Here is a 58991-nt window from a genome sequence, read left to right on the forward strand (position 1 = left end):
ATGATATCCTGGTTAAGACCACAAAGCACCTGTAACAGCCAATCATCAAAGTTCAATCCATCAACTTGTGGCACTGGTATTCCAGCTATTTGCCAAATATCACCTGCAAAGCAACAATCAACAAATAAATGGTTATCCGTTTCATCATGTTCAACACACACTGGACATTCAATAGTGATAGGGACTCTTCTATGGGCCAGTCGTGCTCGAGTTGGTAGGCATCTCGAACAGATACGCCATATAAAGTGTTTTAATTTTGGGGGAATCGCCAAATTCCATAGTCTTCTCCATCCTTCCTGCACCCTACTCCCCTCTTCAATCCCCATTCCCGCCAGATAGCCCGAACGGACATTATAAAACCCATTTTTTTTACCAGTGCCAGATTCTCATATCCTCTCGAACATTGAATGGTAAGATAATATCACTAATGGCACACACTTCAGCTTCACTAAAGCACCCATTAAGTCTATCCAAGTCCCATCCTCTACCATTCTCAAGCAACAAGTCAGCAACCTTCAAATCCTCCATCTCAGGGACCATAAATGAGTTTATACCAAAGTCAACCAGATTAGGTATGCATGCATCCTCCCAAACTCCAATAGATCTACCATTCCCCACCTTCCATCTGAGCCCTTTTCTAAGTATGCTAAGGCCTCCCCAGATACTTCTTCAAACCATACTAGGATTATTGCCTAATTTAGAGAAAAGTAAGTATTCCCTAGGAAAATATTTCGCTTTAAACATTCTACTTACTATAGTATTTGTGTATTTCACTAGCTTCCATCCCTACTTACCAAGCATTGCCAAATTAAACATGTGTAAGTCTTTAAACCCCATCCCACCTAGGTCCTTTGGCATGCATAATTTTCCCTAATCAAACCAATGGATATTTCTTTTTCCCCCAGGTTTCATACCCCACCAAAATGAATTCATTAATTTTTGAAGCTTATCACAAATAGATAAATGTAAGAGAAATGTACTCATACAAAATGTAGGCAAAGCCTGAGCCACTGACTTGAGCAACACCTCCTTCCCAGCCTGGGATAAGAACCTGAGACCCCACACATAAAATTTTTTCCGCAGTCTATCAACCAGGAAAGTGAAAATTCGACGTTTGGACCGACCAATTAGTGAAGGCAGTCCGAGATAGAGACCTGTGTCTAGAGGTATGCTAACCAATGTTATCAGAACCGGACCGGAGATCAAACCGGATTGGTGACTGGGTCACGGGTCACTTGGTCGGACCGGATGGTTCGGATTGGTCGAACCGGATGACGTAATAAATAAATAAATAATATTTTCTTAAATTTTATTTTTTTCCTTTTCTTAAATTATTTCCTTAAATTTTATTTTGTGTCCTTCCCTTAAATTATATCATCAGATTAAATTATTTCCTTAAATTTTAATTTTTTCCTTTCCTTAAATTATTTCATCACATTAAATTATTTCCTTAAATTTTATTTTTTTCCTTTCCTTAAATTATGTCATCAAAGATTAATTATTTCCTAAAATTTTATTTTTTTAGTCTAAACCGGTGTGAACCGGGTTGACCGATTCCCGGTTTAACCATCGGTCGAACCGGTCCACTACCGGTTCACTCCGGTTTTTTGAGAGTTAATAAACCCAGTCCAGCTCGGACCGGACTGCCTGGCGGTTCCCGGTCGAACCGGTCCGACCGGCTGGTCTGGTCCGGGCTGGATAACATTGATGCTAACCCCCAGTAACCCTTGAAGCTCAATTTTCACTTCATCTGTCACATTTGCACTAAAAAATATGCTGGATTTATTCAAATTCATAGCCTGTCCTGAAGCTACCTCATATTCGGCCAGAATACTCATCACCTTTCTAGCTTCATGTGATGTTGCTCCGAAGAACAAGAAGCTGTCATCAGCAAAGAAAAGGTGTGTAATAGCCGGTGCCCTGCGGCAAATTTGACAACCTGATATCAATCCATCTCCTTCGGCTTTTCTTATTAGCTTGGATAAAACTTCTGCACAAAGGATAAACAAGTATGGGGATTGTTAAGCCCAAAATATACCTAAAATATCATTAATATTTACATCATTTTTATTACAAATTTGTGTTATTTATATCTGTTTAGATTACTTTTACTCTCGAATATCCTTCTTTCTTGCAAGGTACCTAAATATTTGGTAAAATCCAAATAGGAACGAAAAAGGATCAAAAACAGAAGAAAAACCCTACAAAAGGAGTCAAAAGACGACGTAAATCAAAAGTGCCAAGTCAAGGACACGAACGAGAGCAAAGAAGTGAAAAAACGCACCGTGCCGCGACCGCGAATCCACCACCCACGGCCGCGACACGCGTCCTTCAGCTACTTCCTCCCTTCGTCCAAAGCTTAACTTGATGTTCCCCCATTCACGGTCGAGGATCCCCATTCTCGGTAAGTGCAGAATTCTGCCAAAAGTGCAATGAACACATGTTGAAAATCAAGAAACGCGTTCGTTCGGGTGGATAGAAACGACTCTTCACAAAGAACACAATTCTTAACAACAGACACGACTCTTTACCAACGAATACGTCTTTTCACAAAAGGAAATATCACTTCAATCACAACCCTTCAACATCTATAAATAAAGAGTTGATGTTGAGAAAAAAGGTAATGTAATGTTATATAATATAGATATAAAATCAGAGCGTAGAACTAATGTATAAGTTCTAAGTAAAAACAATTCGAGAGTTAGAAATTAGATTCTGTACAAAACAAGATGAGGTACACATATTGTTTATAGTTTAATTACAAACACAGTAGCGTTTAGACATTATTCCAGTTTTAGTTTGCATTTTGGTAGAGGCCGACCGAATCCCTATTACGAAGTTACAGCGAGAAGATTGAGTAGAGTGTTCGCCCCTGAGCCTGACAACCTCTAAGGAAACCCAAGGAAAGGACTGATCAGCCGTTCACTTGCACGCCCTCGAAGAACTCGATGCTCCATGTTCTCTGTAAACTTGTATCAATTTATATTTCATCTAATAAAGTCCGTTCTATTCGATAAATCGTTATGCAGCACTTATGGTAACCAACCCACTAAAGTGATTGCTGGTGTTTTCATTAAAACGTAGTTAATTCAAAATCATTACAAGGAAACTTTGTTGAACACTTAGGCAAATTATTATCTCGGTAGAGTTTTAATTTGGTTAAGGGCATTATGCTGGCTAAAGGGTTTTGCCACGTTCAAAGCCAATTAATTAGAGGTTCCGTCATTTATTTCATCATCATAATTAATACAAAGTTTAAAGTTGTTTTCTTTGCTCAATGCAAACGAATACATTTATTTGTTTTTCTAAAAGTTCTAAATGTTCCTGTTTTGTAAAATTCATCCCTAAATCAGAAAACTTTTCTAACAATCGATATATTCTAATATAAAATCTTATTCTAGCATTTTCAAATACTCAAAGTCCACAAATTCAATTAAACAATTATTTTTCCTAAATTCAATTAGACAAATTTCACTTTTCATTAACATTCAATAGTAAATCTAACAAGTTCGAAATTAACAGATTCAAAAATAAGTTTTTCGTTAAAAAACGTATCCCCGTGGGATCGATATTTTTATTACAACAAGCGAAACCGTGCACTTGCGGAAATCGCTCAACAAGTTTTTGGCGCCGTTGCCGGGGATACGCCAAAATTTTTGACAAAATTTTTATTTTTCGTATTTTATTTTCGAATCTAGGTTTACACATTATTTTTATACAACTTTTACATTTTATTTATTTTCAGTTTATATATCATATTTGTTTTCAATTTTGTTTTGAAGGTAGTTTGGTTCGTGCAACAATTTCAAGTTCATGCGCAGTTCGCGAAGTTCGGGCACGCCACCAGACCCTCTTGATCCAAAAATTGAAAGAACACTTAAGAAAAACAAGAAAGACAACAAAAACAAAGACAAAACACCCTTAAAAACCAAAGTAGTCCAGCCAGAAAATATGGCCGATCCACCGACACTTATGGATTATGCTAGGCCAGGAATGGCCGGTGTAACTAATAGTGTAGTTAGACCCCGTATAAACGCAAATCAATTTGAAATTAAGCCTGCTTTGCTTAATATGTTGCAAAACAACGTAACGTTTTATGGACTACCTAACGAAAACCCTAATGCCCATTTGACAAATTTCTTAGAAATTTGTGATACTTTTAAAATTACTGATGTAACAGCCGAAGCAATCAAACTTCGCCTCTTTCCTTTCACTTTGAAGGATAAGGCAAAAATTTGGTTAACTTCTATGTCTGCTGCAACATTTGAAACTTGGGACCAATTAGCCCAAGCGTTTTTATCAAAATATTTTCCTTTAGCAAAAACCGCAAGAGTCATAAAAAATTGACATCTTTTACCCAAAATGATAATGAAACTCTTTATGAAGCTTGGGAACGTTTTAAAGAACTTCAACGTTTATGCCCACACCACCAATTGCCAGATGCACTTTTAATGCAGACATTCTATAATGGATTAAATCCTACGACTAGAGGTTCATTAGATGCTATGTCTGGAGGGTTATTTATGAAGAAGACGTCCGTCCAAGCAAGAGAACTTTTGGAGGAAATGGCAATCAACAGCAGTATGTGGCCCGCAGAGCGTGGACATATACCAATGGCGAAACCATCATCCTCAGGTACATCATCGGTTAAAGGTATAATGAATCTTGATCCAGTTACGATGTTACAAGCCCAATTTTCTGCCTTATCGCACAAAGTTGATAGGTTTATGGCACCGTGCGATCCTAATGGTAATCCGATCCAGACAAACATTGATTACGAAGGTATGAATAAGATAGAACAGGTAAATTTTGTCCAAGGACAAAACCAAACTACTAATCCTTATTCTAATACTTATAATCCTGAATGGAGAAATCATCCTAACTTTAACTGGAAAGATAGTAATAATAATAATAATGCAAATGCTAATCAATATCGTGTAAATAATTATCAAAATCAAACAAGAGATACGATTAGCACTTTATCTTCAAAAATCGACAAATTTATAGATGCTATGAATGGAAAGGTAAGTAATCAAGACGATGGTTTTAAACGGATCGAAAGTAAATTCGACCAGCTTATCAAAAACCAATCATCTAGCATCCATAATTTGGAGGTTCAAATTGGACAACTTGCTAAATCAATTCCATCCCGCAAAGAGGGAAGTCTTCCCAGCCAAACGGAAGAAAATCCGAAAGAGCATATTAAGGCTATCACTCTTCGCTCAGGGAAAAACTACTTAGGTCCGAAAATGCCCGGAAATTCAACTTTACCTGGAAATAATTTACTAAAATCCAAAGAAGATACATTAAAACAAAAAGATACACCAATTGACTCTAGTACGAAACCTTTTGTACCAAAGCCACCTTTTCCACATAAGGTCCGAAATAAGGACCATGATAAACAACTTTTATCATTTTTAGATAAACTTAAAAATTTGCATATAAATTTAACATTCATGGATGCAATTACGCAAATTCCTAACTATGGAAAATTCTTGAAAGATTTAATTTCAAAAAAGATTAGTTGGGAAGGAATTTCATCCATTTCACTTACTGAAGATTGTAGTTCGATAGTATCAAGCAAATTACCTACTAAACTCAAAGATCCCGGATGCTTTACCATTCCGTGTAAATTGGGAAATATGGAATTCCCAAGTTGTCTTTGTGATTTAGGAGCTAGTATAAACTTGATGCCATTGTCTATTTTTGAAAAATTAGGTTTAGAAGAAGACATCAAACGTACCAATATGGTTTTGCAATTAGCGGATCAATCCACTAAAAGACCATATGGTATAATTGAGGACGTTTTAGTAAAAGTTGACAAGTTTATTTTTCCTACTGATTTTGTTATCTTAGATTTTGCTTATGATGCTAATTGTCCGCTAATCTTTGGTAGACCGTTCATGAACACGGGACGTGCTCTAGTTGATGTGTCGGAAGGAAAAGTAGTTTTAAGAATAGGTGACGATAAGATCGAGTTCGATATGAATCAAGCAATGAAATATCCTATGGAGGATTTCGCCTGTATGAAACTTGATTTAGTTGAAGAATGTGTTAATGACATTGTTCAAAGAGAAGAAATAATAGAACCTATAATGGGTGAAGAATTAGAAGATAAGGACCCAGAGCCTTTGATTCGAGAAGATGGACCAATTCCACCTTCAGTAGTAGTTCCACCTAAATTAGAACTTAAAGAATTACCAAACCATCTGAGATACACTTTCCTAGGCGGAAGTGATACTCTACCTATAATCATCTCTAACAAATTAACAGAAAATCAAGAAGAAAAATTGAAAGAAGTTGTTAGAAATAGAATAGGAAGTATGGGATGGCAGATTTCAGATTTAAAAGGAATTAATCCTAGTATTGTAATGCATAGGATTCACTTAGAAGAAGATAAGCCACCTAAAGCGGATAGACAAAGACGTTTAAATCCGAATATGAAAGAAGTAGTCAAAAATGAGATTACTAAACTTTTAGACAATGGAATCATTTATCCTATTTCGGATAGTGAATGAGTTAGTCCAATCCATTGTGTACCCAAAAAGGGAGGCATAACTGTAGTAAGGAATGATGAAGGTGAATTAATACCTACGCGAACCACCACTGGTTGGAGGGTTTGTATAGATTATAGGAACCTAAATAAGGCAACTAGGAAAGATCATTTTCCTTTACCTTTCATTGATCAAATGATCGAAAGGATAGCCGGTCATGCATTTTATTGTTTTCTTGATGGCTATTCCGGATTCTTTCAAATATATATTTACCCGGATGACCAAGATAAAACAACCTTCACATGTCCTTATGGAACATTTGCATATATGAGAATGCCTTTTGGTCTATGTAATGCACCAGCAACTTTTCAACGTTGTATGACTGCAATTTTTAATGATTTCATTGAAGATATCATGGAAGTATTTATGGATGATTTTTCAGTTTATGGAGATTCTTTTGATGCATGTTTAAAAAACTTAGATAAAGTTCTTTCTAGATGCGAAGAAACGAATTTAGTATTAAATTGGGAAAAATGTCATTTCATGGTTGACGAAGGAATTGTTTTAGGTCATAAAATATCTGAAAAAAGATTAGAAGTGGATAGAGCAAAAACTTCAGTAATAGAAAAATTACCCCCACCAATAACTGTCAAGGGAGTAAGATCATTTCTAGGACATGCAGGTTTTTACAGACGATTTATAAAAAACTTTTCTGTGATTTCCAAACCACTTACTAATTTGCTTATGAAGGATTCAACCTTCGATTTTAATGAAGATTGCATTAAAGCTTTCGAAACATTGAAAACAGCCTTAGTCAGTGCACCCATAATTGCTAAACCCGGTTGGGATTTGCCTTTTGAAATCATGTGTGATGCAAGTGACCTAGCTGTAGGATGTGTTTTAGGTCAAAGAAAGGATAAAAGATTACATGTTATATATTATGCAAGTCACACATTGTCCGGTGCACAGTTAAATTACACAACAACAGAAAAAGAGATGTTAGCCGTAGTATTTGCATGTGATAAGTTTAGGTCATACTTGTTAGGATCTAAAGTTATTATTTATACAGATCACGCAGCTTTACGTTATCTATTTGCTAAGAAAGATGCAAAACCGCGTCTGATTAGATGGGTTTTGTTGTTACAAGAATTTGATATAGAAATTAAAGACAAAAAGGGAGTAGAAGACCTTGTCGCCGATCATCTATCAAGACTAGAAGATGAAAACGGTCCTATAGGTGAAACTATCGGTATACGAGATGATTTCCCCGATGAACATCTCTATCAAGTAGAAAGTGTCATGTCACCATGGTATGCAGATATTGCTAATTATCTTGCAACCGATATTGTTCCGGAAGGATTATCTTTCCAACAAAGGAGGAAATTTTTCTTCGACATTAAACAGTATTTTTGGGAAGATCCCTTTTTATTCAAATCATGTGGTGACGGGATAATTAGGAGATGCGTTGGAGAAAATGAATATGAATCTATAATATCGGAATGTCATTCCAGCTCATATGGAGGACATAATGGAGTTAATAAAACGATAGCTAGAATATTTGAATGTGGTTTCTTTTGGCCTACGATGTTTAAAAACGTTGGTTCATTTATTACTCGTTGTGATAAATGCCAAAGAATAGGAAATTTAGGAAGGAAAGATGAGATGCCCCTCACAAACATATTGGAAGTTGAAATCTTCGACATGTGGGGAATAGATTTCATGGGACCTTTTCCGCCTTCCAATGGTAAAACTTACATATTAGTAGCCGTTGATTATGTTTTGAAGTGGGTTGAAGCAATTGCAACCCCTACGAATGATTCTAAAGTAGTTGTTAATTTTCTTGACGATATATTTTGTAGATTTGGTTGTCCTAGAGTCGTTGTTAGTGATGGCGGTACCCATTTCATGAATCGAAATTTTGATATACTTATGAAAAGGTATGGAGTACGCCATCGCGTGTCAACGCCATACCATCCTCAGTCAAATGGTCAGGCGGAGATCTCAAATAGAGAACTCAAATGGATTCTAGAGAAAACTGTTTCATCATCAAGAAAAAATTGGTCACAAAAACTCAATAATGCGTTATGGGCATACCGTACTGCATTTAAATCACCAATAGGAATGACTCCATACCGTTTGGTGTATGGAAAGGCATGCCATTTGCCAGTAGAATTAGAACATAAAGCCTATTGGGCTATTAGAAAACTTAATTTTGATTTACAACAAGCAGGAAAGAAACGTTTGCTCAATTTAAATGAGTTAGATGAGTTACGTCATCTATCGTATGAAAATGCGAGGATTTATAAAGAAAGAGAGAAAAAATGGCACGATGCCAAGATCAAAGTCAAACACTTTAATGTTGGAGATAAGGTGTTGTTATTTAATTCACGGCTTCGTATATTTCCTGGAAAACTTAAGTCCAGATGGACAGGACCGTATTTAGTCGTCAAAACATTCGACTATGGTTCTTTAGAACTTGAGGAAACTAACGGCAATCGTTTCAAAGTTAATTGTAATCGATGTAAAATTTATTACGAAAATATTTCTGAAATAGGAACTGATTTCGTAACAAGATTACCTGACATATAAATCATTTCGTTTTTCTACACATAGTTTATTTTTTATTTTTTATTTTTAATTTTTATTTATTTTATTTTGTTTTAGATTATATCACTTTATATTAGAATTTTAGATACATAAAAAATATATTCAAGTCGTGATTTTAATTAAATTTTAGGGATTTAATGTGAGTTAGAAGAAATTTAGTGATTCTCAGTTGAGAATTTGGATTTCTCAGTTGAGAATTCACATATTTAGAATTCTTAAAAAGATAAGGAATTTTCTGAACTTATAGAGAATTTAAAATTCTCAGTTGAGAATTTGGGTATTTCTAGTTAGCTAGGGAAGTTCTGAACTTACAGAGGATTTGGGATTCTCAGTTGAGAATTATGACTTCAATTGATTTTCAAATAGACAGGAAATTTCTGAACTTACCGAGGATAGGGATTCTCGGTAGAGGATCAGAAAATAGAAGTTTTGACGCCTGATTTCCACAAGGAAATCAGCGTGTCGCGACCGCGGCTCAGAATCCTCGGTCGCGACACGGTAAATTTCTGCAGAAATCAGACCTGTGTTCTTCATCTTCCAGCAGACACAACTTTTCAGAAACAAAAAATTGAGTTTCTTCATTTTTAAGAAGTCTTATTTTATGCCTTTTCACTTCAAAACAACACCTCTTTTCATCCTAGGATTTTATAAATAGGTTCTAGAGGTTTAGTTTTCTGTTACATTCTTTTCATCTCTGTCAGAACAATTCTCTGATATTCTTACAATTCATCAAACCAGAAACTAAGTTCAGAACCTTTTGCTTCCTTACTCATTCCAAACACCATGACTTCTAAAAACACACCATCTAAGAAAGTTTTTGCTTCACGCAATAAACGTACTGACATATCAGAGCGCTATGGATGTAACTTTCCTATCTTCAATCATGATGAGGGAAGGCGCTTCTTGAGGCATCGATATACATTCTTTGTAGGAATGTTATACATGGATGACTTTCTTAACGATCAACTAGGAATTAGAGACGATATGAGTCGCTATATGGAACGTTTAGGATGGACCAAATTCGTTGATATGAAGTTTCCTATAATTGGAGACTGGATATTCGAATTCTTCTGTACGGTTCGTTTTGTTAACAAGCGTCGGGTGCGTCTTAGCTTTCGTCGGGATGGCAAAACCTTTACTTTTGGATATCCTGAATTGCATGCTTGGTTTGGTTTTCCCTTAAAAGATACTATCAAACGTCATCCTGGAAGAGATATGACATCCACTGATATTTGGAGAATGCTCACCGGATTCTGGTATTTCAATCCTAAACTTGCCTATAATCAGTCTTTTCACTCCAACTCTATGCTATATTTGCATAAATTTCTGAGTCACAGTCTGTTCGGTCGCACATTCAGTAGTGTGGTCAAAGACACTGATCTTTATGTTCTTGGAGATATATTTCAAGGCAACATGGTTGATTCTTCAAAGATTCTGATGGAGGGTCTTGTTGCCGCGTCTAGATCCAAGGCTAAGAAGGTTGGATTCGGGAATATCATATGTGGAATAATTCTAGGGACCAAGGGAAGTATTTCTGTTCCTTGGAGTGATGCTGAATCTTTTCCGACGCTAGACTATGAATTTTTAGAATATGAAGGTCTAGTGAAACAAGTATTTCGATCAGGCCCACATTTTCTTTCTGCACCAGAACGTCAAGCTTTCGTGCAGATGAAAATAGACCGCTATAGGGCTAAGGAAATCCCGATTGAAAGGGACGAATTTATAGCATAGCTTTGTTTGTTTTGTTTGTATATATGTTGTATATATTTCCAATAAATAAAAATTTCTCTTTTGCATTATATCCTGATTTTGATTATATGGTTAAACTATCATTATTTTCATTATTCTACACTAATGAATCTATTAAATGAAACTTTAGTAAATTCATGACTAGTTAAATGTTAATAACTAAGTTTTAATTCCTTAAATAAAGATTCATTTAACTTACATTATTAAACAAACATCAATGCTTCAATTAATTTTAGTTCAAAACCTTTAATATTCTTAACTTACATACATTAATTAAAGCATTTACATTTATTTTTCCATTAATAAGGATAAACCTTTAGTTTTCCTTATCATTTAATGTTTTACATTTATGTTTTTAAGTACAGATTACATTTTCAAGGAGTTCAGGATAAAATTTATCAAGGAAATACACAAAATGGAGTTAATATGCAGAATTTGGGTGACCAGGGGCTGATCGGCGGCCGAGAATGGCAGATTCTCGGTAACTTCAGCAAGCAGCACACAGAAATTCGGAGAAAAATTCTCTGAAAAACGCGTGCCGCGGCTGCGGATGTGCGTCCTCGGTCGCGACACGCGTGGTTAAGGCACTCATCAGTCCGGATTTTTGCCTATTTTCAGCCTATTCCTATTCCTAATCTAACTATTACTCTTCCTATTCAACCCTATATATCCCTATTACTTACACAAACCTCACATCACCTCCAATTTTAACCAATCCCTTACTCTAACCTCTTCCCAATACCTTACTTTTACTCTTCCCAATTTATTCATTACCCTTTTCAATCACCTACACCTTTCAAATTCAAGACTCACTACAACTTCTACTTCATCTTCAACCTCAAGCTTTTCTCTTTTCATCTTTTATTTTTCTAACCCTAACCACCATAACCATGCCTAGAGCAAAGCGTGTTGGACACAAGCCGGCTGTCACCGAGGCTAATCGCCTTCGTGTTAGTTGCGGGGCTTATTTCGATATTCATTCCGAGGAAGAAGTTGGACGTTTCAAGCATTTTTCAAACGCCACTCGTAAGTTCGTGGACATGCAGTTTCTTGACTTTGATTCGGTAAGGAAGTTGAACTTCACTACTCAAATTGATACTTTTATTGAGACTTTGGGGTGGGCAACTTTTGCTTCTATGCGTTTTCCCCAAATTCCAGATTATGTGGTTGAGTTTTTGGTTACTTTGAAGATGAACAAAAAGAAAACGGAAATTTCTTTTAGGAAGAATGGTACTACCTATACCATAGATTATGAGGGTATGGGAAATATGTTTGGTTTTCCTACTAGTGATTTTTATGATAAGCCTAAGGATTTTGACAATAACTCTTTTTGGCAAACTCTTTCGGATCAACCTTCTTTCGACTCTAAAAACACTTCAAGCAAATTGATTAAGGACAATTGTGTGTTCTTCTTTCACAAATATTTGAGTTTTTCACTATTTGGTCGTGTTGAGAGTTCGAAGATTCAAGTCCGGGATTTGTTTGTTTGGGATTGTTTATTCAAAGGTTTAAAGGTTGATAGCATTGGAATGATATTTGACAATTTGTATCGTGCTTCGAGGGCTCATACCAATCAAGTCCCTCTCGGTAATTTAATCACCGCTATTGTTTTGGGAGCACGGGATGAATTGGCAACTTATGACATGTCCACCTACCATGGGTGTGTTCCGGTTTTGGACATTGCGGCTCTTGAGCGGGCTCATTTATTGGTTTCTGCGGTTCCTCCCGTTTTTATTTCTTATGCTTCCCGTATTGCACATCTTCATGGCACTATGGGTGGAGGTACTTCTAGTTCCCAAAATGTAGGTACCGAAGAAGGAGGTGCGGAGGCAGGAGCGGACGATGCACCACAAGCCCAAGCAACTCGCGATGATGATCCGGTGGATTTAAGGAGTATTTTGAACCAAATCAATGCAAATAATAGACAAATGAATTTAATAATTGATGATTTGGTGGAGAACAACATGGTGATGAATGACCACCTCAATACTTTGAGGCGTGAGCATAGATCGACTCGGCATCGGATGCTTTCATTTTTCCGTCGCCGAAACGTGGAGACTTCACCAACACCTCCGGATTCCCCGCTGAATGTTTAGGTTTTATCTTTCATTTTCTTATTATATTGTTTTAATTTCAGTTTCGTCCATTTCTATTTATTATGTTTCGTACAATTTCAATTTAATTTTATGTTGAATGTTTTTCTTTGCTAATCTTTCTTTTATTTTCGTATGTTTTATCTTTAATGTTTTATCTCAATTTTACACCAATGAGGACATGGTCCAATTTCAGTGTGGGAGGAGATATATACATATATCATTTTATACAAACGAATGAATGAATGAATGCAACAAAACAAAATTTTTTTTTTTATGCAACACTTGTTTTCACAAATACAAATGCAACGTATATTGCAACACTTTTATAAACTTAACATTTTTATACATTTATAAATTAATCATAAGTTAAATTTTTTTTATGATTATTTTTAGGTTATCATTATCGATAGAAAGAATATATTTCTATACGGGTAATATTTTTCAAAAAAAAATTTCACAAATCTTCGACACGATTTTAAGTAAAAATTGTCTCGAGTGAATGTATTTAAGTAATAAATTCTTTAATTTTAATCTCTATTTTATATCATGAAATTCATGATACAATAGATCTTATTTTAAATTTTCAATTAGGTTTATAGGCATTAAATTGAACTAACAATTTTTTAGCTCGATTTTGATTTTGTCTTATATTAACACCAATTGAAGTTTTTAAGGAAACTATAGCCATAATACATGTTGAATTTTAAGTCAATATAGGAAGAATGTGCTAACTTTCTTTTTCCCAAGTTACAATTTATAATTCATAATCATATTCTTAACTTTTGGCCACGATTGAGACCAACCTTATCACAGTCGAGGTATGAAAGGGAAGAAATAAATAAGTAAAAGCGTACTTTTGGCCACGATTGCGACCACCCTTATCACAATCGAGGTATGGAAGGAACGTTTAAATAAGAAAAATTAAGCGTGTTTAAAGTTTAAAGTAACGATTGCGTCCACCCATGGCATGGTCGATACCTCTTAAGCGAACACAAATAAAATGCATATAAAGTTACGGTCGAGACCACCCTTATCACGGGCGTAACTAAGCAAATAAATTAAACTTAATAAATCATATATAATAATTCAAGTTTGGGAAAGGAAATTTGGTGCTTTGAAATGCCTTGAGATGAAAGACTCAATAACATGCGTGCTTACATCGTCCCGAATACTTCAATTTAAACATTGAAATACAAGACGAATGATATATCGTATTTATACTAAGTTAGTTTGATATTTTGCGTATAAATTTGCCATACGAAGTTAGTATTTTCGGCTTAACTAATTTAAAAGGTAAACACAAAGATATATGTTTTATTTTCATAAAGAGATTAGTTAAGGAATAAATTCAGTGAAATTTTGCTCGGGACTAGCAAAAGATTAAGTGTGGAGATTTGTTAAGCCCAAAATATACCTAAAATATCATTAATATTTACATCATTTTTATTACAAATTTGTGTTATTTATATCTGTTTAGATTACTTTTACTCTCGAATATCTTTCTTTCTTGCAAGGTACCTAAATATTTGGTAAAATCCAAATAGGAACGAAAAAGGATCAAAAACAGAAGAAAAACCCTACAAAAGGAGTCAAAAGACGACGTAAATCAAAAGCGCCAAGTCAAGGACACGAACGAGAGCAAAGAAGTGAAAAAACGCACCGTGCCGCGACCGCGAATCCACCACCCACGGTCGCGACACGCGTCCTTCAACTACTTCCTCCCTTCGTCCAAAGCTTAACTTGATGTTCCCCCATTCACGGCCGAGGATCCCCATTCTCGGTAAGTGCAGAATTCTGCCAAAGGTGCAATGAACACATGTTGAAAATCAAGAAACGCGTTCGTTCGGGTGGATAGAAACGACTCTTCACAAAGAACACAATTCTTAACAACGGACACGACTCTTTACCAACGAATACGTCTTTTCACAAAAGGACATATCACTTCAATCACAACCCTTCAACATCTATAAATAAAGAGTTGATGTTGAGAAAAAAGGTAATGTAATGTTATGTAATATAGATATAGAATCAGAGCGTAGAACTAATGTATAAGTTCTAAGTAAAAACAATTCGAGAGTTAGAAATTAGATTCTGTACAAAACAAGATGAGGTACACATATTGTTTATAGTTTAATTACAAACACAGTAGCGTTTAGACATTATTCCAGTTTTAGTTTGCATTTTGGTAGAGGCCGACCGAATCCCTATTACGAAGTTACAGCGAGAAGATTGAGTAGAGTGTTCGCCCCTGAGCCTGACAACCTCTAAGGAAACCCAAGGAAAGGACTGATCATCCGTTCACTTGCACGCCCTCGAAGAACTCGATGCTCCATGTTCTCTGTAAACTTGTATCAATTTATATTTCATCTAATAAAGTCCGTTCTATTCGATAAATCGTTATGCAGCACTTATGGTAACCAACCCACTAAAGTGATTGCTGGTGTTTTCATTAAAACGTAGTTAATTCAAAATCATTACAAGGAAACTTTGTTGAACACTTAGGCAAATTATTATCTCGGTAGAGTTTTAATTTGGTTAAGGGCATTATGCCGGCTAAAGGGTTTTGCCACGTTCAAAGCCAATTAGTTAGAGGTTCCGTCATTTATTTCATCATCATAATTAATACAAAGTTTAAAGTTGTTTTCTTTGCTCAATGCAAACGAATACATTTATTTGTTTTTCTAAAAGTTCTAAATGTTCCTGTTTTGTAAAATTCATCCCTAAATCAGAAAACTTTTCTAACAATCGATATATTCTAATATAAAATCTTATTCTAGCATTTTCAAATACTCAAAGTCCACAAATTCAATTAAACAATTATTTTTCCTAAATTCAATTAGATAAATTTCACTTTTCATTAACATTCAATAAATCTAACAAGTTCGAAATTAACAGATTCAAAAATAAGTTTTTCGTTAAAAAACGTATCCCTGTGGGATCGATATTTTTATTACTACAAGCGAAACCGTGCACTTGCGGAAATCGCTCAACAGGGATAACGGATCTCCCTGTCTAAGCCCCCTATCAGGAACAATTTGCTCGATGCATTCTCCATTCACTGCCACCCTATACTTCACTGTTGAAATACAAAACATCATCCAGCTAATCCAGGTCTCATGAAATCCCATGCGAATCATTACCTGTTTCAAAAAATCTCAATCCACCCTGTCATATGCCTTGCTAATGTCAATCTTGAGAGCCACCTATCCATCCTTTCCTCTGTTCAGCCTTTTCATAAAGTGTATACTTTCAAAGGCCACCTGAACACTGTCAATTATAGATCTTCCAGGGACAAATGCAGATTGTGTTTCGCCAATTATTTGTGGGAGAACTCCCTTCAGCCGATTGGCAAGGGCCTTGGCAATTATCTTGTAAAGCACATTGCACAGAGAAATTGGGCGAAAATCCTTCAACATTCTAGGATTGTCAATTTTAGGGATAAGAAAAATTGTAGTGTCATTGACCCCATTTGGAAATTCCCCATCTTTGAGCCATTTTGCACAAGCCGATCCCAATTCTGCGCCTATTGTATCCCAAAAGGCTTGAAAAATCCTGGATTTAGCCCATCAGGGCCAGGGGATTTGTTCGGGCTCATAGAAAACAGGGCTTGTTTAAACTCCTCCAACTCAAAAGGTGCCGTGAGAAGATCATTTTTTGCTGGATCGATCAGAGAGTCAATAACCTGAACTGTTTCAGTCCCAGTCGTGTCTGATGCAGAAAAAACAGACTAGAAATATTGCTGCGCTAATCCCAACATCTCATACTGATTATCAATCTCTCCCCCCTCTCATCGATAAGAGATACAATGGAATTCTGTTGTCTCCTTGCTTTAACACTAGCATGGAAGAACTGAGTATTTCTATCTCCCTTTGTCAACCAGAAGGCATTGGCCCTCTGCCTCCAATAAGTCTCTTCTGCCTCCAAGGTGTCATTAAGTTTTCTTTTGGCTAAGAAATAGTGCGCAATCGACTCCCTGTCTCTTTTACCATGCAATTTCTCCATTTGGTTTCTCCATCTTCTTATCTGGCTCTTGAAACGCACATTGAAACCCTTCCCTCACTCAGCCATCTTCTGCACACAATCCTTCAGCTTTTCAGGAACAGACTTGCACCCCCGCCCCTTCCAATTTCTGACCACAAGGCTCTTAAATTCCTGCTTCTTTTTGCTCTGCTTCTTACCTTCTCCTTCTCCAAACTAAGTGAAAAATATGTCATATTCTTAATCACCTAAAAAATGTTATATACATTATATATATATATATATATATATATTAGTTTAGGTCTTTATTAATAGATAAAATGATAAATTATATAAAAAAAATATAGTTACACATTTTCTGAAATTAGTCCTTACAATTTTCTTTATATTCGAGTTTTTTTTGTATACATGAAAAAAACCACAAGGATCGATTTCATAAAACGTGTAATCACAAAAAAAAAAAGTATACATAAAAATATATTTAAAATAATAAAATATATTCTCAAATCTTTATTAATATATAAATATTAAAATATAAAGGAGGGGCGTTTGGTTCAGGGTCTTTAGGAATGAGAATGAGTATGAGAGGGTTTTATTCCCTTTGTTCTTGTTTGTTAAAAAAAAACTCGTTCCCTATACCCATTTTAGATTATGGGTTTACCCCACTTTAGGTTAAGCCCATTACCCCACGCCTGTAGGGAATTGGATTCCCTTTACCCCATTCATTTTTCTAAACATATCCAAACATATAGGGGAATTAATGCTTATTCATTTCCTTTCCTTTAGTTTCCATTTCTTGATTCCTTTTCCCTTACCCCTTATGAACCAAACGCCCTAAATGTTTATTTGTTTATTAGGTAAACGTAATAATTAATTACATATAAAATAGTCTTTAAACATAAATGTTTTAGTTTTGGAAAATTTACACAGAAATTCACTTTTGAAAAACTATTTACAATTATGTCAAGTCATAATTTTGAAATATATCAAATTAATAAAATTATGATGTTTAAAGATTAAAGTTTATAAATTAGGGGTCAAGAATATATTGTCAAGAGTTTGAGATTTATGAATTGGGGTTTAAACTTTTGAAATTAGGTGTAAGAGCATATTTTATTTGGTATCTATAGAAAAAAATGACATATTAAAAATTAAAATTGATGATATGATTTAGTTGTAATTTTGTAGTCAATTATAATATTCATGTAAAAAGCCCTTTAGTTTTCCATTTGAAAAGGTACAAATTGTAAGGTTTTTGAGTTGAACCAATTTTACTTCTAATTATGATTCTACTCTAGAGAATTATAAATCCTAGCATTTTCATTTTACATGTGCGTATTGTTATCACTAATCAATAACACATCAAAAATATATATGTACGTATGTGAAAAACATAAAAAACGTTTAGAAAATAAGTTATATGTACGTGTATCTTTGATCTGATGCAGAACATAAAATAATTTTTTTTAAACTTAAAAATATCTACGTGTGTACACGTGTTATTGACTTGATATTGTTAAGTGATAACATGACACATATATAAAGTATGAATAATATGATTTATAAATGCGTAGAGTGATTTGTTAATAATGATTGAAAATTGACTCAACTTTCAGACGTTAAGGTAAGATTACTATTGACCATTAATATTAAGGTATTTTTGTATTCTATCCAAATTTGTTCTTTCAACCCATAGGTTTGAGTCTCACTAGAACCAATATTATTTTTTTTTATCTTTTGTTTGTTTTGAGATTTGTTAAAATAAATAAGATAAGTGTACAGAAATATAAATATTTTATGATTAAAAGAAGTTAGGGATAAGATGCAAAAATATCATGGGCAAATTACACTCATGGCCACTGAACTTTACCCATTTAATATTATGGCCATCGAATTTCAATTTTTAATAGTATGGTCATTGAACTTTACATTTTTTAACACCGGTGGCCACTCAACGCCTCAAAACAACCGTTGACGGCCTAACAATAAAAAATCCGAAGCGTTAATGATATTCTAAAAAACTTTAATTTTTGAAAATTTTCGCTTTGAGATCATTTAGGTGTTGTTTGGTTAGGAGAGAGAGACTGAATTTTTAGAGAGAGAAAGCTCTAAAAAATGTGATTTTGGAAAATAAAAAATGTAGTTTCATGGTAAATGTCGTTCTGAAAAACTTTAATTCTTGAATATTTTCATTTTAAGGTCGTTAGCAGTCGTTAACGGTCATTTTGAGGAGTTAGTTAAAATTGAGTGGTGACCAATGTTAAAAAGTGTAAAGTTCAGTAGCCATACCGTTAAGAATTGAAGTTCAGTGGTCACAATGCTAAAATAGGTAAAGTTCAGTGGTCATGAGTGTAATTTACCCAAAATATCATTCACGTTTAACGTCAGGAATAATTTTACCCCAATATTTAAAATGGTTCAATTTTCACTCTAACTTTGACCATCAAGAACAGTTTTATTCCTAATGTTAGAAAGTTTGGTCTTTTTTTTTAAAGAAGTTTAGTCAATTTCAGATATTATTATAAAATACAAATATTTTAATTTTTTTTTATTTTGTATCAATGTATATCAATGAAATCTTAAAAAAAGATTTAATAATTTTTATAATGGTTACTTTGTTTTTTACAAAGTACCGTTACTTGGTGTGTTTTCACCATTGGATGATGGAGCATAAAATTAATCCAATGGTGAATATGAGCATAAAAACAAAGTAACTATAGCGAACACCTGAAAATCAATATTTTTAAATCCGATATTTGAATTCTTTATATCCACCTTTCATATAAATATAGATAATAAGATTCAAATTACAATTTAATAAATTACTTTTCAAATTTAACCCAACTTATCAACATTCTTCACTGCTAAAATTAGGGCTAAAATTTTAAATGTTGAGAGTAAACATGGTTTTAATTATGGGAAAACAGAAAAGAGGATTAGATAAGAAGAGCAAAAATTAATAATTTCCATTTGGGCTTTCAGCTTCTGGTTTAGGTTTTGTCGCTACTTCAATTCCGAGATCAACACAGACAAGCACTTTCTCTCTCCCCATTATACCTAGACTCCATCCATCCATTTTCTTTCTTCTTCCTCCACCGATTCAATCTAAATCGCGCAATTAGGGTTTCCAATCTACTTGTCTCCATCCATTCATGATCTTTACCTTTGTAATTTATCCCCTTCTCTAACTTTATGATTTCCAATTGCGAATCCAAGGTAATGACGGGTCGTTCCTTGCTGCACGATCGAAATTCGATCCAATCCCATGCTTCCAGCGATCATCTTAGAAGGTTTGCTTTTTCATAGCTCTGTGAGTTGATTTTTTTCAATAGGACTTCCAGATTTTTGTAGGATTTTTCAGATTGTTGCATTGTGTTCATGCGTCCAATTCTACGATTATGGTTTGTTTAATCCGTGATCAATTGTCACTGGATTTTTAATTACAATGAGGTTTTGGGTGTTGAATTCAAGTATATGAATTAGTGTTTGCATGTTTTTTGTTGAGTTAATCTGCAATTCTGTTGTGGAGTTTAAGAGAAGGAAATTGTCACTTGATTTGAGACTCAAGTTTTAACTTTTGCTTGCTTGGAAATTCGATTTATTCTTATATCCTTTAATTTGTAGTGATTCTGTATTTTGGCGTTAATTTAATTTCCTTTCAATATCCTTCAGTGGTAGAAATGCATTGTGTTTGTTAGTGAGGAGAGAGATTTGTCCCAAGACAAAACATGTACCTAAAAGGCGTTGGGGAGAAGTTTCTCAATGGAATTCCAATTCGTCATCTGTGTCCAAAAGCGAACCAGCAAGAGATGCAAAACGTGGTCTTATTTCATGGTACCTGTCTTGCTTCACTTGTTGATTTTGCTTTTCTTCTGAATCTTCCCTTGTGTATTTATATTGGTTATGCTTCAGGGTCGAGGCAGAGTCATTGAAGCATTTAGCTGCAAAGTATTGTCCACTGGTTCCTCCTCCACGATCAACCATTGCAGCAGCATTTAGTCCTGATGGAAGAACACTTGCTTCTACTCAGTGGGTTTTCATACTTTCAATTTTGTTGTTGCTCACCCATAAATTTGAATTTTACTTAACTTGCTCTTGAATTCTTGTAGTGGTGATCACACTGTGAAGATAATTGATTGTCAAACGGGGAACTGCTTAAAGGTCTTGAGCGGTCATAGGAGGACTCCGTGGGTGGTGAGTTGGAAAGTGGATTCTACGAAAAATTGCTTTTTTAATATGCTCAAGGGAACTTATTGTTTGATGATTAGTTTGTCTTAGTGCTGTTATTGGATGTGGGCTTAATATAAGTTTTGAAGTTTGTTCCACTCAAGACAAATGTCTTGCCTTAAATCGCAGGGCATATCCTTTTTTGAGATTTTCTAGCATGTGGTGTCAGGCTTTTGCCTCGCGGTGCAAATTAGTTGCATTTCAAATATGCGCAGATCCCTACTGTTTTCACTTCAAAAAAAAAAAAAAAAACACTAATGGCCCTTGGTTCTGGTGGTGGTGACAATTCACTGTCATTTTGGGCAGAAGACCTTAGGATTGGTTTGATTGTGCTTTTCTTTTCATGTCACCTCTACATGCATGTTTATTCTAATGTTATGTACTGAATACACTGAGCTGGCATGGTAACTGAGCTCCATAGTTTTACAAGAATGCTTTCATCTTATGTTATTTAAGTATGCCTTATTTTCTCCAATTTTCTGTGGAGAACCTCTGGAAAAATATTTTAAAATAACATTCATTGTGGTGCTCTATAGAATTCCTCTGTTCTTGAAGTTGTCAAAATAAAAAGTGTATTTTCATATGCTATTGCTGTTTGCAATGAAATTTTATAACCAGTAATGTAGAACTGATTGGTTGCTACTTGCTAGACATTGTAATTGGCTACAAATCTTCTAACAAACAGCTTCTGTTGCAGAGACTATTGTGATTGTTTATGTGGATGGATTCTTAACATCTGATTTGCTGATTCTTGACTGACAGTATACCTCGTAGCTACATGCCTTGTGTGTAAAATAAAAATAAAAATTCAAAAGCTTTTTAAAACAATTTTTACATGTCATCATTTTCCTCATTTAGAGATTGTTACTCCACCTTTTTCATCTCAAATTCTATTGCTTTTCCTGTTGATAAATAACTTTGATGTAGTTCTCTTTTTATTAAGTTGCTCATCTTACAGGTTAGGTTTCATCCATTACATCCTGAAATTCTAGCTAGTGGGAGCTTGGATTACGAGGTTCGCTTATGGGATGCAAACACAGCAGAGTGTATAGGATCTCGTGACTTTTGTATGTCCACTAAATAATGTCTCGGTTACTGATATCATATTATCATATGTGCTTGTCCTCTCTCTATATTTATTCTTGAAGCATGTATAGTGTATTGAAACTGATCTTGCTGAATTTATTTCCCATATAGATCGTCCCATCGCCTCTATTGCTTTCCATGCTGAAGGGGAACTGCTCGCCGTTGCTTCAGGTCACAAGGTGTTGAATCTTACCTTCTATTACTGTTAGTCTTGCTTGAATCCTTTTGCTTCCTTCCTTTTCTATGAAGGATTGAGATACCATTTATAATGTAACTTAGGATTGGCATTTGATGTCATTTGTCAGTTGTACATATGGCATTACAATAAGAAAGGAGAGGCATCTTCACCAACCATTGTTTTGAAGACAAGGCGTTCTCTTCGGGCAGTGCACTTTCACCCCCATGCCGCCCCATTTCTTTTGACTGCTGAGGTGAATAGTTAAAACGACATTTAGTTTATTCTTCACTCACCTATTGTGTAGATTACATTATTGGACTGATATGCAGGTCAATGATCTTGACTCCTCAGATTCCTCAATGACACGGGCAACATCTCCGGGTTACCTAAAATATCCCCCTCCTGCTGTTTTTGTTGCAAATGTTAATTCCGGTGATCGTGTTAGTTTGGCAGCTGAATTGCCTCTCATGTCATTGCCTCTCTTGTATGTACCCTCATTCTCTATGGATGATACTAGAACAGGTGCAGAAAAACATACCAGTTCAAGCATAATGCAAGTGGAGTCTTCCAGTTTAAGGCAGTTGCAGGCAGATGCAAATACGGGACTTAAGTATGATACCTTAGTGTCTCCTATGGAAACATTTCCTGCAGTTCCTTCCATTTCATATCCTCATGCAGAAGGTACTACAGCTACTAATACAATCCCTAGTGGAAGGGAAAGTGGTGTTTCTGAAACCATAGCGGATGCCATGGAGACTGATGAAATGTCGTCTGTAGGGGGAAACTTACAAGGGAATTATAATGACCCAGAAACTTCTGGTGGTGGTAATACTGCAGCTGTTGGAGTTTCTGGAAATATTTCTGTTAGACAGCCGTCCATGGAGTTTGGGCAACTTCATCAGTATTTACCATCTAGAGATCCAACTTGGTGGGAGCTACGCTTTTTGCAAGGATGGTTATTGGGTCAAAGCCAAGCTGGTGTTCCATCAACACTTCCTCTTAATGGCAGTGGTCGTGAATATCCAGCCCATCATACAGGTTCCTCAACATCTTATCAATCTAGTCACACTATGGAGGCTGCAACAGCTACCTTACCAGTGCCTGCTGGCACTGGCATAGCTGGGGTTTCTGGTAGATCTGACTTACAAAATCAGATTCCACGCCCCCGCTTATCTGGGGAGAGTATAACCCCCAATGAAACACCACATGATGGAACTGATACTCAGCCTATATTTAACAGAATCCAGTCTGAAATTGCAACAACACTGGCTGCTGCTGCAGCTGAGTTACCTTGTACTGTAAAGCTCAGGGTGTGGTCACATGATATTGAACACCCTTGTGCCCCACTCAATGCAGAAAGATGCCGTTTGACTATTCCTCATGCTGTCCTATGTAGGTAAGTTGAAAGCTATTTTTTTTTCAATTTATTGTCTCTTATTCCTCAAAATATAAGTCCAATCTAGTGTCTGTGTTGATATGAAAAAGTAGATCACATGTCATGCTTTCATACTGTTTACTCTTGAGATGTCATCCAGGTTCTTTTGAGTAATGGCTTTTATTTGTTACTGCATCTCTTCATAATTTGAATACAATTTTATCAATCGCATCAAGGTTTTGTCCTTTCATAATGTTTACTTTGTCAGCTCTGGGATGCAATTGTTTTTGCAGTGAAATGGGTGCTCATTTTTCTCCTTGTGGAAGATATTTAGCTGCCTGTGTTGCTTGCATGCTTCCTAATATGGAAGCTGATCCTGGACTACAAACAGTAGTTCAACAGGATACTGGTGCAGCAACTTCACCTACTCGACATCCAATCTCGGCTCACCAAGTTATGTATGAGCTTCGCATATATTCCCTGGAGGAGGCAACGTAAATTCCTGGACAGCTCGTATAATATATTCATCGTGTTATTGTTTTTGACCTGGATGGTGGTTCAACTTTTAATAAATTAATTTTCCTAATTCAGGTTTGGTTCAGTGCTTGTATCGCGGGCAATTAGAGCTGCCCACTGCTTGACTTCAATCCAGGTCAGTGTCTTATTGGTAGATAAGAGTAATTTATATCGTATCCTTTTTTTTTATGTGTCATGACATGACACCTTTCTTTATAGTCATATAAACCAGTTGGCGTTTTCTGTTGTGTGTTCACCAGTATAGCTCATCTATTTACTGTATCATGCAATTTCTATTTCGCGCCTCTTTCTGCATTCTATTTCTGAATGTCTGCTAAAATTAGTCTCTCCTCCATTTCCCTTGGCAATTTCATTGGTCTATTTAATTTAGTGTGCGAGGAGAGATCCTGTTACTATATATTTGTAAGTGCTAATTCTAGTGCATTTTGCCAAATTGATGTGGGCTTTCACTGATTCTTCTTGTGAATGCCTGTTATTTTATTTGATTTGCTCTATGATTTCCCTGTAAATTTTGTTGTTATATTGTGGATTCTACTTTATTTATCAGACAAGGAATTTTACTTTTGCAGTTCTCACCGACTTCTGAACACATATTACTTGCTTACGGTCGACGCCATGGATCTCTCCTGAAAAGCATTGTTATTGATGGGGAAACAACATCTCCTATTTATACAGTTCTTGAGGTGTGGACTCTTTCTTGCCCTACAAATTTTGTTTTATAAAACTCAATTAGGACTTCATATTTCGTAAATGTGTCGCACAACACAAGAATCAAGAATACTTCTCAACATCTTATCCAGTTTGGCATTTTTCCATGATAGACCCTTTCCCTTCTCTAATCCTCCATTTCATTGCTCAGGTTTACAGAGTTTCTGATATGGAACTTGTCAGAGTTCTCCCTAGTGCAGAGGATGAGGTCAATGTTGCTTGCTTTCATCCTTTTGCTGGGGGTGGTCTTGTTTATGGAACCAAGGTGTGTGCATTCTCAGAATAATTTTATTTTTGCCGATCTTGATCCTTTAACTGCTAACCATGCATAGGTCCTTTTCTTTTGATTGCAGGAAGGGAAACTTAGGGTCCTCCAGTTTAATGGCTCACATGGTGTAAGTTGTACTGGATCAAATCATTCTCCGGATGATAATTTTGCTGAGGTATAATAGTGTAAAGGTTGCTTAACATTTATTAACAACACATTCACTATTCAAGAATGAAAATATTGCATGGGAAAGTAGTTATTATATCAAGCAAGAAGGAAAGAAGTTTTAATATCATGAGAAAACCTTTATATTGCATGTTTTCAGCAAGGAAACTATATACTGCAAGATTCATTATATAACAGAAAACACCTTAAAAAAAAAATCTTATCTTCGGTTGAATATTAGTTGAAACCGTTTGGCAAATGCTTGATGGGTGAAAGGTAGAATATTCCCATCCAAGCGAAGAGGGAGTTGCTTAAAAAGTACATCTTTAAGAAAGATTTTACTGGATAGGGAGGTGTACAAGGGTTTGAAAGCCTAATGTTTTTCTTGCTTCAATTACCGTCTAATTGGAAAGGCTGTCTGGTGTAAATTGTAATTAAGTTAATCGAAACGGAAACATGTCTGCTGTATTTGCTGAATTTTAGTTAATATTGGTTGCAGGTACAAACATATGCCCTAGAAGGTTGAGAAGAGACCCTGTACCACATTTGAATGTGTAAACCATGATAGATTTGGAAGGTAGATTTTATTATAGCATTGGATTCATTATATGTATAATGCAGAATCGGATGATCCGATCCAGGTATGAGAAATGGGATTGATTAGTTGATTGGTTTTTTTGTAGAGCAGATCTCATCAATGGAAGAAATAGAAATTAACAAATGGTGTGATAAATGTTCCTAACAATCAAAATCCCTCTGATATATAGAAGAAGAAGAAGACCACCACCAGAATACCTGTTCTGAGACTAACTTTTGGGCTCTTTCACCCATCCATCCGGTGGAAAATTTCTGTAATTGTATTCTAATATGTCGTGCTGAAATGTAAAAATATAATGTACTAATTCAAGTTTATTTTATTTTATTTTATACACGTTATGTATCTTGGTTTCTTTAAGTAATTCCTTTGCCTTTGAAGATTAAAAAATGCTACCAGAAGACGCTTTCTGATTTCAAAACCGTACAGGATATACTGAACCATTTGTATAAGATTTTAACATTTTTTTTCTTCTCAAATATTATGGTAAGAAATTATTAGCAATTTAACATTTTTAGGTTAGATAAGTTTAATTAATATTTTATTAGTAACATCTATTAAAAGTAATTTATAAACAAGATCAAGATATCCAACTTATTTCTTTTTTTAAGAAAACAAACTCATTAAAACATGTGCTTTGATATTATTGCAAGAATAGATATTATTAGCTTTATCTTAAATCCCACAGTTTTAGAAAAAGTATTTACATATATTGAATATACTATGTCTGATTAGTAATTGAGGAAGTGAATTTGATCGGTCACTATTAGATCTAGTTTTCTCAATTTGATCGGGTCACTGTTAGATCTAATTTGATGTAGTATCTTAAGGCGGAAGGTTTGAAGATAAATATCTCAAGTATTGGAGAATTGACATGGTATATTCCTATCCCCACTCCAGTTGCATTATTTATGGCTCTGCCTTACGATTTTGACATCTTTAGTTATTGTCTTTGATGCCCTTACCCTAAGGACAAGAATGTTCTTGGAACGACTGGTACTTTTTGAGGGCATTATTGTCTTTTACTACTGGTTTTGTCTCCATTCATTGATAAAACAAAGACAGGTATCAAGACCAAGTGCTTCTTTTCTAACTTTATTTTTTTTATCATATGAGATTATAACAAATTGATGAGTTTGACCAGTCAAAGGGAACATTAAAAGCTTAATTTAAGAAGCATCAAATAAAAAAAAATTAGCTTTGAATATGACATGCATTGACTGTCTGTTTTTCTTTGACTAGGAGATACCATTACTTTACTCCTACTATATTCCCAAATCAATACATTAATTAATTAAAGATAATTAATGAAAAAAAATTCATTTTTTATTAATTGTAATATTACTTCACTCCCAATAAATTCTACTAAATCAATAGATTAATTAATGAAAAAAATTCATTTTAATCGTACTATTTTATACTTAAATACTATATGATAAAAGAAATTGACAACAATAAATAAAAGAAAAATCTGAAATTAATTAAGAGATAATGTAATAAAATTTTAAACAATGAAATATATAGGTTTCACTGTGATAATAAAGAAGAAGGGGAAGGTTGAGAAGAAGTAGACTCAAATTTGTAGTATTTATCAACGGCAACAGAAACATCCCAAGTGCAACTAATTCCTTTAGGAATAGTAACAAGATCTCCAGCACCAAATTCAACAAATTCATCTGTTGATCCTTTTGGGTATGCTTTTACTTTCCCTTTCAACAAGTAGCATGTCTCTTCTGCATCAAATTTCAACTGGTATTTCCCCGGAGAACAACCCCACCTTCACCCAACAAATAAAAACCACAACTTTAGCATAAAAATCACAACTTTAGAATGAAAATCAAAACTTTATAGCATAAAAACCAAAACCCAGATGAAATTATAGAGAAAACTCACTTGGGCCAGCACTTGATGTTTAAATCATTGAGTCTAGATTCTGATGGGTTTTTTTCGACTGTGATTCTGAGGTTTCCATCCATATTTGTGAAGAAGAAGAAGAAATAATGTTATGAAAGTGAGGGAGGGAGGATAAGATGGTAGTAAAGTAATATATAGGGGGGAGGAAAAGGAAGAGTTTGGATTTAATATGAATATGTAATATTATTGCATATTTGACTCAATGCTATATAAGTTAAACCGACCACGCTTCTATTCATTTCATCATTAATGTTTTCTTTTTTAATTTAAAACATGATTTTTATGTTTTTGTGTGTTTTATTTAATTTATGTTAAAAAACCCATAAGTCAAGGACCGACTTATGTGAAATCCGGAAAATAACTTTTAGATGTTTTCATTTATTAATTGTTTTAGGTACAAGGTAATAAAATAATTCTATTTTTTTTTTTTTGAAATTATCAATTTGGGTTTTACGTACAAAATAGCAATAATATAAGTTTAACGTTTGGAAAATGGTACTACTAATTTAGGCCTTGATAACGGAACACCTCATTCATATTCTCCCATTAAGTTTTATCAATTGTATTTGGAGAGAGAAATTAGAACCCAAAAGAACAATATGAATGACATGTCACGTTCCATTATCGAGACCTAAATTGATATTCTTTTTTAAACGCTAAACTCATATTCGTACTATTTTGTACATGCGGTCTAAATTGATATTTCTCCAAAAACCATAGACTTATTTTGGTATCTTATCCTAATATTTTAAAGAAAAGCTAGACTAGAGTCTTGTATATTTTCTAACTTCTATGTTTACCAACATATAACAAAATGTTTAATTTGATATTTTGATAGAGTTAGAAAGACATGGACCGACATTCATCATTTGAGGATCGGCGATGGGGGTCCCACTTCTGACATGGTAAGATTATCTGATCATGTAATTGAGTATTTCTCTAATATCTACGAGAACATATTGATCTTTCTCCAATTAATGAGGTAATTCCCAACTTAGTAACTTCTTTGGAAAATGGGGAATTAATTTCTAAACCTTCTATTGAAGCTATTAAAGACACATTCTTTTCCATGGATCCTGACAGTGCCCCTGGCCCTGATGGTTTTGGGGGAACTTTCTATCATTTCTTTTGGGATATTGTAGGGAAGGATGTTTGCAATATGGTTCAGGCTTTCTTTGATCATGGTTGCATCCTGTCTGGTTTAAACTCTAGTATTATGGCTCTAATTCCTAAAGTTGCTGAAGCTGATAGAATTGAGAATTTTCGTCCAATTGTGATGAGTAACTTTAGTTTCAAAATCATCTCAAAAATTCTTGCAGATCGCCTTGCAGTTATTGCAGCAAGGGATTGTCTCTCCCAACCAGTATGGTTTCCTTAAAAGTAGAAGCATTCATCAGTGCACTGCCTTAGCTTCCGAGGGAGTTAATATGCTTGACAGAAAACGTTTTGGTGGACACATGGCCTAAAAAATTGATATTCGTAAGGCTTTTGATATTTTAGATTGGAACTTCCTCTTGGCTGTGTTGGATTCCTTTGGTTTTTCTCTCACTTTCAGGGATTAGATCTTAAATATTCTGACATCTGCTCGTATTTCTGTGATGATTAATGGTTCTCCAAAGGGTTACTTTTCTTGTTCTAGAGGGGTTAGAAAAGGGGACCCCCTCTCTCCTCTTCTGTTTGACATTGCTGAGGATTTTTTCTCTCGTTGGCTTGCTAAGATGCTAAGGGAGGGTACTTATTCTCCTATGTATTATTCTGGAGGAAATTCTTTTCCCTCTAATCTTTTTTTTTTTTTGCTGATGACATGCTTATTTTTGGAGTGGCATCCTTGAGCAAATTGAATGCACTCAAGGATTTCTTCCTGCTCTATGGACATATCTCCGGTCAACAGGTTAGTTGGGACAAATCTGCTATCTTTTTTGGTTCTCAGGTGAGTCCTCCGAGGAGGGTTCGTCTTGCTCACTGTCTTAGCATCCGTTTGGAGTCTCTCCCTTTCAGTTACTTAGGAGTCCCTCTATTTAAAGGAGCTTTAAGGGCTCATCATCTCAGCAGCATTGCAGATAAATTTCTCTCTCAATTTAGCAAGTGAAAATGTAGCTCTCTCTCCTTTGCAAGGCGTTTAACTCTAATTAAGTCTACTATTACCGGTTCTCTGGTTCACTCATTCTTGATCTATAAGTGGCCAGTGGGACTGTTGAATAAGCTCAATAGAAGTGTTAGGAATTTCCTTTGGACGGGTTGTATTGATTAGAGAAAGCTAATCATGGTTCCCTGACAGACTTGTTGCAAAAGTTTGGAGGGTGGAGGTTTGGGCATTAAGGACTTTAGGATCTTTAACCAGGCTCTCTTGGGTAAGATGTGTTGGGAATTAATTCAAGGCACTAGTCTAGCTATTTCTCTGATGAAGTCTAGATTTCTGGCTGTCTCCGGTTTGCCTAAAGCTACCATTGCTCCTTCCTCGATTTGGTCTTCTTGTAAGTTTGTTTATTCATCCATTTGGGACCGAGCCTTTTAGTGGATTGGCCAGTCTTCAATGCTCAATTTCTGGACAGATAGGTGGATCATTCCATCGGCGACGGACATATTGGGTCTTGATCATCATTATAAGCGTTCTCGCTATAATTCTGTTGATGGTTTTTGGTAAATTTGGAGTGGCTTGACTTAGGTACTCTACCTTCGGTTGTTTAAGACAATATTCAATCTATTCACCGGGGTAGAGATGATATTGATTTCTGCGCTTGGCAGCCCTCTACGAAGGGTATTTTCACTGCTAAAGAGTACTATTCGGTTATCAGTCCTAGTTCCTCCTTGGTGGACTGGTATAAATTTGTTTGGAATGCTCACACTCCCCCTTCTCGTTCCTTCACTTTCTAGAGAGTTTTGCATGGCCGGGTTTCGACTCATGACCTCCTGCAACGTCTAGGATTCTATATTGCCTCTCGTTGTGTTCTATGTGGTAGGGATGCTGAGTCCATTAACCACTTATTCATTAGCTGTTCTTTTGCAGATTCTCTTTGGAGGGCCCTTGAGATTTATTTTGACTGCTCTTTGCCTCGTCATTCCCAATTCATCCACTTCTTTAGCACTATTCGTAGCATTATTTTTGGCTCACATGTGTCGATGATTTGGCGTGTTGCCGCTGTCACTTGCATCTGGTTAATCTGGCATTGCAGGAATGAAGCAATCTTTAAGGAAGTTTCTCCTGCTATTCAGCACTCGAAGATCACCCTCTTTCGATTGATTCGAGAGTCCTTTGCCACTTCTAAAGGTTTTTGCTCGAGAGATGCTGTTATCTTATCCCGTCTTCTGGCTTCTTCTAGGCCGCCTCCTGCTCCCAATATTATTCCGGTCCATTGGCTTAAACCTCCTTCGAATTGGGTTAAAGTCAAAGTGGATGGCTCTGCTTTTGGCACACCTGGCGAGGCAGGAGCGGGAGGTATTTTTCACAACTATCGAGACTTTCCCAAAGGTTGTTTTGCTTTTTCTACCCCTCATTCTTTTCCTTTTATGGCTGAATTGAGAGCCGCTAATTTCGCAATTGAACTTGCTTGGGAGAAAAATTGGCATCAGCTTTGGATTGAGTCAGACTCAATGTACGTAGTTAATCTGCTTAGACATCGTTCCATGGATGTTCCTTGGAGTATTCGACAAGAGTGGTTGCATTGTCTCAGCATTTGCTCTAGGATGAACATTCTCTTTTCACACATCTTTAGGGAAGGAAATAGAGTTGTTGATGCATTGACAAAGTTTAGAGTCTCTTCCTCAGTGATCAATTGGTGGCCTTCAGCTCCTGCTTTTTGCCACAGGTTTATCAATGATGACATTTGTAGTATTTCACACTTTCATTTTTCTTGACTTTTCCTATCTTTTCTCCTCCCTCCTTCTTTTTGTTTGTTCTCCTTCATATTCTCTTGTTCAAACACTCACTCTTTTCTTTTATTAATATATTGCGGGTTTGACAGTCCTTGGGCCATGGGTGCTCATCCCGTCCAAGTTCTATCTCGTCCCAATTTCTATAAAAAAAAAGATAACAAGTTTTAAAAAATTTAGATGCATTTTAGAGCTACCAGGAACGACTGTAAGGTGGTTCAAGAAGTGTTGTATGAGCAATAGCTCGCGTTCGGTGAGGTGGTAAATTATAATAAATCAACTATACTTTTTAGTAGAAATGTATCTCCTTTGGATAAACAAACTATTTGTGATGTTTTGGTTGTTGTTTGGACTGTCATCGTTGGTGGGAAGGAGTAAGCGGGAGATCCTTGGATTTGTTAAGGGCCGTGCTCTCAGTCGCATTTCTTCCTGGTAGATGAAATTTTTATCGAAAGGGAGAAAGAAGAATCTTATTAATCTGTTTTGCAGTCTATTCCTAATTATGCTATGAATATTTTTCTTCTGCCATCAAGTTTGTATGATGAGTTGGAAACAATTTTTAATAAATTTTAGTGGCAAAATGGTGCTAAAGGCATACATTGAATGTGTTGGGTTAGGTTATGTGAGCCAAAGATTTCTAGTGGAATGGATTTAAGAAGTTGGGAAATTTCAATATGTCCATGGTAGCGAAGCAAGGATGGTGATTTATCATATATCTGAATTCACTTGCATCTCGCATTTTTAAAGCAAGGTACGTCAGGATAGACCTCTTAAGCTCTTTGAGGAGTTCAAATTGAAGTTCTGCTTGGAGTAGCATTTGGGAGGCAAAAGTCGGTGTTGTTGAGGGGGTGTAGGATAAGGATATGTTTTGATCAAAACCTTATAATTGATAGAGACCCTTGGCTGGTTAACAGTATAAATAGCAGTCTAGTGTCTGTGCTTTCAGAAGATGTGAAGCAAGCGCATGTGAGTATGTTATTCTATGAAAATCAAAGGCGTTAGGATAAAAGATCTTATTCGCACAACTTTTAATAGTGATGATTGCAAGAACATTTTCGCTATTTCTCTATCTGCCAATGAAGAGACAGAGTCTTGGTTCTGGACTCCGGATCATAATGGAAAATATACGGTAAAGAGTGGATACAATATGAGCCTAAATTAGAGTGCACAATAGCTAACTAGTTTTTGGAAAAGGCCTTGGAAGTTGAAAGTGTCGAGCAAGATGCAAAATCTCTTGTGGTGGGCTTGCAAAGGTATTCTCCCTACGATTGATAATTTAATTTTAAGGCGAATTGCAATTGATCCGATTTGCAAACTATGTGGGATAAGGTCTGAATATATGTTGCTTATATTTAATGGATAGTCTTATGATGTAGCAGTGTAGAATAGTGCATCGTTGAACTGTTTAACTATGGTCCATAGTGAATCTTTTCAAAATTGAATGAAAAACATCTTGGACGTTTTCAATGTTGATAAATGTTGTGTTTGGGTAGCACTAATTTGGAGCATGTGGTATGGTAGAAATTGTGCAGTTTGGAATGATAATGTTGTTATGGAAAGTATCATTAAATTATGTGTTTCAGTCCTAAATAATTGGCATGATGCTTATGTGAGTTTGAAGACAGTTGGTTTGGGTAGTTCTGGGTTGCAGCCTTGATCGTGTTTCCAGCCAAATGTGTAAAAACTAAATGTAGATGCATCAATTGTCCATGGAGCGGGTTTCATTATATCGGGACAGTGCTGCGTGATTTCTATGGCAATTTCTGTAGTGCTTTCGTGTGTAGGAAATCTGGAATTTTTTCCAATGGAGGGTGAAGCTATCAGTATTTGTGAGGGACTCAATTCGTTAAAAGGCAAAGGGTTGGATGAGTTAGAGTGGAGTCTGATGCGTTAGTTGTGGTTGATCACCTTCAACGGCCTAGCTTCCACTCATCTTATGAGATTATTGATGACAAGTGTACGACTCTTTGTGATTCTTTTAATTGATGCAACTATCATCTTTATAGGTCGTTTTGCGAATGCTGTGACTCATGTGTTAGTTCGAGTGAGTCTTTCTTTATTAGAATTCTTGAAGTGGATTGCTATTTTGTATTCGGATTTCATTAATAAATTTGTTCTTTGTTAAAAAAAAAAGATGCATTTTAGCTAAATATATTTATATTTGTTAAATTTCAAAATTATTGAATTAGTAATTCTTTTAACTTCAAAACAAGTTTTTTAATTAATTTTGTGATGCAAAATAATATTTTTCATTCCTAAATTTGGTAAAATATTGAGTTTTAATCTCTAAAATTTTTTTTTAGTGAGATTTAGCCATTTTGTTCAAATATACACTTTAACAGATAAAAATGGTGAGATATATATTTCATACGCTATTAACTAATGCACATTGATTCAAAAAAAAAAAAAAAACTAATGCACATATTAGAAATAACACCATATCATCCAACTTTGTTTTACCAATTTTTAACTCATAAGATGCAAAAATAACAAGACATTTATATGTCAAAATTTGGTAAAAAAAATTGAATGGCGTAGCATTATTTTTGGCATACATTAGATGTATATGTATTTTAGGTAACAAAATTTTAAATTTTAGATGCATTTTAGAGAAAATAAATTTATATTTGTTAAATTTTCAAAATTATTAAATTAGTAATTCTTTTAATTTCAAAACAATTTTTTTTATTAATTTTATGAGGCAAAATGATACTTTTCACTCTTAAATTTGGTAAAATATTAAGTTTAATCTCTAATATTTTTTTGAGTAAATTTCAAATAAAACCCCTGTGGTTTCACTAATTTTCAGATAAAGGATTGTGGTTTACTTTTTGTCAAAACGAGGATTGAGGTTTTGCACTTGGATTAATGCTATTAAAACCATCTTTAACGACCTGAAATAAAAATTTTCAAGAATTAAAGTTGTTCAATGTCATATTTTTTATGGAACTACATTTTCGATTTTTGAAAATCATCTTTTTTTAGAACTTTCTCTCTCTTTACCAAACATCATCTAAACAATCTCAAAATAAAAAAGTTGAAGAATTAAAATTGTTTAGAATATTAGTAGTTCTTAAAATATGTCATTTTTGAAGTCGTCAAGGGTGATTTTAATAGTATCAATCGAAAAAGTCCTTATTTTGCTAAAGTTGAAAACCTCAATCCTCGTTTTGACAAAAAGTAAACCACAGTCCGTTATCTGAAAATTAGTGAACCAGAGGGGTTTTATTTGAAGTTTATCCAATTTTTTTTTTAGTGAAATTTAGCCATTTTATTAAAATCTAACTTTAATACACAAAAACTGCCACATAGATTTCATAGGTTGTTAACTAATGCACATATTAGAAATAACACTATGTCATCCATTTCTTTTACCAAACTTTGACACGTAAGATTCAAAAATAACAAGACATTTATATGTCAAAAATTGGTAAAAAAAGTTGAATGGTTTAGTTTAGCATTATTTTTGGCACACATTAATAATTGGCTTAATACATCATTTGCTCTCTGAATTTGTCCAAAAAATTTGATTGGCCCCTGAATTTTGAAAGTGTCTCGATAGCCTTCTGAACTTGCATAAAATATTCAGTTAGCTTCCTAAACTTGCAAAAAAATGTAATTAATTGATCATTCGGTTGTAAAAAAAAGTAAGTTAAATGCGGAAGATGTATTGCACAAGTCTTAATAAAAGTAAAAACGACCAAAATCGGAGTATACGGTTCTAATATTAGAGAAGACAAGTTTTATAGTTGAATAAGTAATAACTTCATTTTTAATCTATTTTTGAATTATGTAATAACATTTTAAGATGCGTGGAATACATCTTCCGCATTTAATTTACTTTTTTTTTTTGCGACCGAGTGATCAATTGATTACATTTTTTTGCAAGTTCAGGGGGCTAACTGAATATTTTATGTAAGTTTAGGGGGCTATCGAAACCCTTTGAAAATTCAAGGACCAATCAAGTTTTTTGAACAAGTTCAGGAGGCAAATGATATATTAAGCCTTAATAATTTGATATTTTTTTATAGATATGTAGTAATGAATTTTTAAAATTAAGATGCTTAGATAAAATCAATTTATATTTTTAAAATTTTCAATATTATTAAATTAGTAATTCTTTTAATTTCAAAACAATTTTTTCTTTTAGTAATTTTGTGAGGCAAAATGATACTTTTCATTCCTAAATTTGGTAAAATATTGAGTTTTAATGTCTAAGATTTTTTAGTGAAATTTAGCCACTTTGTTAACGGTACACTTTAACAGACAAAAACTAGGAGACAAAAACTATGAGGATAGATTTTATATGCTGTTTAATGAGGCTGTTGGGGGCTAATTTAATTTAATTTTTGTATTTTTAGCATAGGTTATAATTTTACTCTATAGTTTTTTTTAAATTCATTTTGCAACAAAATAAAAATGTAATAAAAAATAGAAAATAATATCAAAAGATGATTATAAAAAAGAAAAGAAAAAGAAATAATAAAAATCAGGGGCAAATTTGCACCATTTTTTCAGTAACCCGTACAGCAACTTCGACGATGAAAACGGACCCTGAAACAGCAAGATATCAGACAGCTATTATTTTTTTCAGAAAGCTCGGGATGTTAGCTTTCCGGAATGTAAAAAACGGAGCAAAACGGAGCTAAAACGAAGCCGGTAGAATTTTTCAAAGAGAAGTAGTGCAGAAAAAACGGGTTTGAACTTGTCTTCACTTCCAAGGACTAGGGCTGTAATCGAGCCGAGCCGAGCCGAGCTTTGACCTGTTCAAGCTCGGCTCGTTATAAAATTAACGAGCTCGAGCCCGAGCCGAGCTTGCTATAAAATTAACGAGCCGAGCCCGAGCCGAGCTTTGACTTGCTCAACGAGCTTGAGCCGAGCTTCGAGCTTGTTTCGAGCCCAAAATCCTCTTTTGGACTTGGTTCATTAAGAAAATTATCTAACCATGAATTGTTTGCGAGTAAATTGTTAATTATATTTGTGAAGTTTGCTCGTAAACAACTCTTCAATCGTGTACATAAACAAGCTCACAAGCAAAGTTCGTGAATAAATAAACAAGATGCTTACAAATAGTTCGTATATTACTCATTTATTATGTTTATGAACGAACTCATCTAATAGCAAATGAAATAATATTAAGTTTAGATATTTGTGCACTAACACAAAACTATATAATTTTCTACAAAACTAAAATTTGTTCATAAATGTTCTAATCGAGCTTGCTCGCGAGCTTTCGAGCCGAGCTTTGGCCTGCTCAAGCTTGGCTCGTTTACGAACCGAGCCAGTAAATCGTGTTCACGAGCGGCTCATTTACAAATCGAGCCGAGTCGAGTCGAGCTTTTATCGAGCCGATCACCGAGCCGCTCATGAGCGGCTCAGCTCATTTACAGCCCTACCCAGGACATATTCAACGGCATTACCTCCATATTTTCAACTCCCCACTCACCCATTTTCTTTCTTTAACTCATGGGAAGGTAGTGGGATCATGTTTGAGAAAAATAAGGGCCACTAACATGAGATTTGTTGCTCAAAATCCTATAAATAGAGCTCAAATCCTTCATTCCAATCCTCACTCAAAATCAATCAAAAACGCAGAACAACTCAATTTGTCTCTCAAATTCTCTGCCAAATTCGGCCTTTTTATCAATCCTTAGATTCGTAGAAATCGTTCTCTAGCATCTAATTAGTCTAAACAAAGTCTCAATTTCCAGAATTAGTTCTTTAATCTTCAGCTCCTCAGAAAAGCTTCCAATTTTCAGAAACTTCAAATCCGAAATTCTCCTAGTTTAATCAACCAATTCTCAAATCATTTTTTGCAATCTCTTAGTTAAGTCAGTAAAATCATTACCCAATCCTCGGTTCAAGCTTTCTTAGTCTAAATCAAATTTCACCATTGTTAAGTTCTTCAAAGCTTCAAACATTTTCCGTGAAACCAAGATCACCGAAACCCCATTTTCGAGGCATTCTTAGTTTACACACCTATTCCAAATCATATTTGGGAACTTTTTATTGATCTCAATCAATTAAAAAGACCCGGAAACAAGCTTTTGAGTTTTTCATCTTTGAAAAATTCATCAAACAACCTTTCTGGTGAGCCGTTTTCCAAATTTTATTTAGAGTTCGTTAGCTGATCATTTTAGCCCAAATTAATTTTAATCTCTTTATTGACATCAATTCTAGAACTCTCAATTTTTATTTCGTAAAAAACGACATCCTATAGCCTTCTAAATCGCCCCTAAAGTACCCTCCACGAAACAGAATCAAGCTTTTGGTTTTTCTCAACCATCAAACAATTATTCTGTCGCCCAATTTTCAATAATTTATTCCGACTCATTTACTCGATATTTTTCTGAAATTCCAGTTCTAAACCATTCCTTCGCACACTAACTTTAAATACTAGCTTTTGTTTCACTATAATCCGACCTCTATAGCTCCCGAAATTGAGTCCGAAAGTCCCACAAAAGCATCAATTTAGTCATGTTTTGTTGTTGAGTTGGTGGTAAATTTCTGTTCAAGTCCCTGAACTCTCTGAACTACTTCAAATTCGCCCAGCATTACCCGGACGATGCAACAACCCCCGAGCCGATTTTCTGGAGGTCCAATCCTCAATATCACGCATCCTAAGGACATCAAAGAGATCGGTTAATTTTATTTCATCCCGTACATATTTGTTTCTGTGACTTATTCACATTTCTAGCTTTAAAGTTATTATTTCTTTTTAAGTTGTAATTTTCATGCTTTATTATTATTTGTAATACAAAAACATTGAAAAATATTTACAAAATCAATAAAAATATAAAAGAAAAATAAAAAATTTATATCTTTGTGTTGTTTTATTGCCTTTATTTTTAGTACTTATCTTAAAAAATTGTTTTTCCGACCGACCTGTCAAGTAACGTCGGGGCCCAAAACCGTTGTTTTTATTTTTAGTCCTTGTAACGGTCGTCAATCGCTTTTCGTTTAGAATTCAAGTAATTTAGGCGCATTTTATTTATTTACTTTATTCAATTACCATTTTACCCTTTGAGAATTAGCTTCTCTGGCACGCCCGCATTATTTTTACCATTTTTAATCCCCGCAAACGTGTATCAAGATTGAAAATTGGGATATTTCGAAAATATCGCCAACAGAGGCAGATTTACCCTTTTTGATAAAATAAGCAAAACAACAGCGGAACAATGGTGGCCAATCGGCCACCACCAAAAGCCGATCGACCACCTCTAGAAAATTGAATTTTCATAAAAAGAGATCGGGGTTTTAGCTCGTGCTCGTACGATGCAATGTGAAATCCACCTGCAATATGCTGAGAATAGATAACTTAATCTCATCATTAGAGTCGAAAAAAATCCGTGCTCATAGTAACGGCTTTTCTTGGAAAACGCAAAGATCCCTACTAATCTTAAAAGGGTGGACTAGGCTTGTAGGGTTTTTTTTTTTCATAATAACCGAATATATTTTGATTTTGAATCTAAGAGCTCTTGACCAGATGTTATATGAAAAGATAAACATCCAAAAAGAATGTGCATCCTTCCTAATTAAGATAATTGAATCCTATTCTAATTAGGGTTCACTTTGAGAAAAGAATACTCCCATGATAGAAGAATCATATCTCTCAATAATTCTTTCATAATTGAGTTTCTTCCCTAAAGATAAGAAAATTCCCATCTAATTTTAAACACGGTTCTTAAAAATATATATAAAAGGTTCTCGTCAATCTCTCAAAACATTTACGGACTTAAGTATTAGAAATTTTTTCAGTTGGATATCAAGTCATCTCAGATTTGCATAAACATCTAAACCGAATCCGTTTGGTAAAAACTTTACCAACTTATCACACATTAAATATTTGGTTGATATTTTAACTCCTCCATTTATAAGACCCACCATCCAATTCTAGTAGTAGGTGTTATTACTATATCTATGTGCATTTTTTTTGTGTTTGAAAATCTTAAATATATTTTTTTAAGAAAAATTCTTAAATATTTTAGACGATGGAATAATGTATTACAAACAGAAAAATATTGGTCACACATAATAATATTTGAGATTATATAATTAATTTGTGGATTATAATTATAGTAATAATGAGTGGTGGAATTAATTAATTTCCATTTAGATAGGGAGTATGTATATGTATTGGGATAGTCAAAAGGTTGACCAGATATGGGAGACACGTGTCAGATAATAATTGGAAGGTAAAAATCAGCGTTTGACCAAGGTATAATGGTGTTGAAAATACCGACAGCCTTTTTTTTTTTTTTTTAATCCTTTGGATGTATCTGTCTGAGTCTGAGAATGCTTGCTTGGTTTTATTTTTATTTTTATCACCTCAACTCCTTCCTTCCTTCCTTTCTGCAATTGGAATGTTGCACGTGCACATGCACGTGCTAAGATTGGATCAGATATCGTCATATCGCTTTCTTCTTTGTTGGTTGTATTCCACTGTGAGCTGTGTGCTGGATAACTACTATGAGGATATGTTACTTTCATGCCCCCAATTAATTAATTATTGGTTTAAAGTAGTAGTATACACCTTTCATTTGTTCAAAATATTAATTTTTGCTAATTTATTTTTTAAAATTAATGAAATCTTATTAATATAGATAATAAATTAAAGGTTTTGTTACAATTTTAATCTATCCAATAATAAATTAACGGTTTTGTTACAACATTAATAGAAATCGATTCATATATTTTTTTTAGTAGATATGTTAAATTTAATAAAACCGTTAATTTAGTATCTAGGAATCAAATGGTACCAAATAAAAAGTCCGGAAGGCAAAGATCAATATTTTGAACATCCAGAGAATAAATCTTACAAAATAATATGTTAGAAGCTAATTGCCAATATCTTGCTTAAAATGACATGGTTAACTCTTTAAATTCATATCTTAAGTAAGTTAACAACGACCCTCCTCAGACATACTCAAAATCCAAATATCAGAGAAAGACGAATTAACAGAGAACACTATCCACCCAAGCACATATACACCTAGGTAACAATGAAAGAAAAATCGGAAAATAGAGACTGGTAGACTAACCTCGCAATAGACAGCAACTCAACACCTTGATGCCCTGAGATGCGACCGCGCTCACACTCCCTTTATAGTGTTGGAACCCTCATAAAAATCAATTTACATGTATCTTCATAGAAGATAAGGAAGCAAATGTTTTAAATGAGGTTTTGCAAGATTCTATTTATACTACTCGATAAGAATCACAACTGTCGCTTTATTTATTTCCCCTTGAATTAAAAAGGTGGCATCTTCATTAAAGTAAGAATATTCAGGTCCCAACAAGCACATCCCAAAGATATTAAAGGCAAATTTATGGTTGCCTACACACCGCCTACCACGTATCCCTAACAAATGATTTGGCTCGAATCAAATGCCTCATCCTTTTCACCACTAAGCAAAAGGGGGGGGGGGGGGGGGCAGGACTCCTTGATGGTGGCAAATAAAATGTCTCGGAGGACTCCTTGATGGTGGCAAATAAAATGAGACATAAGACATCCAATAGAAATTAGACTCACAGTAGATTCAGTATCAAACATCTGGTAAGCACATATTCACAAATAGTTAATTAGTCATGTACGAATGGGATCCAAACACGTATTAGTGTTTTCAGTTGAACTCAACATCTATAAATATTGCTAAATGACATCCAAGTAAGAGTTCAAAACTCTCTCTTTATACTTACTCTTACATTTTTTTTATGGATACTCTTACACTTCTTTCTAATTTGATTGTCGGAATGTATTTAAAAGATAACTCGTATCACAAAACTTACACACTCGAAAGGTTTCCATTGGAAATTATCGACACCTCAACATATTGTTTCTATAAATAGTTGTAACTTTAAGTAATTTTATCAATATAATTTGGTGCAACGTGGGTAGCTCAAATTTTGCAAAAGGAAAAGTTGACGGACCAACAATTTGGCTTTTAGTGGTCATCATATATGTAAAGGTCCGGCTCTATATATAACATTTTTAAGTCTAACAAATACAATTTAGTTGAAACAAAATATAATTCTATTTAACTCTCTATAAACTAAATAAAAAATCCTTTAAATAACAATAATAGTAATTATGAACTTATGATTCAAATCAATTAAGTCTAAACATTTATATATAATATTATGGTGGCTAATGGCATGGTTGGACTATCCACAAGGCATAATAATAATGAATAATATTGATGCGGACATCCTAACTGGGATCAATAATAACACGCGCCTTGGCGGATCTCCTCTCGGCGTTCCCACAGAGGTTGTATCTAAGAGGGCGGATCCCCTGGACACGCGAGCGGGGCGGATCTAGGCGTACGCCATGAGGCGTACCAACAACTACACTGGGCGGATCTCAAGTTTACTTCCTGCCGAAGGAATTCACCAACAACCTCTGACGCTCCGTACCTGCACCTCTGTACCTGTTGTCTGGGCGCATTACCTATCTTACCCTCTTATTATTAACTGTATTGTAACCCTAGTAGGGGTAGTCCCTGTCCTTTGCTTATCTTTTAGAGGTTGTATTTAAACCCTCATTTTGTAAGGATAAGGCAACTTTTATCAATCAAATATCATTTCTCATTGAGATTAAGGTTTATACCTTTGTTTATCGGGATTCACTCCTTCTAGTCTAGCTAGAGAAGAAGATCTTTGTTGGTTTACGATTAAAACCTCCATCTATCGCTTTTAATCTGTATCAGTTGGTATCAGAGCCAATCGTTTCCTGACCCGAAACTTCTTTTGGCAATGGTTCAATCCCGACAACTGCAAGATTCCATGGAAACCAGTGACCGGAGATATGAGAAGCTGAGAGAGCACCTTGCGGAACAAATCCAGGCCAGCCTTGAGCGGCAGAAACAAAACGACCAACGGTTCCAGGAGCTAACCGCTTCCCTGGAAAACCTCAGATTGGAGATCCGTGCAGTGGTCAGACCAGCCGCCAGGGAGTCCGACCAGAGGGGGGAAGGAGTCCTTGAACCACGACCCCAAAGGCAACCCACGCCACCTCGACTACCATTGGCAAATGTCCCACTTCCACGAATGGGTCCTAGGGATCCTGAGGTAAGAAGACCCAACTTTGTCCTTGTACATAACGCTGATAGTGATAGTGATGATTTTGAGGATATTGGGGATAATGGTGCCTTTAGAAATGTGAGGAATGGTGGCCCGATTGACGACAGACGTGTGGGTATTGCTAGGGCAGAACCAGATCTAGGGAACTTTGATAGAGATGATGCCTTTAAGCTAAAAATAGACTTACCGTCTTTTGGAGGCGAATTGGATATAGAGGGGTTCTTAGATTGGTTATCGGAAGTTGAACGTTTTTTTGAGTATGCGGGTATTCCTGATGAGAGGAAAGTTAGACTGGTGGCGTATCGCCTGAAGGGTGGCGCATCAGTTTGGTGGGATCAGATGAGGGAAGAAAGAAGAAGAGGGGGCAGAGATCCGATTAGATCTTGGCTACGAATGAAGGCGATGTTGAGGGAGCGGTTCTTACCGTCGGATTATGAGCAGTATATTTATAGCTCCTACAGGGGATGTTCTCAAGGGATCCGAAGTGTCCATGAGTATACTTCAGAGTTCTTGAGGTTTTCGGCGAGAGCCAACTTGTCTGAGACTGAAAGCCAAAAGACCTCTAGGTATCTAGAAGGGTTGAGATACAACATCTAGGATCGAATTGGCACACAGATGGTGGTGCGAGTACAAGATGCTAGGAATTTAGCCCTCAAGGCTGAATCCCAACTGACCGGGAGATCCAGGAAATCCGCCACTACTGAGTATACGCTTGGAGGAAGAGATAACGTGAAGTCTTATGACAAAGGCAAGCAGGTGGCGAGTGCCAGTGGGGCCAAAGTCAACAGTGTGGGAAGAGGATCCGTTGGAGATACTAGACCATACAGGGAAGCACCTATACCACCCAAGGGCAACAATCCGTATGCAAGGCCAGCACCTTTCAAATGTTTTCGGTGCAAGGAGCCAGGCCATAGATCCAACGAGTGTCCTAGGAGGAAGAGCGCCAACGTGGTGGAGAGGTATGAAGATGACTATGACGAAGAGGATGAAGTATTTTGTGAACCCTTGGGAGAAGATGATGATGAGGCGGGTGAAGAGAGATACGCCATTCATGTGGTACGACGTTTGTTAGTCTCCAGCCGAATAGAGGGAGATCAGAGGCACCGACTATTCAGGACCCGCTGTCTTGTGAAAGGTGGGCGATGTAATGTGATAATAGATAGTGGGAGCCAAGAGAACATTGTAAGTAGCAGCGCCGTTCGGAAGTTTGGATTGTTGGCAGAGGCGCACCCTGATCCCTACAGGGTGGGATGGATCAAGAACGTGGGCGAGTTGAGGGTGACCCAGAGATGCAAGGTACCTATTGAGATTGGTAACTATCATGATGAAGTCTGTTGTGATGTGGTCAATATGGACGCATGCCACCTATTGTTGGGCCGACCCTGGTAGTTTGATAACAACGCCACCCACGCCGGAAGAGAGAACACTTACAGATTTGTGAAGAATGGGGTGAAGTTTGTCCTTACACCAATGGTGAGAGAGCCAAAGGCTGACGAGAAGTCTACCTTGGTAGTCTGTCCTACACACAAATCGTTCATCAGCGAATGTGAGGAGAGCCAGATGGTGTATGTGGTGATGGTTAAGGCGAATCACGAGGCCGCCCGAAGGGGCGAAGGAGAGATGCCGAATGGAGTGACCCGCCTACTTGGCGAGTATCAAGATCTGTTCCCCGATGAACTGCCGAGTGGGTTACCACCTTTGAGAGATATCCAACATCATATCGATCTGGTGCCTGGGGCTAGTTTGCCAAGCCTCCCACATTATCGAATGAGCCCAAAGGAGAATGATGTCATGAGGCAAAAGGTGGAGGAACTCATCGAGATGGGATACGTTAGGGAGAGTATGAGTCCTTGCGCTGTTCCAGCTTTACTTACACCGAAGAAGGATGGGTCTTGGCGGATGTGTGTTGACAGTAGGGCTATTAACAAGATCACCATCAAGTATAAGTTCCCGATTCCAAGGTTGGATGACATGTTGGACCAACTTGGCGGATCTCGAGTCTTCTCCAAGATTGATCTCAGGAGTGGGTATCATCAGATACGAATCTGATCTGGGGATGAGTGGAAGACTGCCTTCAAGACAAGAGATGGATTGTATGAATGGTTAGTTATGCCCTTTGGGATGACCAACGCCCCTAGTACTTTTATGAGACTGATGAATCAGGTGCTTCGCCCAGTGATTGGGAAGTTCGTAGTTGTGTATTTTGATGACATTTTGATCCACAGCCAGACCTTGGCGGAACATGAAGAGCACTTGCAGACCGTGTTTGACCTGTTAAGGAAACACCAACTATACGCCAACACCAAGAAGTGTGACTTTGTCATGGAGAGCTTAGTTTTCCTTGGATTCGTGGTCAGCGGGAGTGGAATCCAAGTTGATGGGGAGAAAGTAAGAGCCATCCGAGAATGGCCTACTCCGAGGAACGTGGGGGATATCAGGAGTTTTCATGGGCTAGCAACGTTTTATTGCCGATTCATTAAGAACTTCAGTTCCATAGTGGCCCCGTTGACGGAATGTTTGAAGAAGGGAAAGGGGTTCGAGTGGGCGGACGCCCAAGAAGGGAGCTTCGCCTTGATCAAGGAAAAGCTGAGTACAGCGCCAGTGCTGGCGTATCCCGATTTTGACAAACTGTTTGAAGTTGCGTGTGATGCCAGTGGAATTGGGATTGGTGGTGTCTTGATGCAAGAAAAGAGGCCCATTGCATACTTCAGTGAGAAGCTCTATGAGGCACGGTAAAGGTGGGCAACGTATGATCAAGAGTTTTATGCTGTAGTGAGGGCATTGAAAGTATGGGAACATTACTTGGTGGAAAAAGAGTTCATCCTCTACACTGACCATCAAGCTCTCAAATACCTGGGAAGTCAGAAGCAACTTCGAAGCGCCATGCACGCCCGGTGGTCTGCCTTCATAGATAAGTTCCCCTATAAGCTTATCCATAAGGCGGGAAAACAGAACATAGTGGCGGACGCCTTGAGTCGGAGGGTTGCACTAATAAAAACAGTCAACCTGGAGACCGATTGTTTCGAACACATCAGAGGAGAGTACCTGGCGGATCCTGACTTTGGAAGTATCTGGGAGAAGTGCCAGCGCCAACCTAGGGATGGGGCGTATCACTTGATGGATGAATATCTAATGAGGGGCAACCAACTTTGTTTACCTTGCACTTCTATCCGCGAGAAGGTGGTCCGAGATCTACATGGCGGATCCCTGGGGGGACATTTTGGGCGAGACAAGACATATGCAGCAGTGAGTTCCCATTATTTCTGGCCCAAAATGAGAAGAGATGTGGCGTACCTGGTAGAACGATGCTATATCTGCCAGACCGCCAAGGGACACGCTACAAATGCTGGCTTACAGCTACCCTTGCCTGTACCAGAGACCATATATGAGGATCTGTCCATGGATTTTGTCCTAGGGTTACCCAGAACTCAGAGAGGCATGGATTCCATCTTCGTGGTTTTTGACCGGTTTTCGAAAATGGCATTCTTCATACCATGCCGTAAGACTAACGACGCATCAGCGACTGCCAAGCTATTCTTCAAAGAGGTTGTCAGACTACATGGTGTACCAAAGAGCATTGTCTCAGACCGTGACACAAAGTTCCTGAGTCACTTCTGGCGGACCTTGTGGGCTCTTTTTGATACTTCTTTGAAGTTTAGTACCACCGCCCACCCTCAGACAGACGGACAGACAGAAGTGGTCAATCGGACTCTGGGAAACTTACTGCGCAGCAAATGTAAGGATAAGCCCAGGATGTGGGACGTGGTTTTAGCACAAGCTGAGTTCGCCTACAATGGATCTGTACACTCGGGAACTGGGAAGTCACCCTTTGAGGTGGTATACACTAAGACCCCGAATCACGTCCTTGATATAGCCCATCTTCCCAAAGGAAACGTGACGGCAAACCAACTAGCCAAAGACTATGTCCATATGCACCAAGAGGTGAAGGAGACTCTTGAGGAGAGAAACCAGAAACTAAAAGCTAAGGCGGATGAGCACCGCAGGGACCTACAGTTCGAAGTGGGAGACGAGATTATGGTACACTTGGGAAAAGAGAGACTCGCCAACGCCACAAGCAGCAAGCTTCGACCGAGAAAGTACGGGCCATATAAGATCACCAAGAAGGTCAATGCCAATGCCTATCACATAGCTTTGCCAAATTGGCTTGGTAAAGTCTCATCGACGTTCAATGTTCGTGACCTTAGCCCGTGGAAGTCAGATGGCCCTTTGGAGAACAACACAGACAAGCCAGTGCCGAATTCTTTTAAAGAAGGAGAGAATGATGCGGACATCCTAACTGGGATCAATAATAACACGCGCCTTGGCGGATCTCCTCTCGGCGTTCCCACAGAGGTTGTATCTAAGAGGGCGGATCCCCTGGACACGCGAGCGGGGCGGATCTAGGCGTACGCCATGAGGCGTACCAACAACTACACTGGGCGGATCTCAAGTTTACTTCCTGTCGAAGGAATTCACCAACAACCTCTGACGCTCCGTACCTGCACCTCTGTACCTGTTGTCTGGGCGCATTACCTATCTTACCCTCTTATTATTAACTGTATTGTAACCCTAGTAGGGGTAGTCCCTGTCCTTTGCTTATCTTTTAGAGGTTGTATTTAAACCCTCATTTTGTAAGGATAAGGCAACTTTTATCAATCAAATATCATTTCTCATTGAGATTAAGGTTTATACCTTTGTTTATCGGGATTCACTCCTTCTAGTCTAGCTAGAGAAGAAGATCTTTGTTGGTTTACAATTAAAACCTCCATCTATCGCTTTTAATCTGTATCAAATATAAAATAATTTGATTGCAAATTTGATTTTTAGATGATTATAAATTTCAATAATAAGTTCAAAACACAATATTCAATATTTAATTTTTATCTGATAAGTGTTTGATAAAGTCACTACTCATAACTTGGTAAGTTAAGAACTTTCTTAACTTATTGTTCCCTTAAAATAAAATTTTATTTTTCAAATATATGTAAATAACAACCATATAATAGTTTAAAATAAAGTCCAAGTAAAATAGTTCATACGTCATGTGGTAACATGTGAAACCATATAAGTTTTCCGCATAACAACTCAATCACCATATGAATGCATATTACATATTTTTAGGTACTTGAAGAGAACTATTGGAATGGGCATTTACTATCCATATCAAAATACATTATACATCAAAAGATACTGTGATGCAGATTGAGCATTTTGTAAACAGTCTTGAAGATCCATTATAGGATACTGTGTGTTTACAAGCAGATCCATGGTTTATTGGCAGTGGTGAATCCAGGATTTGAGGGAGCGGAGGGCAAAATTCTACGTAAAAAAATTTTAGACAAAAAATGCAAAATTGTTCAATTTTTGGTGACGAAAAATGCAAAAACGTTCAATTGTCATGCATTATTTTCATGATTTTTTTTTTATAAAAAAACGTAAATTATAATATTTCCGACTCGTAATCATCCATTTCCGGAATTCTCGGGTTGTTACGCATCAAATATCCCTAACGTTTTGGGTCAGGTGCAATTTTACCCCTAATGTTTGTAGCCAAGAGCAATTTTATCCCTAACGTTGATAAATTTGATCAATTTCAGACACTATTATAAAATACAGTCATTTTTTTCTTTATTTTGCACCAATTGCATATCAATTTTGCACCAATTTTACCTCTCATGTTGATAAATTGGATCAATTTCAGACACTATTATGCATGACCGATAAGACAGTTTGATGAATTATTTCTCAAATTGACCCAATTTATCAATGTTAGGGGTAAACTTGCTCTTGGCTTTCAACAGTAGGGATAAAATTGTACCATTTTAGACGTTAGGGATAAAATTGCTCCTGACCCAAAACATTAGGGGTATTTTTGCACTTTAATCTTTATTTTTGGATTTTTTTTTTTTTTCATGACCCCTACATCCGCCCCTGTTTATTGGAAGAGTACGAAACAAATAATAAGTACACAAGTATGGCTAAAACAACTTGTGAAGTTAAGTGGGTTTCATTTCTGATTAAAGAGTTCAAAGTTCACTCTAATTTACCAATTCCTTTATTTTGTGATGACACATCTATTGTTGCAATAGGAGCCAACCAATCCAATTGTTTTCTTATTATACTTTGATATATAATCCAAAGTTCACTTTCTTTATGTCTCATTATAATAGTTTTTTTTTCTATAAAAAGTCTCATTATTATTCTTTAAAAAAAGTCTCATATAATTTGTTCTTATTATACTTGATATATAATCTTTTTATTTTATAACAAAACATTATTATCATATATGTTTTTCTAGAAATGAAGTAAATTACAAGACTCCTTTAAAAAATAATATATCATTATTTATAAAAATTGTTTCTAATTAAAAAAAAAAAAGAAGTTGAGGAATGTCAAAAAGATGTCGCCATTATGTAGTCATGGTAGAAAGGAAAGGAATGCAACAAACTTCCTTTATTTAAAAGCATCATCACTTTCATATGCAACCTATTTTACTTTCTCAGCACAAACACAAAATCCACTTTCAATCTCCATTTCGGTAATTCTCTTACCCTTCTCTTTCATTTTCCTGTTTTCTTGCTTTCAATGTCAATTTCTTTTTTTTTATCACTTTTTTTTCTCATTTTATACATTTAAATATGGATATTTAAATGAGTTATGGTATCATAATCGTATTAGATTAAAAAAAAAAGGGGCAGTCCGGTCGCACTACGCGTCCCCGCTGAGCGATGGTCCGGGGAGGGGTCCCACCATAAGGGTGTACTGGGGGCAAGCCTTCCCCTGCCAATTTATTTAGCAAGAGGCCGCTTCTAAGACTCGAACCCGTGACCTCTTAGTCACACGACAACAACGTTTACCGTTGCGCCAAGGTTCGCCCTCCATAATCGTATTAGATTATTTATATAATTTATATGATATAAATGCAATACAAATAACAATAATGTAAAATGAGTCATATGAGATGGAGTATTTCTGTAAACAGTATTGTTTGTGTTAGAAATTGATAGTCTTACATTCAAATTAGATGGTGATAATATCATTATTTCACTAAAAACAATTAGTTGTTTAATTTTCATGTTTTTTTTTTTTTTTTTTTGAGGGAAATTTTCATGTTTATTATTATTATTATTTCCCTCAAAACAAATGAAAATGTGGTTGTGAATATTAGAAAGCCCAAGCCCATTACGTTTGGGCCCATCATATGGGCTAAGGATTGTTGTCTTGGTTTAGGAACACCCAAGCCCACAATGGGCCCATTATGTCACAAAATGATACTGTAGGAGTTAGTGCTGCTAAGCTGTTGTATATCATTGATTTTGTCCCTAATTTATAGAACGTGATCTTGTCCCAATTTTTAATTTATGTTGCTTATCCATCCTTTGTCATTTTCTTCAAAACAAATTAGTATTTCATAACATTATTGACATGAATAAAAAACTATTTTATAGCAATTATTGTGAAATTTCTTGTATTGGAATTTCTCCCCCCACGAGGAACTGTTGGGATCGGCGGAGACATTTCGATTCGATGCCAAAATCAGTATGATATTCAAGAAATTAATAATAATTTTAAAAGTACTCTAGAACTAGTATGTGTACCTTTGGTTTCAGGATGCTGGATATTAATATAGGTTTCCGTAACTTCTATTGATGACAATCGAAGTGAATAGTTCATTTAATGCCATTTATTAACAGTGTAATTATCTTAAAGAAGCTTCTTATTCAGTTATGCTTCTCACACCTTTCCTTGTAACTGTTATGATGTATAATGACAGATGAGTTACTATCCGTATCCCTTTTATGGGGGGATACGTTCACGCCAGTCTTTACATCCGCCATGGCATATCCCATTTATAAGTTTTTTTTTTCTTACAAAAAGGTTTATGGGGAAGACGAGTAACTCCAGTTCATCCTCCGATAAAAACCTCAAAGAAATTTACAAAAGAATTTATATATTGCTTTGCCTATAAAAACTCTAACCATGACAATAAGAAATATAAAAACACCCTTTTAATAAATGTTGAATCTGTCACTAGGGAAATGTCCTAATTATTATTATTATTAGGGGGAAGTTCAAATAAAACTCATGTGGTTTCACTAATTTTCAGATAAAAGACTGTGGTTTACTTTTTATCAAAACGATGACTGAGGTTTCGCACTTTTAATAATGCTATTAAAACTATCTTTAACGACCTGAAAATGAAAATTTTCAAGAATTAAAGTTGTTCAATGTCATATTTTCTACGGAACTACATTTTCGATTTTAGAAAATCATCTTTTTTGGAACTTTCTCTCTCTAAACATTAACTTTCTCTCTCTTTACCAAACATCATCTAAATAATCTCGAAATAAAAAAGTTGAAGAATTAAAGTTGCTTAGAATATTAGTAGTTCTTAAAATATGTCATTTTTGAAGTTGTTAAGGGTAATTTTAATAGTATCAATCGAAAAAGTCCTTATTTTGCTAAAGTTGAAAACCTCAGTCTTCGTTTTGACAAAAAGTAAACCACAGTCCTTTATTTGAAAATTAGTGAAACCACATGGGTTTTATTTGAACTTTACCCTGATTATTATTACTCCTAATCTTTGTTAGATTCTGAATGCAAGTTGAATATTGATTTGGAGAAGGAATTGAAAATATTATATCATCGTATGTTTATTAAAATGTTGGTGCCACCTATGGTTACTTTGTTTTTGACAAAGTACCATTACTTTGTATGTTTTCACTATTGGATGATGGAGTATAAAATTAATCCAATGGTAAAAACATGCAAAGTAAGACTTATTTTGTCAAAAACAAAGTAAGCATAGCTTTTACCTTAAAATGTTGTTTACCCACGCTTAATTCAAAATGATTAATATTATATTACTAGTAATAAATTAAATTAATGGGTAATTAATTTATTAGTCCCTATATTTTGACAAAACACACTGTTTAGTCCATGTATTTTCAAAAACACATGGTAAAGTCACTAACCTTTTTCTCAGTGAACTGTTTAGTCCTTTCGTCTGTTTGTTAGATTTTTTACCGTTTATGACTTCGGAAATGATTAAATTACACTTTACTATTTACCTTCAAACTTTAGAAGAGGAAATCCAATTTAGAAGAAGAAGTTATTTGTATGGAGAACAAGAAAAAGAACAAATCCAATGCTTACGAATTTGAACGATTAAGGAGAAAATCAAGAAGAAGAACACTCAAAATTGATTTTAGATGCATTAGAGTTTAAAGGAAATGAAAATAAAGGAAAAGAATAATGCAAATCCAAATTGACTAACAAAATCTTCATGAGAGTCTAACGGCAGGGACTAAACAGTTCACTGAGAAAAAAGTTAGGGACTAAACAGTTCATCGAAAAAAAGGTTAAGGACTTTATCATATGTTTTTGAAAATATAGGGATTAAACAGTGTGTTTTGTCAAAATATAGGGACTAATAAATTAATTACCCTAAATTAATTGAAGAAACAGAGCAGTCGCATTATATTCGACCTTAATTTTTTCATTGAAAAAAAATAATAATTACAAAATATCTTTCAATTATAGACCACTGCCAAATTTTCCAACTCTCACCGTCTCCTATTTTGTATTTTCCACTCCTTTTGCATTGATCTTATCATCTTTCTCTTTTCCTCACTGTTCTCTTACTCTAAATCGGAATCATCCATGGCAACTCAGGGTCAGGTCATCACCTGCAAAGGTAACGATTTCTTTTGTTCTTATATATCGTCTACATTTGCATATGACTGCTTTTCTGATTATAATTTCATTTCTATTTGATGAGTTTGATCTGTGATCTTTTTCGATGCCAATCAAAATGAGCAGCGGCTGTTGCGTATGAGGCCAACAAGCCTTTGGTAATCGAAGATGTGCAGGTGGCTCCACCTCAGGCCGGTGAGGTCCGAATCAAGATTCTTTTCACTGCTCTGTGCCACACTGATGCTTACACCTGGAGTGGCAAGGTAACTATACTAGATTTGTTTTCTTTTTGTGAAGTGCTTTGGATTATAGAACCTTCACTAGCAGTTTTTAATTTTTTATTCGAGTTTATGGCATTTCCTTTTCAACCGTATTATTTTATTTATCAACCAATTGTTCCTAGTCGTTATATGTAATTGTAAAGAGAAGAACGGAAAGTAGTTTCACTTGAGATAGTATTTATGATATGTGGTGGGAGCTTCCAGTGCTAAGAAGATAAAATTTAGCACTGAGTTTGCATTTTGGCCAATTGCAATCCTCATCCATTGTGAAATATGAGGTGTTCTGTGATCTCTGGTCTTTCACATGGGCGTTGATTTTGAAATGATTAGCATATGCTAATTTTATCTTTAGTTTCCATTATTATTGAGAGCTCATAGTAAGACCTTCGTGAAGAATGTATATACATTATAATATTCTTGTCTTTTATTATGCTTTACTGTTAACAATAATGGTTAAGATGCTTCTGTATCTATTATTTTTTCCAAGTTTTTCGTATTGATCTACATTTTCTAACTTTTATCTGCCTTATAGGATCCCGAGGGCCTCTTCCCTTGCATCCTTGGTCACGAGGCTGCTGGGTATGTGTATCATATGTATCATTCAAGATACTAAGTGGTTTATGTGATCTTTGCATAAGAGTTATGGTTCATTTTCTCCCTCAGGATTGTAGAAAGTGTGGGTGAAGGGGTGACTGAGGTTCAGCCTGGTGACCATGTCATTCCTTGTTATCAAGCAGAATGCAAAGAATGCAAGTTCTGTAAATCAGGGAAGACAAATCTTTGTGGCAAAGTTCGTGCAGCTACTGGTGTTGGAGTCATGATGAATGATCGCAAAAGTCGGTTCTCAGTAAATGGAAAGCCTATTTATCATTTCATGGGGACCTCAACTTTCAGCCAGTACACAGTTGTACATGATGTTAGTGTTGCAAAGATTGATCCACAAGCTCCTTTGGAGAAAGTGTGCCTCCTTGGCTGTGGTGTTCCAACTGGTAAGCACATGCTTAATTCACAAAGGTTGTTTCAGCCTCATATATAATTTTCCTGGCTGAGAGTATAGATGCTTTCTGGTGCTGAATCTGTTTTTGATAAGTTGGTTTCTTCAGCTACTGGGTTGTCTATCATGTTCATGGTTTTATTTTAAAGTGCTCTGTACTTTATGTTTCTGTTACAATTATCAGTTATTGTCCTCAAACATCATTACTGTTTGTTGAATTTTATTTGGGTTTTAGAATGAGTGTACATTAACTTTGTGAGAGAAAAAAATATGACTAGGATGTACATTTTGTATTTATAATAATTGTTTTTTATATTATTAGGCTATTAGCGGGGGAAAAAAAAGAATGTAACTATAACCCCATGAGAATGGCCCAACATTTAACTTTATGGGTGGCAAAGGTGTGTTCTTTTGTGTTTGCAACATAACTCTTGTGCATTTCTTCTCTCTTCTCAACATCTTACAAGTTTCATTGTTTTTCTCTTAGTGCTTATTAACTACAATATTCTGTAAATAACTTGTCACATGTTTTTGCTGATAATCATGATATTTTTTTTTGTTTCTTTAGGACTCGGAGCAGTTTGGAACACTGCAAAAGTAGAAGCAGGATCAATTGTTGCTATTTTTGGCCTCGGAACAGTTGGCCTTGCAGTAAGTAGTAAACATGACCATCTAGCTCCCTCTGTCTATATTATATCTCCGTTAATAAAAAACCAATGTGGTTATTTAATGACTGTAATTTTATAGGTTGCAGAAGGAGCAAAAACAGCTGGTGCTTCGCGTATAATTGGAATAGATATTGACAGTAAAAAGTTTGATAGAGGTACATTTTAATTTTAATTAATGCTTCCATTATATGATTTATATGCTCTGCAGCAGACAACCAAAACTTAATTAAACTTTACACCTTTTATCTAAAAGAATCTTTGTACTTTAAACTGAGGCAGTGTCTTCTAGATCGTTGTATCACATTTCCATCTTGTTGTGGAGTGTTTGCCACTGATGAATGCTCACGAAAATGAAAATTACTGTTGCTTTACTGTGCTTGAAATATGAGTATCATATCCAATACTCAAGTCATCAGCTTCAGTAGCCTCTTTTTTACTTGTCTGCATACATGGTAGCTTTCTTGATGAAATAGTTATTTGTCGACCATATTTTTGGATGGTTTTGAATTTTGAAAGAATCCATTGGCAATGCAGGAATTTTCACATGCACCTTAATGAGCAAGTGAGTTTGCTCATTCATCGTTAGATATAGGTTTATTAAATCTAAGCCTCGGGATGCTTTGAATCTCGACCTTAGGATCCTAATAAGCCTAGATCTGACGGTGAATGAGCAAATTCTACATGCTCATTAAGGTGCATGTGATCAAGACTGTTGGCAGTGATGTATAGATCTTGATTTTAAACTTCTGCAAGTTTTTGTTTCTAGGTGTAAAACTTTCCATGTTTCAGTTCAAACTAGGGTTATTTGCATCCAATTCTCGAACTCAGACAGATGATTCTATCTTATTGGCTTATGAAAGTGCCCAAGAACTAAGAACAGATTTTTTATGCTCCTAATGTTTTGGGGCATCCCGACAATTATATACCTGCTAATCCGAATGTCACTTTACCCAGTATTTCAATTAGTTCACTAAACTTCAATTTGGGCCCATAAGATAACTCAAGCCCTAATTATGTTCCAGAAAACCATGTTGACCTTTTTTCCAGCATTTTCAACGCCTGGAAGCTGACTAGGATGATGAATCCACCAAACTAATGCCATGTAAGCCCGTAGTTGTTAAAGGTGCAAAGCGCACTATGGCGCTAAGGGGTCATGGAGCCTAGGCGCGCGCCTAAGGAACACGAGGCGCAGAAAAAAAAAAAATATATATATATATATATATATATATATACTCTGGTACAGGTTAAAGCATAAACCAAAAAAACACACTTATGACCACACAAACAAAACAAAACCACATAAAAACACAATACTAAATCATAAATGTCAAAACACCAAGTTAAGTTCATACTTCATAGAGATATTAACATATGCTTAACGTCTTAACCTAAGTACCTAGCTAATGCTACTAAACTAATAACCATTCATTGTCAATAAAAAAGAACACACAAAACAGGAGGAGACATTAACATATACTTACTGTCGCAGTTTCTGTTTGAGTGGATGAGACTCTTCTTTTCGCGACTGCTCTTAATCCCTCTCTAGTCTTTCTATATTTAGTTATATCTCTTGATATTCTTATTTAGATCAAGGGTTAACATTAATCTTATTTATATTAGATTAGTGGTTGAGATTAATGAACCATTTGTTTTACACAAAAAAGTAAAAAAAAAAAAAAAACCTTGTGAAAACGGTATATACTGAGGCGCACCTTGATTCAGGCTCTGAGGCCGAGGCAAGGTGCACAAGTCAAGAGCCTTTTAAACAGTGCCTCGCTTTGTGCAATCAAGGCTCACTACCTTGAGCCTTGAGTGAGGCGCGCCTTTAACAACTACGTGTAAGCCCCATTCATCGAAATTATCATGCCATGTGGAATCCACTAGCTTTGTATTCCACCAAACTGTGAACATTTTATAACTTCATTTAACTTAGATGGCAAAAATTTCGATACGAGACACTTATGTGGCATTAACTTGTTTGACTTATCATCTTAGTCAAATTTCAGGCCTTGAAAAGGCTCAAGTGATTTTATTGGAATCATAGATATTTCCATTGGCACAAATTGAAGTATAGTGATCTAATTGAAATACAGGGTAAAGTTGAGGGAATGTCTGCGCATTTAACCAGTTTTGTTAATTTATGATGGGTTTGGTAACATGTGTTTCTGGGTCATCTTTCTTTTGCAATTTCATGACTAATGGCAATGAGGATGCTGGATTGACTTTGTTGTTAAAGCTGCTTTTGTGTCTGCTCTATGCTTAGTTTATAGAGGCACATGGACCAAATATTTTGTTGGACTAAAAGTAATGAGTTTGGAAAGGAACTAAATTGTTAAAGCATTGTATGCAGGGGCACAAAATGGTGTTGATTTGTAATTTATCATGTGCATAGTTCTTTATATTTTTAACTTTTGTAAATTGCAACATGCAGCAAAGGATTTTGGAGTTACTGAATTCATTAATCCAAAGGAGCATGACAAACCAATTCAGCAGGTCATTGTTGATCTCACAGATGGTGGTGTTGACTACAGTTTTGAGTGTATTGGAAATGTTTCTGTTATGAGGTCTGCTTTAGAATGTTGTCACAAGGTAAGAATTTTCTAGATTGGTGGCAAAGACTTCGTTTGGATCTTTCGAGCACTTCTGATATGACCGAAACTTTTCAGGGTTGGGGGACCTCTGTTATCGTGGGTGTTGCAGCTTCAGGTCAGGAGATCTCCACTCGCCCTTTCCAGTTGGTGACTGGCCGTGTATGGAAAGGAACTGCTTTTGGCGGGTTCAAGAGTCGTTCTCAAGTGCCTTGGCTTGTTGAAAAGTACATGAAAAAGGTAATCTTTTGTTTATGGTAACACATATCTGCCTTTTGTGATCTCTTCCTCCATTCAAATATCAAACTGTTTGTGTTTATGTGGTTGCTGCGCCTCGTTTTATAGGAAATCAAGGTGGATGAGTACATAACTCATAGTTTGACTCTTGGGGATATGAACAAAGCATTTGATCTGTTGCATGAAGGGGATTGCCTCCGGTGTGTGCTTAGTATGGATTGAGGTTATCCAATAAAGCGGCCTCCATAACTCTTTTACGGTGACTTTTCCTATAGAGGCCTGCTGTATTTTGTCCATGGTTATAACCTACTAAGGCCTTTGTAAGTGTATTCTGAAAATGGACGCTTCAATGCCCCTTTTTGTGTGGATGAAATTACATAATCAATCAAGTTGGTGGATTGATTAATTGAATATGCATGTTGTGGCATCTTATTATGTCTCTTGCAATAATTTGATAAACCTTTTGAAAACTTAACCATCTTTTGTCTGTTCTTTTCTAGTTGAAGTGTTTCTTTAGGAAGAAAAACCATGTTAACGAAAACTGTGTTCCAGGTGGCAATTAGTGAGGTTAAAAGGTGTGGTTGGAAAAATCAGAATGCCACATTTGCCATCATGTGAAACTGTTTAAGATGATCATTCTTTGCTATTTTAGGTATAGATTTAGGCAAAATGTTAATCAATCTCCGGTTTGAGTTTGTCAACTCGCCTTGTTGTCCCTTTTGGCTTGGAACAAGCTCACCATGCTCCGGACAGCCACTTGGTAGGTTCTATTTCTCATCCGGCTTCCTCTAACAGGCTGTTCCCCTAATTGGCTTAAGTGCAATTTTGATGCAACTTGTTTTGCTTCTTCTTCCAGCACAAGTATTAGATGTCTCCTCGGGGATGAATATGTTCGGTTTCTGTGTGCTCATTGTGTCAGTCTTCCGGGGTTTCTAATGTCCTAACAACGTAAGTTTTGGCTTTTCGTGAGGCTCTCAACTCGTTAAAAGATCTTAGTATTGCTTCTTTCATCTTAGAGACAGTTCAAAGTTTTCTATAACAATAGTCATGGTTGGTTCTTTTCTTATAAAAGGATCTTACTAGATGAGGGTAGTGCTTTTTTTTTAATCTTATTTTCAATCTTTTCTATACCTTAATTAAGGTATTATTTGTTAAAAGACCAATGGAACAGGTTGTCTATTCTATTAGGGCACCTTATTGTTGATTACTCCATTTTGATGTCAAATGAAATTTCCTTCTTTAAAATAAAGTCGCTTTTTTCTTAAGGATTCCTATTAAAACATTAATAAACACTTAAAATTAATAGATTAATAAGTGCATATACACACTGATTAATAATTTAAACAAAATTAAATAAAGAAAAAAAAAACATCTGTCACTACTTTACAGTTTAAATTATTTGTTTATATCATAAAACCACTTGAATTAATTGGAATTAATTTTACGATATGTTGAAATCAATAAATGAGGTTATCATGAGCTTAAATTAAAAAGTTAAAATTGGTAGTTAAAGGTCCAGCAAAAGCAAATGAGTTAAAAAAAGTAAATTTTTTTAATGAAAGATTGGGACGCGATTAAGAGGTTAGACATCCCAACTA

At 35.7% G+C, this 58991-nt stretch overlaps 3 protein-coding genes and 1 non-coding gene across 6 annotated transcripts; 2 read left to right on the forward strand and 2 right to left on the reverse strand.

Annotated features, from left to right (window-relative positions):
- Positions 1 to 4331: 4331 nt before the first annotated feature.
- On the reverse strand, positions 4332 to 4435 carry LOC136231560 (small nucleolar RNA R71). The gene has a single exon (XR_010689933.1). It is a non-coding gene; the product is annotated as a small nucleolar RNA R71 (small nucleolar RNA).
- Positions 4436 to 19895: 15460 nt separating this feature from the next.
- Positions 19896 to 26399, forward strand: LOC136229341 (uncharacterized). 3 transcript variants are annotated; one of them, XM_066018059.1, is made up of 16 exons: positions 19896 to 20214; positions 20597 to 20758; positions 20837 to 20953; positions 21034 to 21118; positions 22110 to 22218; positions 22349 to 22416; positions 22543 to 22668; positions 22745 to 23096; positions 23193 to 23811; positions 24084 to 24284; positions 24382 to 24442; positions 24897 to 25010; positions 25187 to 25300; positions 25389 to 25478; positions 25968 to 26045; positions 26157 to 26399. In XM_066018059.1, the coding sequence occupies exons 1-15, from the start codon at positions 20117 to 20119 to the stop codon at positions 25992 to 25994; spliced, it is 2343 nt and encodes a 780-aa protein (XP_065874131.1). In that variant the 5' UTR covers positions 19896 to 20116; the 3' UTR covers positions 25995 to 26045; positions 26157 to 26399. The 3 variants fall into 3 exon arrangements, with proteins under 3 accessions (XP_065874131.1, XP_065874130.1, XP_065874129.1); XM_066018058.1 differs by having other exon boundaries at positions 22745 to 23811; positions 26152 to 26399; XM_066018057.1 differs by having other exon boundaries at positions 22745 to 23811.
- Positions 26400 to 27520: 1121 nt separating this feature from the next.
- On the reverse strand, positions 27521 to 28117 carry LOC136230246 (uncharacterized). Its single transcript, XM_066019254.1, has 2 exons — positions 27957 to 28117; positions 27521 to 27840 (listed from the first exon to the last, which is right to left on the reverse strand). The coding sequence occupies exons 1-2, from the start codon at positions 28037 to 28039 to the stop codon at positions 27591 to 27593; spliced, it is 333 nt and encodes a 110-aa protein (XP_065875326.1). The 5' UTR covers positions 28040 to 28117; the 3' UTR covers positions 27521 to 27590.
- Positions 28118 to 52463: 24346 nt separating this feature from the next.
- LOC136229226 (alcohol dehydrogenase class-3) lies at positions 52464 to 57804 on the forward strand. The gene is made up of 9 exons (XM_066017866.1): positions 52464 to 52626; positions 52752 to 52888; positions 53439 to 53485; positions 53570 to 53895; positions 54469 to 54551; positions 54648 to 54723; positions 57000 to 57157; positions 57235 to 57396; positions 57502 to 57804. The coding sequence occupies exons 1-9, from the start codon at positions 52593 to 52595 to the stop codon at positions 57613 to 57615; spliced, it is 1137 nt and encodes a 378-aa protein (XP_065873938.1). The 5' UTR covers positions 52464 to 52592; the 3' UTR covers positions 57616 to 57804.
- Positions 57805 to 58991: the final 1187 nt, after the last annotated feature.

This window comes from Euphorbia lathyris, chromosome 5 (assembly GCF_963576675.1).
Source record: "Euphorbia lathyris chromosome 5, ddEupLath1.1, whole genome shotgun sequence".
Lineage (NCBI taxonomy): Eukaryota > Viridiplantae > Streptophyta > Magnoliopsida > Malpighiales > Euphorbiaceae > Euphorbia > Euphorbia lathyris.

Bases quoted from the DNA above. Each gene is read 5' to 3' on its own strand.
- LOC136229341 (XM_066018058.1), top strand. From the start codon at position 20,117: ATGATTTCCAATTGCGAATCCAAGGTAATGACGGGTCGTTCCTTGCTG. The intron at 22,417-22,542 runs GTGTTGAATCTT...GTCATTTGTCAG, and splicing joins CCGTTGCTTCAGGTCACAAG to TTGTACATATGGCATTACAA. The intron at 23,812-24,083 runs GTAAGTTGAAAG...TTGTTTTTGCAG, and splicing joins CCTCATGCTGTCCTATGTAG to TGAAATGGGTGCTCATTTTT.
- LOC136230246 (XM_066019254.1), bottom strand. From the start codon at position 28,039: ATGGATGGAAACCTCAGAATCACAGTCGAAAAAAACCCATCAGAATCT. The intron at 27,841-27,956 runs GTGAGTTTTCTC...TGTTGGGTGAAG, and splicing joins AACATCAAGTGCTGGCCCAA to GTGGGGTTGTTCTCCGGGGA.
- LOC136229226 (XM_066017866.1), top strand. From the start codon at position 52,593: ATGGCAACTCAGGGTCAGGTCATCACCTGCAAAG. The intron at 52,627-52,751 runs GTAACGATTTCT...CAAAATGAGCAG, and splicing joins TCAGGTCATCACCTGCAAAG to CGGCTGTTGCGTATGAGGCC. The intron at 54,724-56,999 runs GTACATTTTAAT...TGCAACATGCAG, and splicing joins CAGTAAAAAGTTTGATAGAG to CAAAGGATTTTGGAGTTACT.